This window comes from Euphorbia lathyris, chromosome 5, assembly GCF_963576675.1.
Source record: "Euphorbia lathyris chromosome 5, ddEupLath1.1, whole genome shotgun sequence".
In the NCBI taxonomy this organism is placed as follows: domain Eukaryota; kingdom Viridiplantae; phylum Streptophyta; class Magnoliopsida; order Malpighiales; family Euphorbiaceae; genus Euphorbia; species Euphorbia lathyris.
In genome coordinates this window covers 47972576-48044664 of record NC_088914.1, presented here as the reverse complement: position 1 = coordinate 48044664, position 72089 = coordinate 47972576, and the positions used below count along the sequence as shown (strand labels likewise).

Here is a 72089-nt window from a genome sequence, read left to right as displayed (position 1 = left end):
GTGGGGGCGATCTTCCATGCCGAGAGGATCTAGTTCAGCGTCTACGATGAGAACGGGATTTGGATCGTCCTTTCCCATATGATCTGGTTCGTCTCCTATGTCTGTGACCATCACGTTCGCCTTCTAGTTGATCCGTCACTGTGTTATTTTGTCCCTGATCCGCCGGTGTTCCGGTTTGTACTGGAGGAGCTCGAGGTCCGCCAATAGTAATTCCCGGGTTTGTCGTGTTCCTCAAGGGAGCTTGATCATTCCTGCGGCTTCCCTCATGTATATCGAAAAATAACCTTCGGTTTATTGGTATATCACTAGCGAGCTCCGGATTAACAATTGTTGAATCCACGGGTTGAGAGAGCAAAAATGACGAATCACGGAAAGCACCGGGTCTATAATAGGCGCCTTGCCATTGTGATATGGTCGGTCTTGGCGAGCGACGATGATTCAGCGAGGGAATAGTCCCTGTCGTGGGTCCACCTACATCCTGGTTCTCTAGATAGGCCCTCAATCGACCCTCCATAATGGTTCCATGCTCTCTCCCTACGGCACTTGCACAAATCTCCCAGAAGGATTTTGGCGACATGTCCCTTTCATCATGGACGGTTGGCGCATCGGGATCAGCGCGACTAGCGTTTGTAGGGGGGTTAACTGATGGTGGTACGGATGGTATTGTAGTTCCGGTTGAGGGGTTAGACCCTCCACTTGCCATGTTTGGGTTGTGAACTAAGTCCTTTTTGGATTAGAACCTCCACGTTCACCGCACCAATTGATGACTGGTGCTGAACTCTTGATCGGAATCCTTCCCTGCGGGGGGGCGTCGTTGGGTTCGACGGGGGGAAGCTCCGATGCCAAAGTCAGTATATAGTAAAAGAACAAACTGTAATGACAAAGTAAGGTTTAGGAGAGCGTGAATGTGTACCTCAATAGCTTGGGATGCAAGCTATTTATAGTCATGTAGTTGTAACTTTCGGTAGCTAGAAAGTCTCCATTAATGCTCCATTAATGGCGGTTACTGATCTCATTCAAGTATGACCGTTAGCTTATTAATGGGTCTATCAGTTACCTTTATCCAGAATCGACGTACTTATCCTGTGGGCGGATCGAGGCATGATGGCGGGTCTCCCACAGGTTAGACTATGGATAGCGTGTGGAGGAATCCCTGTGATCCGCCACTTTAGTAGCTTGCGTGATACGCCATAGCTTTCCCGATTACTTAGATACGTGGTCGTTTTGGCTAATATCCCTTTTGGTCCCGTAAATAATATCTTGATGTTATCAGAAGCCCCCCAAAGTAACGTTAAAGTCCTTTAGGGCTTTTGCACTTCCTAGCGTGCCGTCATGATGCGTCGCATTAATTACCGCTCTGTTCCAGACCATTCATCGCGCGACAGGTGTCCTGGACACACAGCTCGAGGTAAGTGGTGGCACCTGTTGGTCCCTGGTAATTAGTTCCAAGGGGGGGGGTTAGGAACTAATATAATTTTTTCGTGTTTTAATTGAGCTGACCAGAAGTTATTTTGAGAGATTATTAACTCAGCCTTTGGTCAGCTTGGTGAGATATATCACAGGACAGCTTTAGTCAGATGTTGACCAAAGTTGATCCCTTGAGAGTTAGGAATTGACACTCTTGGAGGTCAGCTTCTAACTCAGCACCACTTACTTACTCAGGATCAGCTTAGGTAATTTATATGCTGAGTAAATAAAACAAACAAAAAATGCAGTTATAAGAGAGAGTTTAGAGATTACTCAGTATCACTTATCCTGGTTCGGCCTCTCTGCCTACGTCCAGTCCCCAGAGTCCTCCGGGCTTTTTGAATCCAATACTGAGCTCTTTAACGGTAGAGCACAAACCAATTACAAGGCAGTTGAATATGCAAGAGTACCTTCCTCTATTCGTCTACTCAACTCCTACTAAGTGCTACAACCCAGCACCTAGATTTCTCTACTACTGAAATGCTTACAACCAAGCACTCAGATTTATACTCTCAATATTTCTATTGATCACAGACTTGTTCCTTTTTGAACTAAAGAACACTTTAGATGATTACAACTCAATCTAGCATTTACACATAGAATAGAAACGTCGTTGTAAGTTTCTTTTTGTATTTGAGTGCTTTTGAAACTTTCTCTCTTGTATTTTTCTTTTGATGCTTCAGTTGTCTATCTTTGTTTTGGTTCTTCGATTGTCCTTTTATAGACGAAAACCTGTGGATTTGATCGTTTTGAAATGTCTTGACTGTTGCCACCAAAACGGCTCTTTTGGGGAACAATTTCTAGAAAGCTTCAGACTGCACCTCCATTCCCTTTCTCTGTTTTCTGCAGGCGTCAGGTTTGTCTTCTAGTGTCTCTTTTGTTTGTTTGTGTTGGTTGTCTTTTACTAATAATCCAACGTCCCATGACTCTTGGAATTAGTCTTTTAGGTGTCTTCGAGGTTCCAATTATTGGTGCAGAAGATTGGCAGCCTTTGTCCTTTAGTGAACGGAACATTCATGCTGTCCTGACTGTTACTCAGCTTCGTTTGTTCTTTTCGAATGTTTCACGGCTCATGCTGAGTTCCTACAAGGTCAGCTTCGTTTTGTTTAACCGCTCCTGAAGAAGTCTTCAGTTTTAGTCAGCTTCGTTTTGTTTCTGAATTTTAACTCCACTCAGCTTCTATTCTGTCATGCTGAGTTCCTCTCTACTCATCTTCGTTTGTGCTGACTTTTATCCTGTCTTTACTTTATATATTTTTGCACTCAAGATTTAACAAACATATTAGTACAATTAAATCAAAGCATCTAAATTTAATTGCCTCTTAATCATGGATGATTTTGTCAAATCAAAATCTTGTGGAAAGGTGTTTCAACAAACTCCCCCATTTTGATGTTGGCAAAATACATAATTACGGAACTCAGTTATAAGTTGCCCCATGATTGATATTTTATGATATGACTCCCCCGTAAGGGTTGCATTCATTTTGTTTGAAATTTATTCTAAGCCTTCCAAGATCTAATTTAGACTTAAGACATTTGTACTGACTCAGTTTTGGAAGGATGTTGTCGTTCAGTTTATTTTTGGTGTTTGGTGTGTTTGACCTATCTGATTTGTTCTGTTCAAACTAGACTAGTCAGATCAGAAAGAAAAGCAACTACTTGTAATATTGAAGTTTAAACAGCAGAAACAAACAATCACAAAAAAAAACTATCCAAACAACATTTAAAGACAGGATAATTTCTAGACATGGCTAGACAAGTTCTATTTCTTCTTTTTCTGAGCTGAGGGTTCAGCTAGGGCAATTCCTTTCCCTTTCTCTTTGCTTCCAGATGTATTTCCTACAGGCTGAGTTCCTGGTCTACTTGTCTCCCCCGTTTTGCCATCATCGGGTTGGTAAAGAAAGGTCTTATTTCTGGCGGCAGAGGAGAGATAGTTAGAGTAGCGATGAAGCCTTTTTGTGCTTTCACCCAAACTGTCAATGACGGGAACGCTATCATCCTGGACATGCCTAGGAACTCGAAGGGAGCTGCTGATCATACTGAGGAGACATTCATGGGCTTTGCTCAGGCAGGAAATTGAACTGGTGACCTGACCATAAGATTGATGGAATAGTTTGAGCAGAGCAGAGTCATAAAACATGCGCTGGGCATTGTTGATCCGCATGGCCTTCATGATAGCTTGGGAGAAGCTCATGAGTTCTGTGTTGGATACGGGATCAACATCCATCTGGGTTCTATCAATGTTCAGGAGTCTGACTGCCTCACTTAATTGGTCAATGGTGCACTGAGAGGAAGAGGATACTAAGTCACGTGTACTTGTTAGCTCAGCTTGAAGCTTAGTGAAGCATTGTTGGAGTTCGGTGGAGGTGACAAATTCAGTATTGCTTGGTGGACTGGATTTAGTTAGCTCAGCATATAGCTTGGTGAAGCAATCTTGCAACTCAGCAGATGTTGCAGACTCAGTATGGGCAGTTGCTCTAGAGGGGGTCAGTTCCGCTGCTAGCTTAACAAAACAGTTTTGAAGCTTAGTGGAAGTGACGTACCCTGGATTGGCTTCAGACAGTTGTTGAATTTTCCTTTCAAGAGAGTTCATATGAGTGGCCATTGTAAGCACTAATTCAGTCAGTTTGGCCATTTGCTCTTGGGTTGGTTGCTTAGTTTGGACTGTAGTGATAATACTGACCAGATCTTTTAGGCTACGTAGTTCATGCAGAAGCTGAGTGATACCTGTCAGGTGAGAGGACTCAGCTTGAGTGGATTGGCAACCTTCAGCTTGAGTAGGATGAAAATCTTGAAGCAAGGACTGAGCTGAAGCAATGACCCGACGGCCAGACTCAGTTGCATTTAAGTATGCAAACTTAGCAGCATTGGACTTAGAGGCTGGTGCAGGATTTTCTGATGGAGGTGGTGGTTCCTTGCCAGATTGAGTACCTGGACTTTGATGGATTTGTTGAGCTGAGTTATCAACATTTTGTGTTGGAGATGGAATTGAGGTATGAGTTGGCTTAATTTGAGCAGTTTGACTTGGATCTACAGGGTTTTTGGCATGTTCCTCATCCTGAGTAACAGAGGCTTGCTTTTCCGCTAGATCTTCTGGTGGAGATTCAGTTGCATTTGAAAAATACTGAACTGAATTGTAGAAAGGTTAATCTCTGGCTCGTCAATGGGAAAGTCGTTCATGAGATCCAGGTGCTTTTGCGCTTTCTTCTTTAATCTTCGCCGGGTCTCAGTTTTTGGCGGTGAATGGTCAGTTTGAAGACCTTCACTTGACTTAGCAGCAACTGTCCCTTCTTCTACAGGTTGCTCAACATTACCATCTTTCCTTGTCTGCTCAGCATCATCATTGGGGTATTCTTCCTCTTCAGTATTAACTTGTTGGTGCTCAACATGTTCCTCATCTTCCTTTTCTTGGTCAATCACATGACCTTCAGGTTGAGTAGAGACTAGTGGGACAGCTTCCACTATCTTCAAAGAATTACCTCTTTTCTTTTTCTTTAACGGGGTTTCAAGAGTTTCTTCGTTCTCATCCTCAAGCTCTTCTGGCCTCTTTCTTTTCTCAACATGCTCATTAACCTTGTCAGCTTTAGCTTTCTGTCTTGATAAAAGCCTTATTTTCTTTGGAACAGAATGAATGTCCTTGGAGCAAGCTTCTACAGCCTTCCTCTTTTTCCCTTTTTCAGGCTGAACTGTCTCAGGTGACTCAGTATGAGCCACAACATCTTTTGCAGGCTCAGCTTCAGGTTCCATTTCTGGTTGCTCAGCTTCCTCATCCTCCTCAGCATCTCCAGCTCCTTCATACCCATTCAAGGGTTGATTATACAATAGTCCATTTAGTAGGACAGCAGTGATTTCACTTCCCAACGAACTCGTCTCATCCACGGTCTCTATTTGCTTGTCCTGTATAATTTTTGTAATAAGTGAACCCAAACGTAGTTTCTTACCGCTTCGTTGAAATGCTCCAACAAGAAACACGAGAAGATTGAATGGAGTGGAGGTCAACATGTGCCAGATAAAGCACTGTTCGAAGTTTGATGCGGAGGAGGCAGAGCTGAGTTTGGGAAAGATGAAGTTAGTCAGCATGAAGTGGACCATCTTTTGCTCTTTACCCATACAGGTACTGGGTATTTCCCCTTTATGATCTTTGGGTTTACAGAACCCCTTTAGCTTCTCAGATGTGGCTTTTGGTATCTTCTCCTTTGTTGTTCTAAATTGGATTCCTTTGTCTGGTATTTCTAACAGTGTGGCTAGATAGGCAGGGGTTATGACGATTTTCTGACCTTTCACAGTGGTCTCCAAATAATCAAAGTCGTCAGCATCAACCCGTAAATTCGAGTAGAATTCTCGAACTAACCTGGGGTAGGTTGTTCCTGGAAGAGAAAAGAGACCTTTCTAGTTGTTTTTCTCGATCCATTCGCAGAATGGCGTTTCAGACGATACGAAGCTTGGAGAGAACCATCGGCATTTTAACACCTCCAGATTGTTAACTTTTGAGTGGACCTTGATCATCGTCCTCTCCCTTTCTATTGAAGGACCCGCGTGGTCAGTGGGTTTGTCTGTGTTCTGAGCTTTTGGGGTTTTCTTTTTGCTGGGAGACATTTTTGACAATTTTGAAGTTCTTAGAGAGGAAGAAGATTGAATTTTAGGGATTACAAACGTAAGGAATGACGAGTGGGGGTTTTTCTATTTTTATATAAATTTATGAAGACCCTAAATCATTATCTAGCCGTTTTTCTCCTAGGGACGTTCAATCGACAGACATTCTGTCAATTATGACATCTTCGGCGGATGGGTTTTGCCATTAATGTGCGTCTTCCCAAGGTGTCAGAGGTTACACGTGTAGCTTCACTTTACGCGAGTGGGTTTTGGCTAGGTTTCGTTGGAATTCGAAGCGTCCATGATATTGAGTGCTTAGCGTTTGTGAAGACAATTTTTCTATCTTTTATTGACGCAGCATAAGTTACATACTCAACATGTGTATTAACTCAGCATAGAGTGATTTTGTTTATCTACTTGGCATGGGATGTTTACTTAACTTTTATGCCTACTCAGTATCGTTACTTACTATGTATGCATAGGGTCATTTTTAAGCTTTAGTAGGGAATAGATATTTCACTCAACATGGTATTTGCACAATCATTCAAAGTTCCACTCACATGGCAATTATTCAATACAGATTTAGTTAGAGTGGATTTGACATACCAATTGCTTCCCTTAGTATGTTGAATTGATCTCGTGCCAAGGGCTTTGTGAAGATATCTGCAAGCTGGTCGTTTGTTGGCACGTAGGTCAGCTTGATCTCATCTTTTAGTACGTGATCTCTGATGAAGTGATGCCTTATGCTAACATGCTTCATCCTGTTGTGTTGGACTGGATTTTTAGATAGATCAATGGCACTTTTATTGTCGAATTTGATCTCTATAGTCTTTGTTCTGACTCCGTAATCCTCAAGCTGTTGCTTTATCCATAGGACTTGTGCAACACAGCTTCCAGCAGCCACTTACTCAGCTTCAGTTGTAGACAGAGCAACAGATGATTGCTTCTTGCTAAACCAAGATACTAGACAGCTTCCGAGGAAATGACATCCTCCTGAAGTACTTTTTCGTTCTAGCTTATCTCGTCCGTAGTCAGCATCAGTATATCCAATGAGCGTGAAGTCATTTAAGGTTAGACCTGCATCAACTGAGCTTTGCAAGTATCTAAAAATCCTTTTTACAGTAGTTAGATGTGATTCCCTGGGGTCAGCTTGATATCTAGCACAATAGCATACTGAGTATTGTATATCTGGTCTACTAGCAGTGAGATAGAGTAATGAACCTATCATACCTCGATAGAGTTTGCTATCAACTGACTTACTCTTTTCATCCTTGCATAGAACAGTATCAGTACCCATGGGGGTTGATATTGGTTTGCAATCTTCCATGCTGAATTTCTTTAACATTTCCTTGGTGTACTTAGACTGACTTATAAATATGCCATTCTTACCTTGCTTGATTTGGAGTCCAAGGAAGAAGTTGAGTTCACCCATCATGGACATTTCGAACTCAGTTTGCATCTGTTGGCTAAATTCTTTGCACAAAGATTCGTCAGTAGCACCAAAGATTATATCATCAACATATATTTGTGCAAGTAGGGTATGTTTTACCCTTTTTCTTAATGAACAAGGTTGTGTCAGCTTTTCCCCTGACATAGTTCCTGGTCAGCAGGAAGTTGGTCAACCTCTCATACCAAGCTCTTGGAGCTTGCTTTAGACCGTACGGGGCCTTTTTGAGTTTATAAACGTGATTTGGAAATTTTGGATCTTCAAACCCGGGAGGTTGATTAACGTATACCTCTTCGTTTATAAAGCCATTAAGAAACGCACTTTTTACATCCATTTGGTACAGTTTAAAATTCATGTAACTAGCATAGGCACACAATATACGTATAGCTTCTAATCTAGCAACAGGAGCAAATGTTTCTCCATAGTCTATACCCTCTTACTGACTATAGCCTTGGGCTACAAGTCGGGCTTTATTTCTAATCACATTTCCATGTTCATCTAGCTTATTTCTAAAGACCCACTTAGTTCCTATGGGCTTTTGATTCCTAGGTTTAGGTACTAAATCCCATACCTCATTTCTGGTGAATTGGTCAAGCTCTTCTTGCATAGCATTGATCCAATACTCATCTTGCTCAGCATCAGCAAAGTTCTTTGGCTCATGTATTGATACGAATGCAACATTGCTGAGGTATCTTCTAAGTTGATCCCTGGTCATTAGTTTGTTGTTGGCGGCATCAAGAATGGCTTGTTCTGTATGACCTCTTGGGATCTTTATTTCCTTGGGCAATGTTGAATTGTTTGGAAGAGATGTTTCTACAATCTCTACAGGAATAGATTGGTCAGCAAATGATATTTCAATTTCTTGCTTACCTTGGGTCAGCTCCTGTATGTTTGACACTGTGGCTTCTGGTTGATCAGCGGAAGTTGAGCCTGGTTCATCTTTTTCAGGCTGAGCTGACTTACCTGTAGGGTTAGTCTCATCGAACTCAACATGTACAGACTCTTCTACAATCTGGGTTCTTTTATTAAATACTCTATATGCTTTACTGTTTGTTGAGTACCATAAAAAGATCGCCTCATCAGCTTTAGCATCAAATTTAGCAAGATTGTCTTTTGTATTGAGTATAAAACATTTACACCCAAAGGCACGAAAGTATCCAATGTTGGGCTTTCGACCTTTCCAAAGTTCATATGGGGTTTTCTTGAGTATAGGTCTGACTAGAGCCATATTCAGTATATAACATGCCGTGTGAACAGCTTCACCCCAGAAGTACTTTGGAAGCCTATTTTCACTCAGCATTGTCCTAGCTATTTCGACAATGGTTCTATTTTTCCTTTCAACAACCCCATTTTGTTGAGGTGTTCTAGGAGCAGAGAAGTTGTGGTCAATACCACAGGTTTCACAAAATTCATCAAACTGTTGGTTTTTGAATTCTCCACCATTGTCGCTTCTAATGTGAGCTACTTTTAGGTCTTTGTCATTTTCAAGCTTTTTGATCAATGTGGTGAACATCTCAAAGGTTTCATCCTTGCTACTCAGCAAGATGATCCAAGTGTACCGAGAGAAATCATCTACAATAACTAAGGAAAATTTCTTACCTCCCAAGCTGAGTGGCTGGATAGGTCCGAAAAGATCCAGGTGTAGTAATTCCAATGGCCTTTTGGTTGAGACGATATTTTTGCTATGAAATGAATTTTTAGTTTGTTTACCCTGCTGACAGGCTTTACATAGTTGATCTTTTTCAAACTTTAATTTGGGTAATCCCTCAACTAATTGCTTTCTAGCTAATTTGGCAAGAAGGTCCATGCTGACATGCCCAAGTCTTCTATGCCATAGCCAGGAGTTGTCCTCTTTAGACACTAAGCATATATTTTTAGAAAACTGTTTTTCCAAGTTTAACATATATACATTTTCTACACGAGGGGCAGTTAAAATTAATTCATTTGTATTTCCCTCGAGTATTTGACACTTAGTATCATCAAATACAACCCTTCTGCCGCTCTTGCAAAGCTGAGCTACACTCAGCAGATTGTATTTGAGACCTTTAACTAAGGAGACAGACTCAATGGTTGGGTTACCTCCGATAGTACCTGAGCCGACTATCTTACCCTTCTTGTTGTCTCCAAAGCTTACACTTCCACCTCATTTAAGCTCTAGTGTGATGAACTGAGTTTCATCACCTGTCATATGCCTTGAGTATGCGCTGTCTGTATACCATAGTTTTGACTTCTCCACGCATGTCAAGCTGACCTGCAGTTTAAACTATTCATTTTTAGGTACCCAATTCCTTTTGGGTCCTTTCTTGTTAGTATAGACAGGTGCAAAGTCATATTTTAACTTGTGACGGCATACTTTTATGGTGTGGCCTGGTTTACCACAGAAGTCACAAAAAGATACCCTTTGCGGGTTGAACTGAGTATAGTCAGCATTATTGTGTTGGGCATGCCAACATACTTTTGTGGTATGCCCTTTTCTTCCGCAGAAGTCACATTGGACAGTCCGCTTGTTATGCCAACACACATCCTTTGTGTGTCCCCTTTTTCCACAATATTCACATTGAGTGACTTGCTTATACTGACTATTATTTGCGTACTCAGCATGGGCTTTATTTCTGTTTGAGCCCTTCCCTTGACTCTGTAATGTTGTGATATCCTTTCTAAGTTTCTTTGACTCAGATTGAACCTCCATGACAAACTTATGTAAGATTTGCATGTTGGTATGCAAGTCAGAGTTGTCCTGGAGAAGATATCGGAGGTCACTCAGCTTGACCTCTTCAATCTCATCACAGCGCCTGCTGAGTGCCTTAATCTTTTTGTTACACTTCTTAGTTAGTGTATATAAGTCACTCAGGGCATTTACCATTTCATTTCTAAGCAAAAGTAAAGATGTTACCTCATTGTTGTGATTCTCTTGGTCAGTTTCATCAGAAAGGTCAGCATGCTCAGATTTGGATTGGTCAGCTCCATCATCTGCCATAAAACATATGTTGGCTGTTTCATTTTGCTCAGCTTCAGATGATGTTGACTCATCACTGTCACTCCATGTGGCTACCATAGCCTTTTTGCTTCCCTTCTTCTCTTTCTTGAGGTTGGGACAGCCTGACTTGATGTGCCCGGTTTGATGACACTCAAAGCATGTGACAGATTTCGAGCTGTCCTTCTTGTACTTGTCGCTTGACTCAGCTTTGTACTTATCATTTCTTCTAAATGATCTTTTTCCATTTCTATTATTTCTCCTGAACAGCTTTTTCATCTTTCTGGTGAACATGGCTAATTCCTCATCATCGGTTGACTCCGCTTCAGTTGAGTCAGCTTTCATGACAAGGGATTTTTGTTTCTTATCTTCTGATTTTTCTTTTTCTTTGGCTTCAAAGTTTTTCATAGAGATTTCATGGGTCAGCAGGGATCCGATCAGCTCATCATATTTGTAGGTAGTCAAGTCTTGAGCTTCTTCTACGGCTGTTTTCTTTGCTTGACAGCTCTTGGGCAGACTTCTCAGAATTTTCTTTACATGTTCTTCTTCAGTGAAGTTCTTTCCAAGCCTTTTTAGCTCATTTATAATGTTTGTGAACCTTGCGTTCATTTCTGAGATGTCTTCATTCTCCTTCATCTCAAACAGTTCGTAGAGTCTCATATGTTGATTGACTTTAGACTCCTTAACTTTGCTTGTGCCTTCATAGGTTACTTCAAGCTTCTTCCAAATCTCCTGTGCTGACTCACAACCCAAAATCTTATTGTATTCTGCAGCATCTAACGCACAGTGAAGCATGTTTATAGTCGAAGCATTATTTTGTAATTTTCTGAGGTCATCCTCTGTCCACTCAGCCTCACTCTTAACAATTTTCTCATTGTTAATAGTTTTGTATAGCACATGTGGACCTTGAACAATTGCAAGCCATGCACTCATGTTTGTGGCTTGAATAAAGTTCTTCATCCTCTTCTTCCAGAATGTATAATTTGATCCAAAGAATAGGGGTAGTCTAGTGATTGATAATCCCTCAGGGAGTATCTGTGTTGTTTGGTTTCCAGGAAGGAAACGAGTGCTATTCTCACCCATTTTTAGGGATCAGCTCAAGATTGTTAAATCTTAGAGTAGTGAGCTTTTGCTCTGATACCACTTGTTGGTCCCTGGTAATTAGTTCCAAGGGGGGGTTAGGAACTAATATAATTTTTTCATGTTTTAATTGAGCTGACCAGAAGTTATTTTGAGAGATTATTAACTCAGCCTTTGGTCAGCTTGGTGAGATATATCACATGACAGCTTTAGTCAGATGTTGACCAAAGTTGATCCCTTGAGAGTTAGGAATTGACACTCTTGGAGGTCAGCTTCTAACTCAGCACCACTTACTTACTCAAGATCAGCTTAGGCAATTTATCTGCTGAGTAAATAAAACAAACAACAAATGCAGTTATAAGAGAGAGTTTAGAGATTACTCAGTATCACTTATCCTGGTTCGGCCTCTCTGCCTACGTCCAGTCCCCAGAGTCCTCTGGGCTTTTTGAATCCAATACTGAGCTCTTTAACGGTAGAGCACAAACCAATTATAAGGCAGTTGAATATGCAAGAGTACCTTCCTCTATTCGTCTACTCAACTCCTACTAAGTGCTACAACCTAGTACCTAGATTTCTCTACTACTAAAATGCTTACAACCAAGCACTCAGCTTTATACTCTCAATATTTCTATTGATCACAGACTTGTTCCTTTTTGAACTAAAGAACACTTTAGATGATTACAACTCAATCTAGCATTTACACATAGAATAGAAACGTCGGTGTAAGTTTCTTTTTGTATTTGAGTGCTTTTGAAACTTTCTCTCTTGTATTTTTCTTTTGATGCTTCAGTTGTCTATCTTTGTTTTGGTTCTTCGATTGTCCTTTTATAGACGAAAACCTGTGGATTTGATCGTTTTGAAATGTCTTGACCGTTGCCACCAAAACGACTCTTTTGTGGAACAATTTCTGGAAAGCTTCAGACTGCACCTCCATTCCCTTTCTCTGTTTTCTGCAGGCGTCAGGTTTGTCTTCTAGCGTCTCTTTTGTTTGTTTGTGTCGGTTGTCTATTACTAATAATCCAACGTCCCATGACTCTTGGAATTAGTCTTTTAGGTGTCTTCGAGGTTCCAATTATTGGTGCAGAAGATTGGCAGCCTTTGTCCTTTAGTGAACGGAACATTCATGCTGTCCTGATTGTTACTCAGCTTCGTTTGTTCTTTTCGAATGTTTCATGGCTCATGCTGAGTTCCTACAAGGTCAGCTTCGTTTTGTTTAACCGCTCCTGAAGAAGTCTTCAGTTTTAGTCAGCTTCGTTTTATTTCTGAATTTTAACTCCACTCAGCTTCTATTATGTCATGCTGAGTTCCTCTCTACTCAGCTTCGTTTGTGCTGACTTTTATCTTGTCTTTACTTTATATATTTTTGCACTCAAGATTTAACAAACATATTAGTACAATTAAATCAAAGCATCTAAATTTAATTGCCTCTTAATCATGGATGATTTTGTCAAATCAAAATCTTGTGGAAAGGTGTTTCAACAGCACCTTCTTGAGACTCTTTTTTTTTTCTTCTTCATTTGCTAATTTTCTTTCGATTTTGCTTGCGTTTTTCCAGAGCTTTTCATGCGTCAAGGATCTTTAAAGCTTCCGATTTTCCATGTAAGTTAACCTTCTTGTCCTGTTCTTGTTGTCATCTGGGTTTTTATGAGTTCCTCCTCTAGTTCTACTACTGAACTCTTCGATTTGACCACTTCCTCTGAGCCTTTATTTAGTTGGACATCTTCTGAGAGCTCTAATTCTTCCGAAGCACCCCTAGTTGTGATTTATCTGAGTTATGCAATACGATGAGGGAGCGTAGGAATCGTCGCCCCCGTTTAATTGAAATCCAAGACCCTTCCACCGCTGTAGCTCATACAGCTCTGACGATAGAACCTAGGAGCTTTTCTGGAATGGAGGCTTCCCCTTCAACCCCGATTAGAAAAAAAAAGCCTCGCGCGGAGATAACTCTGTCTCGCATGAGTGCCGCGGATCTTACCGATTTGGAGGATCGCTATCCGTGGATTAAAAATTACGAGACCGAATTGGCAGCTGCTCATCAGCAACCCGCCTGTCCCCCTAAGTGATACCTTTCTGTATATAGGAGTCATGTGGAGAGAGGATTCTGCCTTCCTCTTCCCCATGATGGGGGATATTTTGGAGTTCATCGGGATCACTGTCTGCCAGCTGCATCCAAACGGCTGGTTGGACATAACTCTAGATTGTTTTTTAGCTTCGAATCTGGGGGTAACCTGTACTCCCTGTGTCTTCCGATCTCTTCACAAGCCTTCGAAGCGTCAAACCGAATCTTTCTTCACCTTTGTCAAATTCAAAGGTTATTCGCCTTTTAGTGATAAGATGTCAAATGTCCATCTCTGGGACGAAAAGTTTTTCTTTGTCAAAGTGGAAAAGAGCGAATCTCTTGGATTCCCGTTAAACTGGAACGCTAAACCTCACCATATGGCTGGGGACTTGCGTATACTGACTGATAGTGATGAAAAAGTGGCGGATCTCATGAAAAGCATCAAAACAGATGCTTGGACGTACGCTGATGATCTGGAATTCTTCGCCGAGTGGGGGATGAGATTACTTACGTGAAGTTTACTCAACTTGATGAAGGTACCTTTGTTTCTTCCTTGAACCTTGATTATTTTGTTGTTCCCTAGTCAGGGATTTGTCTAAAGCCAGTCGCACCCTTGTAGAGAAGCGTAGAAAACAGATGGAGCCGGAGGCCTAAAAGAATGCGCAGGTGGCGAATCCCAGTAAGAGGGATAAGAAACGCCCTTTGGAGGGTGCCGCGAATCCCCCTAGTAAGAAGACAAGATCAGCCGCTGTTGGTGGAGAGAAATTGCTGGCGAATGCCTTGAAAGCCGGGAAGCCTAGGATGGACTGGTTAACTCCCAACCAAGAGCAGGTACGACCGCCTTACTTTTCTTGCTCCTTGGCTTTATAGACCCTGATCTTTTGCTTGGATAGGTGATCAAACCTGACTTGGGGAAATACTGGCTCTCCAAGTATGGTGCCAAGGGGTCCCTGAGGAACGAGGCGGTCGTGAATGACTTGGATGAAGCCATTGGCCAGCTTGGAGAGGTTCACGAGAACCAGACTAAGTTCTCTGGGTCTGATCATGCCAAGATGGGGAAAAGGGATCTCCTTTCAGTAAGCTTTTCTCTTATTGTTTTACATTTTTGGATGAAAGAGTGATCTCCATGAGGGAGACTTTGTTTCTTAAACGGTCTTTTTTATCTTGTCATGCCTATGCTCATATGCGTGCAATGAAGGCGGATCTTCTCTAGGGAGTCGCGGATAAGGCTACTATCCAGAGGCTGGAGAATGAGGTAGCAGTGGCTAATGCCAATACAGCTGCTGCCATTGCACTTAATCAGAAGAAGGATGACGAGATCCGCCAGCTGAAAGAGAAGATGGAGAAGGATGTTGAGGATCACAAAGCGATGTTGATGAACACGGAACTTATGGCGGGTAGTCGGGCGTACTACTATGGTGAGAAGATCATGGCTTACGTTAGAGTCGCCTACCCAGAGATTGACTTTGTAGATCCGGAGTATGTGGTCCTCGAGGTTGAGGATGCCCTTAGATATGACAGAGTGCCAAATCCTCGTGACTTCATCCGTGACCAGGTCCGAAAAGAGCTGAAAGGATCAGATGAGGAAGTCAAGCCCATCGTCAACCTTGACGCGGATGACGTTGATGAGACATCTAAGGAAGCAGGGGATAAGGCGGATGCTACAAAGATCAATGACGCGGCTCCTCAAGCGGGTATCGTTGATATGGAGAAGGAGGTCCCTTTGAAGGATGTGTCTCTTGAAAATGGATCCCAAGAGGATAATGTTGTGAACATTTAATTTTGTTGTAATTAAGTACAATTTTTGCAAGCCTTTTGGTTTTTAATTTCAACCTTATATACTTTATATCGTTTAGCAAGTAAATTTCTTATATTTAGGACTTTATTTTGCTGGTTCAAGGTAGGTGGCCAGCCGTACCTTGAAATGTGATCCTTTTTGAAGGCTTTGAAGCTTTTTATTCCTTTTGTGGAAGTTAAGCTGCCTTAGGCGATCGATTTGCTTCCTGTCTTTGAGGTGAATCGATCCGCCACCAGGTCTTGAAACTCTTCTTTGGGAAGAGTATTTGAGGATGTAAAGATCTCACGTCTGAGAAATTTTTAATCCCTCTCCGATGGCGTTTAATCATTTCCTATCTTTGAGGTAGATTGATCCGCCATTCGAGTTTGATGCCCTCCCATCTTTGAGGAGGAGGTAGGTGTGCTATAATAGCGTTGTTCTACCGTGGGAATTGAAGGAAAATAGACAAGCCTAGGCGCAGTGGAATAATAAAATTTTATCTATTTTATCTATTTCCTTTTTCCAAAATCTGTTAATTGTTATTTCATATAAAGAGGGATGGAATGAAATACCTTTTCTGAAGAACTATCTACAGTTGCAAACGAAGTGCCCACAACTCTTAATCTGTGTATCACGAACAACAAAAGAAACAACACAGAAAAGAATAACTAATCAGTAATCAACCTTAATAATAGCAATCGCAATGATTGCCTCTAACAGAAATCGATACGAGATCAAAGAGAGAGTAAGAAATATTGTAATTAGCCGAGACAGTTTCGGAACGGTTCCTCTTGCCCCCTTATTGTGTGTTGGCCGAATTATGGGGTTAGGGAGTCTATTTATAGACTTCTCAAAACCCTAATCCCAGTTGTGTTAGGTAATTAAATAATTGGAATCTTATTCGGAATAGGATTCCTAATTAGATAATTAAATAAACACTTTACTATTATCTAAATAATAACTAATTATATCTAGATAATTATTATTAATCAAATTAATAATTAATTAATGTTAGGGATAATTAATCAGAGTTTCAATCACATAAAAACTTCTAATTAATATTATCAGATAATCCTTTATTTTAATTCATAACCATAATCAAATTATAATTATTAATCAAATTAATTTATCCCTAATTAATCTACAAATTTCGGCCCATATATATAGTGTCTCACTAATTACATTTTCGTCCTCCGATTCCAAGTCCCATATGCAACCCATTAGGTTCTTTATTGCCACTAGCCGTATATATCCTTTGAAATTATTCATCACGATTAATTCCAACATATATATAACGGAATACCGTCGCGAGCTGTTACTAGCAGAACCTATGATATTCCCCCAGAGCAATTAAGAAGTCAGGTTGATAACTGACGTTAACCTTTCTGTATTAGGTACAGTATAATACGATCCTTCATCAACTATATTATGTCGGTCAATTCCTTATAACCATGGAACGTGTCAAGGTTACATATAACGAAGAGTCCGGTTTTACTTGTACATGTTGAATTCACTCTGAAAGATAAGTTAAGTGAAATGTTCATTTCTACTCTTAACTCTATCACCTTGCAAGGATTTCAGTCAATTCACCACAAGTGGCCATTTGGATATATCTCCCACTTATCGGGAGTGACGAATGCTCAATCTGACATTAACTATTTTGCAATTACTTTGTGTGATACCCAACCCTGCTCTCTCACACACCCCAGGCTCTCACCTGTTGGATCGTGCTCGCACAGAATCAAAGTGTCAGACTTCATAATCCAGAATCACTAATTAACGAATGTTTGAGTCTGAGGATTAGTTATACCTACTAATACCAATGAGATAAACAGTTGACACTTTTAGATAAATTAATCCATGATGTTATCTCAAGTCGGATCCCAATCCTAATGAACTTCTTCACCGGATCCATGTAACTGTGTAGATATCTAAATATCTAAAGCTTGTGAGATCAGCTTTCTGTCTCAACAGAAAACACTGTTACATGCAAGTCTCAACAGTAATATGCCAACCCCTATAACATATTCCTTGACTTGGGTTGATTTTAAGTCTATTGGTCTATTATAAAGTATAGTCTCACTTCATGCTTGTATGAACACTTTATAACTACTTAATATGCCAACCCCTGCTCGGAATTATTCCAGCTAATTGTACCTCTTTCAGAATAAACTTGTATTCTGTAAGATCATCTTTATCTGTTTGATGACTTGTATCTGAAAGTCTCCAACTTTCAATTTACCATCTCCATATACTTGGAACATGTCTATAGTCATTTTTAAGTACTTAAGAATGTTCTTGACAATAATCCAGTGACCATCACTCGGATTGACCTATAATCGACTTTGTCATGCTTAAAGCAAAAGTGATGTTAGGTCTTGTGCAAAACGCTTTGAGTACTTTGTCAACATATTTAGACTGGGAGGGGTCAAGTAGTCTTCTCAATCTATCTCCATAGATCTTAATCCTTAAGATGTAAGCTGCTTCTCCTAAGTCTATTATGGAGAATTTTATCCGATAACCAAAAATTTTCACCGATTGCAGTATAGCTACGTCGTTCCCATTAGTAGAATATCGTCGATGTATAATACTAAGTAAATGACCAAGCTCCCACTAGTTTACATGTAAAGGCTCATACGAGCTCCCACTAGCTTACATGTATAGGTTTACAAGAGCCTTCTCATAAGTCGTAGGTTTATCGTCTAATACGTGAACCTCTTCGTCGTCTCCCACTAGAAATCCAAATCTCATTGGGATTTCATCGGCTCCCACTAGAAATCCAAATCTCTTTGGGATTTGATGAACTTGACCAGACATATGAGTTAGTAATGTCACCAGTGTCTCATCCTGTGAGGCAGATTCGGGTTCCACCATCGCTTCCGCTATTTCAGCCAATCATTCTTCTTGAACTTCTTCAAGTTCAATCACACTTTCTACTTGTGTTTCTAGAAGAAACTCTTTCTCTAGAAATACAACGTGTTTGGATACTATTACTTTCGATCATCCGAATGATAGAAGTAATATCCTACTATTTCTTTCGGAATTCTAATGAAGAAATATTTATCAGACTTAGGGTCTAACTTAATCTGATGCTATGCATTTAACATATGCTGATCACCCCTAAATTCTTATGAAAGAGAAACTGGGTTTCTTTTTCCAATGAACAATTCAAATGGAATAGAACTTGGCGGTTTTGTGGATACTCGGTTCAAGGTAAATATTGGTGTTTTCTAGGGCGTAGCCTTAGAACATATTTGGAAGGGAGGTTGTGCTCATCATGGATCGTACTATATCTAATAGAGTACAATTTCTCCTTTCAGATACATCGCGGGTGTGTACGGAGGAGTCCATTATGAGCGAATCCTATATTCAATTTAGATAATTCAGAAAAATCATTAGAAAGATATTCTCCACGATGGTCTAATCGAAGCACTATAATATTCTTTCTTGTTTGTTTTTCTTACTTCATTCTTGAAGCATTTGAACTTTCTCAAAAGCTTCCGACTCATGCTTTATCAAGTAGATGAATCAATATCCGATATGATCATCTTATGAAGCTAATGAAGTGATTGAACCTTTCTCTTGCTTGTGTTTGACGTATGAATACATACATCTGAATGTACTAGTCTTAGAGTGTCTGATACACATTCCCCTTTATTGCTAAAGGGTGTCTTTGTCATCTTTCCTTTAAACAAGACTTACATGTGCCCATTGATTCAAAATCAACCGAGTCTATAAGACCATCTTGATGAAGCTTAGACATGTGTTTCTTTCTTACATGGCCTAGGTGACTATCACAAGTAAGTTGAATTATCTATCCTTTAGTTCTAAAAGTAAAAGCACCATCATGACCCTTCTTCTAGAGAGAGTCTAAGTACTTCTTACAGTTCCTCTTCCAATTCCCTTCTTTACCATATTGGTGGCATTCCCTTCTTGCTTTTATTGACTTGGGTTTAATGCATTTGTTCTTCTTGGAATCTTTAGAATTGGGAAATTTCCCTTTCTCTCGTGAGATCCCTCAATAATAAGTGCTGACATCACTTTCTTAAGATTTGGGCTCAACTGACTTGAGCATATTCAAGAGCTCTTCTAGAGAGGTCTCTGAGTTTATTCATCTGACAGTTCGAGATGAACTTATGAATAAATCTCTAGGAGGGATTGTAGAACTAAGTCGACACTTAATTCATTATCCATCATAAATCTAATACTAGAAAGCTTTGGTGATGTAGTCAATCATCTTGACACAAAGTGCCACAACAGAAGAACCTTCTTGCATCTTGGAGCGAATCATTCATCGCTATCTCATAGCGTCCGCATTTGAGTATGTTTCTCAAAACACCTCTTCCAAGTGTATAACCATGGAATATGTATCCATGTTCTCATGTTGCTTTTGTAGCTCTAGTGCCATAACTGCAAGTACGATACATCATGTACGTTCGTCATCTGATTGGTGCTTCCGGTAAACATCAATCCTCTTAACAGGAGCATCATCAACAAGGACATTGGGTATTGACGTATCTTAATACATACCCAATCTTTTCGAACTTCAAAACAATTTTGATGATGGGTATCAGTGTATTTTAATACATACCCAATCATTTCGAATCCTCAAAACAATTTTGAGTTTGCCAAAATAGTTGGTGAATTTTGAACTATTCAATTTGTTATCGGTAAAATATTACATAGATCCATTTTAGATATGATGATTCAGAGTATTTACTTGAGAGTGAGATAGAGTGACGGATGTTATTCATTTGTTTAATTCATTTACAATTTAAATACGTCGGTCTTTTATGTTTTTAAATTTCTCCCACTATTTTACCAAATTAATAACCCTCTATATTAATTCGAAGAATTTCACAAACCCTTTAATGAGCTAGAATCCTAACTCCTGAAATTTCACCTTGAGTTTGCTCAACAAGCTAGTTTCATTCATTAGGTAGATTCATGTAATCAATCACATCAAACATGTGACTTCTAGGTTGTTGGGTTACTAACCACATTACTAATTGATATGTGTCGTTTATCAATCCCAACCATATTGCCCATTAGGTTAGAATAACATGAGTTTGCTCATCCAATTATTCTAGCCTAATTTAAGCATTACCCCATAATCGTGAAAAACGATTTTTCGATAATTCAGGTGTTACCATAAGACCCCGAGCTTGAGTTTGCTCAACAACCCAAAGGCCCCCAGTACTGCCGGCTGAATTATAATATTAGGGAGGGGCAACCGATTTCAATAACTTGCTTATTTACTTAACTTTTAATTAGTGAGGGATTTTTATTTTAAGTCTCATAATCTAACCTAGTCTTGATTTGCTTTAGCATACATCAGACACATACAATTTACATTGGTAGTTATGGACATATTATCTAAATTATTCCGTTGAGCCAGAAACGGAATAAAATGTCAAACCTAGGGAAATACTAACTATTACATATTTCTCCTTGGGTCCTCCGTCTTTTCCTTGACGCCTTGAAATTACATCAATATCAATTTCTATACTACTAAAGAATACTTCAACTAATTTGAAGGGAATTAGATGAGAAGAGAAATTACAATAGAGAGTAGATAAGGCAGGACACGCATGTCCTATGTTCCAAAATACCAAAAGACTAAATAACAATTATAGAGGGTCCAAATATATCCATAACTCCAAACATGCAAAGACTCAATTAAATGAATTTAATTGGTTGATTACATAAACCCTTTATCTAATATTTAAGTTAATCAAATTAAACCTTTAGATTAATTACATTTTCAATCTAGTCCTTTAACTAACTTTACTATCTAATTAACCTTTAATTAATTTTGTATCGTCTATATTTTATCTTAATTAAAGTATATCAAATATAAACTTAATTAGACACTTCAAAATACAACTATATAAAATATTAATTATTTGTGTTGAATTATTTTACCAAGATTATTTAACGCATTTAATTCAACCGTATCACATACAAATAATTAAACTTTGTAAAATTAATTCCAGAATACAAAACTTTTAAGACGAGAGATTATACATCATTGTGTTTAATCATTTTACAAAAACCATTTAACGTGATTAACTAATATATCAAGTATATTTATTAAGCACAAAACGGTTTGCAAAATCAAATTAAAACACATACCATCATTACCTCATCCTTTTATTAATTATAACAATTAATAAATTTATATGGGCTGATTCATTGTTCCTAAATTTTAATTTTGTATCAATGAAATAGTTTATCTAATTAACCGTATCAAACATCTTAATTAGACAACTGAATTCAATCTATACAATTTAAAATAGACAACGATTAAATCAAGTGGATTAATTAATTCTATATATATTAATTTTAGTTTTCTGAAAAACCAATATATATATATATATATATATAGGAGATGGCTCTTGTGAGAACCCTTTCTTAGGTGAGAACCACTCAAAACTACGTAGTTTTGAGTGTAAAAATTAATAAAAAACGATAATGCTGCTGGGGTTCGAACCCTAGCCTCCTAACTTACACTCCACACTCTTTACCACTAAACCATTTGCTTTTCTTGTGTATTATGTTGCGCACTGCTTAATACATCAATGCCCTTGTAGCTTCTATTGTTTAATATTTGATGCATCCACTTATTTATATTGATTAAATGTGCATAATAATAAATTATTAATAGAAAAAAAAGAAATTTGCATAATAATGAATTATTAATAGAAAGAAAATGTCAAAAAAAAAGAAAGAAAATGTCTATAATAATGAATTATTAATAGAAAAAAATCCAAAAACATGCTCCAATTTCTTATTTATTTAATTCCTTTATATTTTTGTAATTTATGTTATATAAGAAAATATATTTTTTTAAACATACGTTAGAACATATATTTTAACTTTTAAAACACGAACTATGAAGTTTAGAACGTACGACATATTTTTTAGAACATACGTTATGTTTTTTTAGAACATGTGTTATGTTTTTTCGAACATGAGTTATAAATTATATTATAGAACAAATGAAAAAACGATCGAGATATCTACTGATTTTTTAGAACATTATACTTAATTTTTAGAACACAAACTATATATTTTTTTAAACATACGTTATAACATATATTTTAACTTTTAAAACACGAATTATGAAGTTAGAACGTACGACATATTTTTTAGAACATACGTTATGTTTTTTAGAACACATGTTATGATTTTTCGAACATTAGTTATAAATTATATTATAGAACAAGTGAAAAAACGATCCAGATATCTACTGCTTTTTTTAGAAAATTATACTTAATTTTTGGAACACAAACTATAAACTTTAGAACATATGTTATGTTTTTTAGAACATACGTTATGTTATTTAGAATGTGAGTTTTTTATTTGAACAAAAAAAATGGCCCATATATTTACTATTTTTTTAAAAAATTATCTTAATTTTTAGAACACAAATTATAAAGTTTAGAACATATGTAACAATATTTAGAACATCGTCCTTAACAATTTAAAACATAAATTACAAAAAATATAGAGGAATTAAATAAATAAGAAATTAGAGCATGTTCTTGGGTTTTTTTTTTTATTAATAATTAATTATTGTGCACATTTGTTTTTTTCTATTAATAATTATTATGCGAATTTAATCAATATTAATAAGTGCATGCATCAAATATCAAACAATAGAAGCTACAAGAGCATTGGTATATTAATCAGCACGCGACAGAATACACAAGGAAAGTAAATGGTTTAGTGGTAAGCAGTGTGGAGTGTAAGTAAGAAGGCCAGGGTTCGAACCCTAGCAGCATCAACATTTTTTGAAGGGCTGCGCAAAACAGGAGCTTGTTTTAAAACTTTTTATTTATAACTTAAACAAAACTTTTAATTAAATTAAACTCCTTTAACAAAATCGTTTTAGATTAAAACTCTTTTAATTCAAAACTTTTAAATAAAACTTTTATATATAAATCGTATAAACCAATTTATGATTATATATAAACCTTTTCAATATATATCCCTAATTAATCGGTTTTAACCGTTTCGTTTAAATCGTTTAACAAAATCAAATTTTCAAAGATTAATCTAATTAACTCTTTTAACGATTCAAACAGTTAAAACCCTTAATCCACAAAACACGTATATCACATATACAAACATCGTTTTAATCAACCGTTTAATTCTACAAACCCTTTGTTAATTAAGCGAATCATAAAACATCTTAATCTCATCTTAACCATTTATCTTTAGATTAATTAACTAAATCAAATTTATTAATTAACCTAACAATAAATCTATTCAATCTGATTGAAAACCCTTTTATTTACATATATGAAATAACAGATTAACATAGGCTCTGATACCAATGAAGGAAAATAGACAAGCCTAGGCGCATCGGAATAATAAAATTTTATCTATTTTATCTATTTTTTTTCCAAGATCTGTTAATTGTTATTTCATATAAAGAGGGATATAATGAAATACCTTTTCTGAAGAACTATCTACAGTTACAAACGAAGTGCCCACAACTCTTAATCTGTGTATCACGAACAACAAAAGAAACAACACAGAAAAGAATAACTAATCAGTAATCAACCTTAATAATAGCAATCGCAATGATTGCCTCTAACAGAAATCGATACGAGATCAAAGAGAGAGTAAGAAAGATTGTAATTAGCCGAGACAGTTTCGGAACGGTTCCTCTTGCCCCCTTGTTGTGTGTTGGCCGAATTATGGGGTTAGGAGTCTATTTATAGACTTCTCAAAACCCTAATCCCAATTGTGTTAGGTAATTAAATAATTGGAATCTTATTCAGAATAGGATTCCTAATTAGATAATTAAATAAACACTTTACTATTATCTAAATAATAACTAATTATATCTAGATAATTATTATTAATCAAATTAATAATTAATTAATGTTAGGGATAATTAATCAGAGTTTCAATCACATAAAAACTTCTAATTAATATTATCAGATAATCCTTTAATTTAATTCATAACCATAATCAAATTATAATTATTAATCAAATTAATTTATCCCTAATTAATCTACAAATTTCGGCCCATATATATAGTGTCTCACTAATTACATTTCATCCTCCGATTCCAAGTCCCATATGCGACCCATTAGGTTCTTTATTGCCACTAGCCATATATATCCTTTGAAATTATTCATCACGATTAATTCCAACATATATATAACGGAATACCGTCGCGAGCTGTTACTAGCAGAACCTATGATATTCCCCAAGAGCAATTAAGAAGTCAGGTTGATAACTGACGTTAACCTTTCTGTATTAGGTACAATATAATACGATCCTTCATCAACTATATTCTGTCGGTCAATTCCTTATAACCATGGAACGTGTCAAGGTTACATATAACGAAGAGTCCGGTTTTACTTGTACAGGTTGAATTCACTCTGAAAGATAAGTTAAGTGAAATGTTCATTTCTACTCTTAACTCTGTCACCTTGCAAGGATTTCAGTCAATTCACCACATGTGGCCATTTGGATATATCTCCCACTTATCGGGAGTGACGAATGCTCAATCTGACATTAACTATTTTGCAATTACTTTGTGTGATACCCAACCCTGCTCTCACACACCCCAGGCTTTCACCTGTTGGATCATGCTCGCACAGAATCAAAGTATCAGACTTCATAATCCAGAATCACTAATTAACGAATGTTTGAGTCTGAGGATTATTTATACCTACTAATACCAATGAGATGAACAGTTGACACTTTTAGATAAATTAATCCATGCTGTTATCTCAAGTCGGGTCCCAATCCTAATGAAGTCCTTCACCGGATCCATGTAACTGTCTAGATATCTAAATATCTAAAGCTTGTGAGATCAGCTTTCTGTCTCGATAGAAAACACTGTTACATGCAAGTCTCAACAGTAATATGCCAACCCCTATAACATATTACTTGACTTGGGTTGATTTTAAGTCTATTGGTCTATTATAAAGTATAGTCTCACTTCATGCTTGTATGAACACTTTATAACTACTTAAATAAACTTAGGATTACTTTCTTTATGAAAGATTTGTGCCTTTATATATAGTTACATTTTAATGTTATATATCTGATTAAACAAATGACTAAATAAACAATTTATTCATTAATATTTATATCCTAAAACAATTATCTTTAGGACACTAAACTCCAACAAGAATGCTTTTGTTGCCTCCCTATTTTTGAATCTGGAATATTTATATTTCTGCAACAAGATGCTTAAGAAGAAAATTATAAGTGAAAATTTCTCTTTATTGGATGGCGATCCGCCTTTATTACAGCAAATCGGTCTTATGTGTGAGCCTTATTAAAACCTTTAATAAGAAAAACCACATGGGATAAAACCTTACTAAAGGGAAAAGAGTACTCAAGACCTTGGTTACATTTTACTCTCTAGTGAAATACTTGCGGAGGTTCTGAATATTCCACGTCCGTGGCAGTGTGTTCCCCTCCATATCTTGAATTTTGAAGGTGGCGGGTCCAATTTTGGTGACTATCTTGTATGGCCCCGTCCAGGTGATTCCCAACTTTCCTTTGCCCTCTGTGGATTGAACTTTGTCCGCCTTTCGGAGCACTTGATCTCCTGGATTCAAGTCTATAAGCTTGACGTGTTTGTCATGATAGGCTGCAATTCGCTGTTTGTAGGCGGCCATTCGTGCATATGCTTTTTCCCTTTTTGCCTCCAGTTGATCGAGACTTTCCCTCAACCTTTGATCGTTCTTGTCTTCGCAATAGAATAAAACTCTATCGCTAGGGACCTGAATCTCTATGGGGATCACAGCTTCTACGCCATAGGAGAGGGCGAACGGTGATTCACCTGTTGCTGTCCGAGGAGTGGTTCTGTATGCCCATAGTACATTCATCAGCTGATCATCCCATTTTTTGTTATGCTCCCCCAGTCTCTTTTTTATGCCTTTAACGATTGTTCGATTTGTAACTTCAGTCATCTCGTTGGATTGGGGGTAGTAAACTGAGGCAAACTTGTTCTGAATGCCTTGACTTTCGCAGAATGCTCTAAACTCCCCATAATTGAACTGTGTCCCATTGTCGGTGATAATTGTGCGAGGGACTCTGAATCTTCCGACGATATTATCCCTTACAAACTCGACCATTCGCTCCGCGTTTATGGAGGAGACAGCTTCGGCCTCTACCCACTTCGTAAAGTGATCAATAGCTATTATCACATATTTCCTTTGTCTCTTAGTAGGAGGAAAAGGACCGACAATGTCGATACCCCAGATGGAAAAAGGTCGTCCTTCAATAATGGGTTTTTGTAGGTGCTTAGTCGTGTGAGACTCATTTTCATGGACTTGGCAATTATGACAGGTCTCTACCAGCTTTTGAGCATCGAGTTCCGCCGTAGGCCAATAAAATCCAGATAACCTGGACTTTTTCAGAATGGAGGCGGATGCTTCATGGGCTCCGCAAGCACCTTCATGTAACTCCTTGAGGATTTCCTGTCCTTCTTCCATCGCAACGCACTTCAACCAGGGGTGTCCAAAAGATTTCCTGTACAGCTGGCCATTTATTATAGAGAAGTATGCCGCTTTTCTTACCGTCTGTCTGGCTTCCTCTTTGTCTTGAGGCAAAGTCCCGTTTGTGAGATACTGCTGGATCGACGATCTCCAATCTCCCACGGCAGATGTAAGGAGAGCTACGACTTCTGGGGTGAATGCCGGTCTAGTTTTCACCTCGAATGGGCATTGCAGGTCCGCCCACTGATCTTTGCTTGAAGCCAGTTTAGCCAGGTGATCCGCTTCCGTGTTTGATCCTCGCAGCACATGAACTAGCTCCCATTTGGTTTCTTTGATTTCTAGATGGTTTAATAGCTTTTTGACCTCCTCTACATATTTGACCAGAGTTTCATCTTTTACATCAAAGTTTTTGATCACCTGGTTGACCATTAGCTTAGAGTCGCTATAGATCACAACTCGCTCTGGCGTAATCTCCTTTAGTAGGCGTAGCCCCAATATTAAGGCTTCATATTCTGCGACATTATTTGTTGCAGGGAACTCTAACTTCGATGCATAATGTAACTTGATGTAGTGAGGTCCCTTGATTACTACGCCTATTCCTGCACCTTCCGCTGAAGAAGCGCCATCCGTGTACATCGTCCATTCCTCCACTTTTGGTTTAGGAAGGTTCACGCCCTCTTCGGTGAATTCGTTCACAAAGTCTGCCAAAACTTGGCTTTCAAGGCGGATCGACCTTCATAACGAACATCAAACTCGCCTAGGCGGATCGCCCACTCCATCAACCTCCCTAAAGTTTCTGGCTTTTGTAATACCTTCCTCATGGGTATGTTGGTGCGAACGATGACTGTGTGTGCTTGAAAATAAGGTCTCAGGCGAATCGAAGTGGTGACCACAGCCAATGCCATCTTATCCAATCTTGAATACCGAGTTTCGGCATCCTTTAGGACTTTGCTTAAATAATAGATTGGATATTGTCGGCCATCTTCTTCCCTTATCATGACAGCACAAACCACTTTATCAGTAACAGAGACATACATGTAAAGATTCTCACCTTCCAAAGGTCTGCTCATTAGAGGTGGTTCCGAGAGGAAGCGTTTGATCCCTTCGAAGGATTGCTTGCAATCTTCGTTCCACTCAAATGCTTTCTGTTTTTTATCACTTCATAAAAAGGTTGGCATCTACGAGCAGAACATGAGATGAATCGACCAAGTGCTGCCCATTAAGGCGTTGCACTTCTCTGACATTTTGCGGTGCCTTCATGTCTAGTACAACTTTGATTTTATCTAGATTGGGACCTACTCCTTTCTCGCTGATCATATATCCCAAGAATTTTCCATAAGTTGCTCCGAAAGTACACTTCTCAGGATTTAGCTTAATGTTGTGATGGCGAAGGACTCCTAAGACCTCTCTTATGTCCTCTGCATGCTTCTCCATGGTGGTGCTCTTAATGATCATGTCATCCACGTAAACTGAGAAGTTCTCACCCTTCCTTCCTTCGAATATCTTGTTCATCATCCGCTGGTAAGTAGCTTCGGCGTTCTTAAGCCCAAAAGGCATGACCTTGAAGCAATAAGTCGCCTGGTGAGTTACAAAGGAAGTTTTGATCCTATCCGATGGCTCCATGAGGATCTGGTGATAGCTCGACTTCACATCTGTGAAGGAATATACTGCATGTCCTGCGGTTCCATCAACTAGGATATCAATGCAAGGCAGAGGGTAGTTGTCTTTGGGACAAGCTTTATTTAGGTCCGTGAAATCGATACACATACGGTATGATCCGCCTGCCTTCTTAACTAGGACCACATTGGCCAGCCATTGCGTATAAATAACTTCCTCAATGGTGTCTGCCTTCTTCAGTTTAGATATCTCTTCCTCGATCACTTTCTGCCTCTCTGGACCGTGATTCCTTCTCTTCTGAGCTACAGGGACCGCATCTTCAGCGATATTAAGTTTATGAGTGATCACATCTGGACTGACCCATGTGAGGATCTCATCCTTCCATGCGAACACGTCTTCTGATTCGAGGAGAACTTTCGTAACATCTTCTTTAATCTCAACTCTTAGCCCTTTGGCGATTCGTACCTGCTTACCATCTGCAATGAGGAACATTTCTGTATCTCCAAGGGCCGTCGTAACAAGCTCATCTTCTTCATCATCCTTGGACTGTGGGCGGATCAACAAGGATGCAGAGTATGTCTCCTGAGTAACCTTCTAGTTCCCCTTCATCATCACTCCTCCCTTGGCAGTAGGGATGTACATCGTTAAATGGCGTATCGATATGAGAGCCGCCACCTCTGAGATAAAAGGACGCCCCAAGATGATGTTGTATGCCAATTGACCGTCCATGATGGAGAACTCCAGATCTCCCATCCACACCTGATCTTCATCTGCTAATTCGTATTCCAGCGTCACTTGTCCCTTTGTCTGGATTGTGTGAACTGTTACTCCCAGGATATCTACGATGGTGGTCTCTACTTGAATAGGATCAACCTTGAGCTTGGTGAATGCTCCTCTAGTGATGACATTGCATGAACTGCCAGTGTCTATCATTACTCTCTTTATTTCCCATCCTTCCACCATCATGGTGATGACGAGGGCATCTGCATGTGGGGGGATCGCTAGACCAACATCTGCAAAGGGGCGATTAAGTGATGCTCTATCTAGAGCGAGTGTTTTCGCCTTCTTTACTGTAGGCTGGTACCCTGGTCCGCCAGCGATGACATTAATGACCCCCTTAGCCTTCTTCTTCGGCTCATCTCTTGGTTTATCGCCATCTCCTTTCTTGTCGTTCTGGACGAACCTGTCCAGTTTTCCTCTCTCAATAAGCCTTTCAATCTCCCTAGCCAGCTCCCAGGATGCATCTGTTTCATGGCCCTTCCTCCTGTGATACTTGCAATAATTCTTGGGGTTTCTCCCTGATAGCTCCCATTTATATGGGGATTTTAGGATCATTTCCTGTTCGTTTTTGCTTTATTTTTGCTCAACCTCATATCATTCTGCTATCTTTTAGTTAAAAGCAATAATTTCCGTTACTTATGGCTTTCTCTGTATTTTCAGGCGCTTTTAGGACGTTTTGAGCATTTTCGGACAGTCCAGAGACCACCGGATCAAATAATGGAAGCAGGTTCCGAAACAGATGCATCTAGGAGGGGTTCGTGGACTTCCCAGCAGTTATCTCACCGAGACAGTGCCTGTCTCGTCGAGACAGGCCCTCGTCTCGCCGAGACACATTATGTCTCACCGAGATGAGGCGGCCTGAGGGTCCCCAATGAGAACACCATCACGTGGTGTCTCGACGAGATGTCAAGTGTCTCATCGAGACACCCTCTCGTCTCGCCGAGACATCTCTGGTCTCGACGGGACGAGACGCTGGGAACAATTCCCCAGCGTCTTCTCACCTCCAGGGCGCGAATTTGGGCCTGAAAAATTTCCCAAAATACCCCTTAAAACACTTACCACTATAAATAGAACAGCAAGCCTCCTTTGTGAGGGTTACCTTTTTCTTTGTCTGCTCAATTGATCTTTTCTTCCTCCTTCTTTCTTTTTCAGTAAATTTTAGGGTTTTTCTTCCATTGTAATTGTTGTTTTATTGGAGATTGGTGACGGGAGTTCTCGCCATTGTGTAATCAGAATTAGACAAACCGGGTTTTAGATTTCTAAACTCCTGAATCCGTCTTTTACTTTTTGCTTCTTTAATTAATGATGATTCATGTTGAAAATTTATGCCTATGTGAGATGATTGGTTTAACTATGAACTAATCCCCATCCAATCTGGGATGGGGATGAATTGATTGCGTAACCATGTATGATTAGGGATTTAGTTTCATGGATAGTTTCCAATTGATTAGATTATTTGAGCTTAATGCCTGGATTTGTCAAGAGATAGGATGAATGCTAGAATGAGAATCGATGATGATCACTTAGCCTGACTTAGCAGAACCTAATGCCTTGAATCTGGCAAATTTAGGATTGCAGATAGGTAGATACCTGACCAAAGAGTTGACTAATCCGAATTAGCATAATCTGACCTCGCTAGAGACCAATAGGAGTGCGGGCTATGGCTGGGCTACGGCTTTAGCCTTAACCACCACAGACCCTAATGCTTTACATGCCCTAGGTTTTATGCCTAATCAAGCCATTAACCAAATGCATGTGAATAGACTACAAGAGACTGACAATTTCACGTGGTTAATTAGGTGGTTACCGTCAATTATCATTAAGATATGAAACTAAATCCCAAATCACATTTGGAATCCAATCGAGGGAATCCCAATCTTAGATTGTGTCATAAATTAATTCGAACTCTTCCCTAAAAAACGTTTTTAACTTTTATTTTAGATACTTTCCTCTTTAATCACTCTACAACATATTTAATCTCCCAAACAATTGTGGTTCGATCATTCTAGGTAGATTTGCTAGTTATAACGAATAGTCCTTGTGGTTCGATCTCGTGCTTAGCACTTTATTACTTGTTGCGATAGGATACACTTGTCCTATTAACTGCTATATACTTTACGAGCATCAAGTTTTTGGCGCCGTTGCCGGGGACTATTTTGTTTACAATTACTTAATTCACTACGATGGTTGAATAATTGTTTGGGATTTTTCCAACCGAGGGACCGGTAATTGGTCATACTCTTATCTGATTTCATAAGCTGAAACTGTTCTTGCAGGGGTTGAATCGAGAATACAATGGCCGAGGATATGTCAATGATGGAGCTGCTTAAGGCGAGACGATCGACAAGCACCTCTGGTATCCTAGAGCCAGCAATAACAGCAGAATCATTCGAAATCAGACCAGCGATGATCCAGATGATTCAGAACTCGGGACAGTTCAGGGGGGATTACTACGAAGATCCCAATTCACACCTTGACAGATTCGTAGAATAATGCAGCACCTTCAAGTGCGAAGAAGTGACGTCTGAGCAAGTCTACCAGAAGTTGTTCAGATTTTCCTTAAAAGAAGAAGCTGCAGAATGGTTACATTCAGTCGAGCCAGGGTCTCTCACCAATTGGGACAATACAGTATCAGCTTTCCTAGCAAAATACTTTCCCCCATCAAAGACTGCACAGTTCAGAAGCGAAATCGCATCGTTTAGGCAGACTGAGAGTGAGAACCTGCATCTAGCCTAGGAAAGATTCCAGAGGTTGTTGAGAAGGTGCCCCCACCACAATTACCAGCGATACCAACTCGTGGATATGTTCTACTCGGGAATATCGCCTGTCAGCCGCGCTTTTCTTGATACATCGGCAGGAGGGAATCTGTTTAACAAAACCGCAATACAGGCTTATAATCTGGTGAAAGAATTGGCCGAACGGAGTGCATGTTGGCAAGATGTAAAGCCGCTTCAGAGCAGGGTCACAACATCAGAGGAGTGCAATGGGGGGTGTCAGATAGCAGCACTCGCAGAAAAGGTAGCTCTGCTAGGAAGTCACATGAGCTCACCAGGAGCAGTAGCGAGCTGCGAGGTTTGCAACGGATGCCACAAAAGTGTAGCTTGTCCCGTAGTGTTCCAACAGATCCTCCGTTCAAGGCAGGACGGGCAGAGAAGGACCAGTTCTGCATTCGACCTGGAAAGGGTAATGGACGCTCTGATAGAAAGTATGAGTGCCCTAGAGAGCAGATTCGCAAACAATGAAGCATTCCATCAAAGGCTTCAGAAGCAAGTGAGTAAGATGGCAGAAGAGGAAGCACGAGCAATCACACTCAGGAGTGGAACACAGGTCAAAGGACCACAGTTCGTACCTCAACGTGATGAGGGGTTAGACCCAGTTACTGGTAATCTCCTATCGGCCCCATCTTCGTCCCAAGTAAGTAATTCTGATCCGGCTTCATTAACTGACACTGCTGAACAGCCAACACAGGTAACATTACCTTATCCTACTGCTAGAAGATCTAAATTAGATAAGGATTATTCAAAGATGCTTAATGTGTTTAAGAAAATAGAGATTAATCTCCCATTCCTTGAACTTCTTGAGAATATGCCTGTGTATGGAAAGTTTTTGAAAGAATTAATCTCTAAAAAGAAAAGATTAGGAGATCATGAGACCGTAATGCTGAGTCAGGAATGCTCTGCGATGCTCACAAACCCTCTCCCAAAAAAATCAAAGGACCCGGGAAGTTTTAGCATACCCTGTACAATAGGCAAAGTGCATTTTAAACGTGCCTTATGTGATCTAGGGGCAAGCATTAACTTGATGCCTTTATCTGTTTACAGGAAACTGGGGATGGGAGATCCTAAACCTACATCAGTCACCATACAGCTAGCTGACAGATCAATAAGACGACCAGTGGGAGTGGTAGAAGACCTTTTGGTAAAGGTAGACCAGTTCATTTTTCCAGCAGATTTTATGATAATGGACATCGAAGAGGACGATCATGTGCCTATCTTATTAGGGAGACCTTTCCTCGCTACAGGACGGACTCTGATTGATGTCGAAGGGGGAAAATTAATTCTCCGTTTACAGAATGAAGAAGTAGAATTCAATATTCTGAAATCCATGAAATTTCCCAACGATGACGAATGTTGTAATTTCTTGAGCCTTACTGATACTCTGGTCGAGAGAACTTTTCAGGAGAACGAGGTGAAGAATCTGAACATCGAACTGGAAGAGGAAGAACTATCAGATGAAGGGAGTGAGGATGGCAGTGAAGAAGAATGTAATTGGGCCAGGCACGATGAACTCCTAGAGAGGGAAACCAAAACAAGGCCTAAAACGTCAATTGAAGAACCACCGACACTCGATCTAAAACCTTTGCCTGCGCATTTAAAATATGTATTCTTAGCACCACCTGTATTCTTACCTGTAATTATTTCTGCTGAACTTACAGGTCATGAGGAAGATCGTCTGGTGGAGGTGCTAAGGAAGCATAAGGGGGCTTTTGGATGGCAAATGTCTGACATAAAAGGGATCAGCCCATCACTTTGCGAACATCGGATCTATATGGAAGAGAAAGTAAAGCCGGCTGCTCAACCACAGAGAAGGCTTAATCCAAAAATGAAGGAAGTGGTGAAGGCTGAGGTGATTAAGCTGCTTGATGCAGGGATGATCTTTCCAATCTCCGACAGCTAGTGGGTGAGTCCTGTGCATATGGTACCGAAGAAAGGAGGCACAACCGTGACGTTGAACGAGAAGAATGAGTTGATTCCGGTGCGAAAAACGACAGGGTGGCGAATGTGTGTGGATTTCAGGAAATTGAATGACGCCACCCGGAAGGACCATTTCCCCCTTCCGTTCATCGATCAAATGCTTGAACGCATGGCAGGTAAGTTCTTCTTCTGTTGTATGGATGGGTATTCGGGCTACATGCAAATCTCAGTGGATCCTGATGATCAGGAGAAGACCATTTTCACATGCCCTTTTGGGACTTTTGCATATAGACGGATGCCCTTTGGGCTATGCAATGCACCTGCTACGTTTCAGAGGTGCATGACAGCTATATTTTCTGACATGATAGAAAATTTCATGGAGGTCTTTATGGACGATTTTTCTATTTTTGGGACAACCTTTGATAGTTGTTTGCATAACTTAGATTTAATGTTACAAAGATGTGAAGAAACTGATCTAGTCTTAAACTGGGAAAAATGTCAGTTTATGGTCACTGAATGTATTGTTTTAGGCCATAAGGTGTCACAAAAAGGTATTGAGGTAGACCCGGCTAAAATTGAGGTCATTGAAAAATTGCCCCCTCCCTCCAATGTCAAAGCAGTCAGGAGTTTTTTGGGCCATGCTGGTTTTTATAGACGTTTCATAAAAGATTTTTCTAAAATTTCCAGGCCTATGACCCAATTACTAATGAAGGATGCTACTTTCGTTTTCACACCCGAGTGCCTAGAATCTTTCAATACCTTGAAGGATAAACTAACAGCAGCTCCCATTATGGTTAGCCCCAATTGGGATTTACCCTTCGAACTAATGTGCGATGCTAGCGACACAGCCGTAGGTGCATGCTTAGGGCAGAAAGTGGACAAAATTTGTCAACCAATTTCTTACGCTAGTAAAACCCTTAATGATGCCCAAGTAAATTATACAACCACAGAGAAGGAACTATTAGCCGTGATTTTTGCACTTGAAAAATTTCGTTCATATTTAGTGCTGTCCAAAGTCATTGTTTACACTGATCATGCTGCATTAAGGTATTTGTTTTCTAAGCAGGATGAGAAACCTAGACTCCTTAGGTGGATCTTGTTACTGCAAGAGTTTGATCTGGAGATACGAGATAAGAAGGGCGTGGAGAATGTGGTTGCTGATCACCTCTCCAGATTGGAACAGGAGGAAAGGAATGAGGAAACAACTGCAGACATCCAAGAGAAGTTCCCAGATGAATACTTGCTGTCAATACAACATGTACCTTGGTTTGCTGATTTTGCTAACTTCCTTGTAGGAAAGGTGATTCCACCCGAGTTCTCCTACCAACAGCGGAGAAAATTCATGCATGATGCGAAACAATATTTTTGGGATGACCCCTATTTGTTCAAGGTCTATGGTGACAACATTATTCGCCGGTGCATACCTGAAGAGGAGACTGCCTCTGTCCTTGCATTTTGCCACTCCAAAGAGGTAGGTGGACACCACGGAGCGAATAGAACGGCAGCTAAGGTACTTCAGAGTGGGCTTTATTGGCCCACCATTTTTCGTGATGCTTTTGATTTTGTTAAAAACTGCGATAAGTGTCAACGTACTGGGAACATTTCACATAGACATGCAATGCCTATGAAACCCATTTTAGTCTGTGAATTTTTTGATGTTTGGGGAATAGACTTCATGGGCCCTTTCCCGAAGTCGTTCAATAACGAGTACATCCTTGTAGCTGTAGACTACGTCTCCAAATGGGTTGAAGCTGTAGCCTTACCTAATAATGATGCGCGGGCTGTCATCCGATTCTTGCAAAAGAACATTTTCACACGGTTCGGCACCCCCCGCACCATTATTAGTGATGGCGGATCCCATTTCTGCAACCAGGCGTTTAGACAGGTCCTGCATAAATACGGGGTCACTCATAAAGTGGCAACCCCGTACCACCCCCAAACCAGTGGCCAAGTAGAAGTTTCTAATAGAGAAATCAAAGCTATTCTTGAAAAAACTGTGAATTCCTCTAGAAATAATTGGTCTCTCAAATTGGACGATGCACTATGGGCATACAGGACTGCGTTTAAAACACCAATTGGCATGTCTCCATTTAGGCTAGTGTATGGTAAAGCATGCCATCTTCCTGTCGAACTCGAACATAGAGCCTATTGGGCTACACGTTTTCTAAATTTTGATGCAAGAGTTGCAGGAGAAAACCGTTTACTACAGTTGGATGCTTTGGAAGAGTTCAGGCTTGACGCTTATGAGAGCTCTCGGATTTACAAGGAAAAAACAAAAAGATGGCACGACAAAAGAATAATCAAACGTCACTTTGAGGTCGGGGATAAGATGTTGCTATATAACACCAGACAACGATTATTTCCGGGGAAGTTGAAGTCAAGGTGGTATGGGCCATTCGAGGTCACCCAGTTATTCTCCTATGGAGCAGTGGAGATCACAAACGGCAACAGTACCCCGTTCAAGGTCAATGGGCAGCGTCTAAAAATCTATGAAGCTGACTTGGGCGTAGTGGAGACACTGCGTTACATGGACGCCCAATAAGGGAGTTTCTACTATCCTATTTCTCTTCTTTCACTTATGGTTTGCTTTCTAATATGCATATGTTGGGATTTCTATGCATAATCTAGTGTGGGGGGGGGGGGAGACAAATAGGATAGAACATTTTGTACATATACCAATTATTGCATGCTTTGCATTTTTGTTTGGAGACTTTGTTTTTGCTGTCATTAGTCAGAAATAAAAAGGATTAGAATCTCAGGCAGTTGATTTTTCAGGCGTTTAGCATGCCTGACACTACAGTTGAAATTGTGCTTGAAAGTCTGAAAGTTCAGTGAAATCGATGCATGCAAAAACTTGTGAACAACATTTAAGCCCCCAAAGAGTGTTATTTAACTAAGACTGACATGGAACGTATCGTTAGGCGAGGCAAGGATTGTTGTAAATAACCCTGAAATTGTGAGCTAGAGCCTAAAGGTCGAAATTTTAGACTCATTTTAGGAACAATCGATCTCTTAGGTGTGGGATTACAGTTATTGCCTTTTTGCTCATAGGAATTGCATCCAATACTGGTTGAATGTTGTGTTATAGGTAAACCTGAGATGATTAGGCAATCTAGGAGTATCCATTTGTGAATACAGCCAGTTTTTTATTAGCCCAAAATCCTTTACAAACTCCACTAGATAAACCCCTTTGAGCCTAATTTTCCCATTTCCTTTGATCGACCTTGTTACAAGCCCTTAGCCTTCCTAAATACCTTTCCTTACCCGAGTTAATTGACTTAACTTAAATCATTAGGCACACATCCTCTGAGCTTCAATTAGCGATCACTAAAAGGTTGTAATCCCAAACAGAAGAAGTATCAAATTGACTCGATGTCCCCTCCACCTCAAAAGGAAAAGAAAAGCGAATTTATTATTAAAAAAAAAAGGTGAACCGAAGAATATGCAGAGGAAAGGACAAATGACATCTCTAACTGCTTCCCGAACTGAAATTAAACAACCTTGAGCTTAAAAAACAAAAGTGTGTCAGTCTTTGAAGTTGAGTCATTAACTTTTTGCCCAAATTACCTTCTTCCTACCCCCAAACCTTAGCCTACGTCACATCCCTTTAAAGACCTCTGATCTTGTTTATTTATGATGCGTGATTTCAACCGGATGGATGATGCAATTCCAACGTGACCATTTTGTGCAAATACACTGTAGAGAGCTTGCCAAATTCACAAGACATCCAAACACTTGAGCGTAAGAGCGACCACCTGTGAGCATACAACTTTAGTCCTCGCCTTCCATTGTCGCGAAGTGTTGGTTGATAAAACTAAATAATCAGTTTTGGGGAATTTATACGAGGTTCACCTTGTTTTTAAATTGCAACTAGAGTAGTCTGAAACCGTATGGACTATAAAAGTACAATAGATCCTTGTCTGTGTACGGGAGCTATTCGTTGAAATTTCGCTGCTTTCTACTCCTTCTTGCTTGAGGACAAGCAAGACTCAAGTGTGGGGGGGTTGATAGCTCCCATTTATATGGGGATTTTAGGATCATTTCCTGTTCGTTTTTGCTTTATTTTTGCTCAACCTCATATCATTCTGCTATCTTTTAGTTAAAAGCAATAATTTCCGTTACTTATGGCTTTCTCTGTATTTTCAGGCGCTTTTAGGACGTTTTGAGCATTTCCGGACAGTCCAGAGACCACCGGATCAAATAATGGAAGCAGGGACCGAAACAGATGCATCCAGGAGGGGTTCGTGGACTTCCCAGCAGTTATCTCGCCGAGACAGTGCCTGTCTCGTCGAGACAGGCCCTCGTCTCGCCGAGACACATTATGTCTTACCGAGACGAGGCGGCCCGAGGGTCCCCAACGAGAACACCATCACGTGGTGTCTCGACGAGATGTCAAGTGTCTCGTCGAGACACCCTCTCGTCTCGCCGAGACATCTCTGGTCTCGACGGGACGAGACGCTGGGAACAATTCCCCAGCGTCTTCTCACCTCCAGGGCGCGAATTTGGGCCTGAAAAATGCCCAAAATACCCCTTAAAACACTTACCACTATAAATAGAACTGCAAGCCTCCTTTGTGAGGGTTACCTTTTTCTTTGTCTGCTCAATTGATCTTTTCTTCCTCCTTCTTTCTTTTTCAGTAAATTTTAGGGTTTTTCTTCCATTGTAATTGTTGTTTTATTGAAGATTGGTGAGGGGAGTTCTCGCCATTGTGTAATCAGAATCAGACAAACCGGGTTTTAGATTTCTAAACTCCTGAATCCGTCTTTTACTTTTTGCTTCTTTAATTAATGATGATTCATGTTGAAAATTTATGCCTATGTGAGATGATTGGTTTAACTATGAACTAATCCCCATCCAATCTGGGATGGGGATGAATTGATTGCGTAACCATGTATGATTAGGGATTTAGTTTCATGGATAGTTTCCAATTGATTAGATTATGTGAGCTTAATGCCTGGATTTGTCAAGAGATATGATGAATGCTAGAATGAGAATCGATGATGATCACTTAGCCTGACTTAGCAGAACCTAATGCCTTGAATCTGGCAAATTTAGGATTGCAGATAGGTAGATACCTGACCAAGGAGTTGCCTAATCCGAATTAGCATAATCTGACCTCGCTAGAGACCAATAGGAGTGCGGGCTATGGCTGGGCTACGGCTTTAGCCTTAACCACCACAGACCCTAATGCTTTACATGCCCTAGGTTTTATGCCTAATCAAGCCATTAACCAAATGCATGTGAATAGACTACAAGAGACTGACAATTTCACGTGGTTAATTAGGTGGTTACCGTCAATTATCATTAAGATATGAAACTAAATCCCAAATCACATTTGGAATCCAATCGAGGGAATCCCCATCTTAGATTGTGTCATAAATTAATTCGAACTCTTCCCTAAAAAAATGTTTTTAACTTTTATTTTAGATAGTTTCCTCTTTAATCACTCTACAACATATTTAATCTCCCAAACAATTGTGGTTCGATCATTCTAGGTAGATTTGCTAGTTATAACGAATAGTCCTTGTGGTTCGATCTCGTGCTTAGCACTTTATTACTTGTTGCGATAGGATACACTTGTCCTATTAACTGCTATATACTTTACGAGCATCACTCCCCGTATTGGTGTACTCTCCCCCTTTTGGTTCGGGGTATGAAATGCTCCGTTTGTGTTGGCTGTTTTCTATCCATATTAGCACTTCACTTTTGGAGGCGTTTAACGGCATAAACGATGGCGTATATGCTGATTTATTCCTAGAGCCTCTTCACCTATTCCGGGAGGATGAGTCAGAGGGCTTTTCTTTTTCCTTATCCCGCCTTTGGGATTCGCCTTTCCCTCTTTTAGGAGGAGACGCCGAATCTCTTCGGATATCATCAACTTCCATTAAATCCTTACATCTTTCCATCAGCTCTGCCATAGTTTTTGGTTTGTTTCTGATTAGATCCACCTGCAAGCTCTTGCAGGTTGTATTTTTCACCACTGCTTCAACTGCCATGGAGAGATCCACATCCACCATGCGGATGCATAATTTATTGAAGTTGTCGACATACTCCCGAAGAGACTCATTTTATTTTTGCTTTAGCTCGAAGAGATTTCGCGATTTAATCACTGGCGGGATGCATCCTGCAAACTTTGTGCAAAATTCCCTGCTCAACTGATCCCAGCTATCTATCGATCCTGGGGGGAGAGATTGGAACCAATCGTACGCCGGACCTTTCAGCATGGTGATGAACATCCGGCACAACACTGCTTCACTTGCACGGTTAAGTCCAAGCAACATGCGATACTTCCTTGCATGAGCTTCAAGATTATCCTCACCGGAGTAGGCTGGTATGTTCGGGATCTTAAAATACCTATCAGTTTCCTCGGCTTCAATCCACGCAGTGAAGGGCGATTCTCAGTTGGCGAACGGATTGTGCCTAGCATTCTCCTCATTCTGTCTGCGTATCTCTGCCCTAATCTGATCCGCCATAGAACCTCAACCCCTTCTTGGGCATCTCCTACTATGAGACCTGCTTCGCTATGAGGAAGACGAGCTGGATTCTGATGAAGGCTCTGATGGTGACCTTCTTCCACCGCCGCCACGCCCCCTTGGTGGAGACCGTCCACCTCCTCCTTGATTTGGTGGCGGGTGTTGGATGACCTGGTGAGGTGACCCAGCTCGACATTCATCCTCCCTTCGCTTTGGAGGTGGGAGCGATCTTCCACGCCGGGAAGATCTAGTTCGGCGTCTACGATGAGAACGGGATTTGGATCGTCCTTTCCCATGTGATCTGGTTCATCTCCTATGTCTGTGACCATCACGTCCGGCTTCTGGTTGATCTGTCACTGTGTTATTTTGTCCCAGATCCGCCGGCATTCCGATTTGCACTAGAGGAGCTCGAGGTCCGCCAATAGTAATTCCCGGGTTTGTCGTGTTCCTCAAGGGAGCTTGATCATTCCTGCGGCTTCCTTCGGGTATATCGGAAAATAACCTTCGGTTTATTGGTATATGACTAGCGAGCTCCGGATTAATGATTGTTGAATCCACGGGTTGAGAGAGCAAAAATGACGAATCACGGAAAGCACCGGGTCTATAATAGACACCTTGCCATTGTGATATGGTTGGTCTTGGCGGGCGATGATGATTCAGCAAGGGAATAGTCCCTGTCGTGGGTCCACCTACATCCTGGTTCTCTAGATAGGCCCTCAATCGACCCTCCATAATGGGTCCATGCTCTCTCCCTACGGCACTTGCGTAAATCTCCCAGAAGGATTCTGGCGACATGTCCCTTTCATCATGGACGGTTGGCGCATCGGGATCAACGCGACCAGCGTTTATAGGGGGGTTAACTGATGGTGGTACGGATGGTATTGTAGTTCCGGTTGAGGGGTTAGACCCTCCACTTGCCATGTTTGGGTTGTGAACTAAGTCCTTTTTGGATTAGAACCTCCACGTTCACCGCACCAATTGATGACTGGTGCTGAACTCTTGATCAGAATCCTTCCCTGCAGGGGGGGCGTCGTTGGGTTCGACGGGGGGAAGCTCCGATGCCAAAGTCAGTATATAGTAAAAGAACAAACTGTAATGACAAAGTAAGGTTTAAGAGAGCGTGAATTTGTACCTCAATAGCTTGGGATGCAAGCTATTTATAGTCATGTAGTTGTAACTCTCGGTAGCTAGAAAGTCTCCATTAATGCTCCATTAATGGCGGTTACTAATCTCATTCAAGTATGACCGTTAGCTTATTAATGGGTCTATCAGTTACCTTTATCGGGAATCAGCGTACTTATCTTGTGGGCGGATCAAGGCGTGATGACGGGTCTCCTATAGGTTTGACTATGGATAGCGTGTGGAGGAATCCCTATGATCCGCCACTTTAGTAGCTTGCGTGATACGCCATAGCTTTCCCGATTACTTAGATACGCGGTCGTTTTGGCTAATATCCCTTTTGGTCCCGTAAATAATATCTTGATGTTATCAGAAGCCCCCCCAAGTAACGTTAAAGTCCTTTAGGGCTTTTGCACTTCTTGGCGTGCCGTCATGATGCGTCACATTAATTACCGCTCTGTTCCAGACCATTCATCGCGCGACAGGTGTCCTGGACACATAGATAGAGCTAAGTGGCGGCACCTTCTTCAGACTCTTTTTTTTCCTTTCTTCTTCATTTGCTAATTTTCCTTCGATTTTGCTTGCGTTTTTCCAGAGCTTTTCTTGCGTCAAGAATCTTTGAAGCTTCCGATTTTCCATGTAAGTTAACCTTCTTGTCCTATTCTTGTTGTCATCTGGGTTTTTATGAGTTCCTCCTCTGGTTCTACTACTGAACTCTTCGATTTGACCACTTCCTCTGAGCCTTTGTTTAGTTGGACTTCTTCCGAGAGCTCTAATTCTTCCGAAAGCACCCCTAGTTGCGATTTATCCGAGTTACGCAATACGGTGAGAGAGCGTAGGAATCGTCGCCCCCGTTTAATTGAAATCTAGGACCCTTCCGCCGCTCTAGCGATAGACCCTAGGAGCTTTTCCGGAATGGAGGCTTCCCCTTCAACCCCGATTAGAAAAAAGAAGCCTCGCGCGGAGATCACTCCGTCTCGCATGAGTGCCGCGGATCTTGCCGATTTGGCGGATCGTTATCCATGGATTAAAAATTATGAAACCAAATTGGCAGCTGCTCATCAACGACCCGCCTATCTCCCTAGGGGATACCTTTCTGTATATAGGAGTCATGTGGAGAGAGGATTCCGCCTTCCTCTTCCCCAGATTATGGGGGATATTTTAGAGTTCTTCGGGATCACTGTCTGCCATCTGCATCCAAATGGCTGGTTGGACATAGCTCTAGATTGTTTTTAGCTTCGAATCTGGGGGTAACTTGTACTCCCCGTGTCTTCCGATCTCTTCACAAGCCTTCGAAGCGTTAAACCGAATCTTTCTTCACCTTTGTCAAATTCAAAGGTTATTCTCCTTTTAGTGATAAGATGTCAAACGTCCATCTTTGGGACGAAAAGTTTTTCTTTGTCAAAGTGGAAAAGAGCGAATCTCTTGGATTCCCATTAAACTGGAACGCTAAACCTCAACATATGGCTGGGGACTTGCGTATACTGACTGATAGTGATGAAAAAGTGGCGGATCTCATGAAGAGCATCAAAACATATGCTTGGACGTACGTCGATGCTATAGAATTCATGATGAATGACATTCCCCTGGTTCGCCGAGTGGGGGATGAGATTACTTACGTGAAGTTTACTCAACTTGGTGAAGGTACCTTTGTTTCTTCCTTGAACCTTGATTATTTTGTTGTTCCCTAGTCAGGGATTTGTCTAAAGCCAGTCGCGCCCTTGTAGAGAAGCGTAGAAAACAGATGGAGCCGGAGGCCTAAAAGAATGCGCAGGTGGCGAATCCCAGTAAGAGGGATAAGAAACGCCCTTTGGAGGGTGCCGCGAATCCCCCTAGTAAGAAGACGAGATCAGCCGTTGCTGGTGGAGAGAAATTGCTAGTGAATGCCTTGAAAGCCGGGAAGCCTAGGATGGACTGGTTAACTCCCAACCAAGAGCAGGTACGACCGCCTTACTTTTCTTGCTCCTTGGCTTTATAGACCCTGATCTTTTGCTTGGATAGGTGATCAAACCTGACTTGGGGAAATACTGGCTCTCCAAGTATGGTGCCAAGGGGTCCCTGAGGAACGAGGCGGTCGTGAATGACTTGGATGAAGCCATTGGCCAGCTTGGAGAGGTTCACGAGAACCAGACTAAGTTCTCTGGGTCTGATCATGCCAAGATGGGGAAAAGGGATCTCCTTTCAGTAAGCTTTTCTCTTCTTGTTTTACATTTTTGGATGAAAGTGTGATCTCCATGAGGGAGACTTTGTTTCTTAAACGGTCTTTTTATCTTGTCATGCCTATGCTCATATGCGTGCAATGAAGGCGGATCTTCTCTAGGGAGTCGCGGATAAGGCTACTATCCAGAGGCTGGAGAATGAGGTAGCAGTGGCCAATGCCAATACAGCTGCTGCCATTGCACTTAATCAGAAGAAGGATGACGAGATCCGCCAGCTGAAAGAGAAGATGGAGAAGGATGTTGAGGATCACAAAGCCGTGTTGATGAACACGGAACTTATAGCGGGTAGTCGGGCGTACTACTATGGTGAGAAGATCATGGCTTACGAAAGTGTTCAAGCTTTTAAGAGTTTTTTTTATTACTTTTCAAACATAAAAGTGTTCTTCTAGTGCATTAAATAGATAATAAAACATCTCCCAAGTTAAAATGAACTTGGGAGATGTTTTATTACCTTTATGTATAATGTCATATTACTCTAATTAATAAAACATCTCCCAAGTTAAACATAATGTACATAATAGTCTAATAAACAGAGATGCATCCCATCGTTTCCAGGAACTCCTGTGACCTATTAAATATATCTCATTAGCTTACTAACAGTGATATATTGATGCTCTTAACTTTTAAATCATACCCTTCAACTTTCCTAGCTTCTAAATCATATGCCTTTAATTTGTCTAAATCTCTACTATGTCACTTAAAAATTAAAAAATTAATTGTATCACTTTAAATAAATTTCAAAGGAGCAATCCAATTATTTAAGGGTTAAGGTATCAAAATAGGCCTATGGTTTTTGGGAAGTATCAATTTAGGCTCCATGTACAAAATAGCACCAATATAGGCTTAACGTTTAAAAAAGGTACCGATTTAGGCCTCGAGAACGGATTAGACACGTCATTCCTAATACTCGGTTAAGTTCTGATTTCTCCTTCCACGTACAATTGACAGAACATAACGGAGTAATATCAATGATGTGTCTCATTCCGTTATCGAGGCCTAAATTGAAACCATTTTTTAATCGTTAAGTATGCATTGGTGCTATTTTATAAGTGGAGCCTTTCCTAAAAACCATAGACCTATTTTGGTACCTTATCCCATTATTTAACAATGAATGTTAAGCCTATATAATAAGGTATAACAAATTATTGGCATTCACATGAGGAATATATCATGTGAGGTGTCACTACACCATAGATGGTCTTTTGCAACCTAAAAGAGATGTGTTGCTTGCAATGTGTTGCACTTTTTATGATTTTTTTTGGATCTTTTACAACATGGTTTATAGAATGTTGCAAAAGACATTTCAAATTCACATAACTTTGAAATTTCAGAACACTAATTATAAAGTGTTGCAAGAGATGTGTCAAAATTGAAACACTTTTTTTTAAATAATCTTTCTTAATTCTGTTAGATACAAAACGACGTCGTTTTGTATATTTCAGAATTAAAAAAATAATAAAAATTAAAATTGTCTTAAGAGGGAAAACTTTTGTGCTTGTAAAATGAGGGAGGGAACAAATATTTTATTTCCCCCTAAAATTTTAGTTTCCTTGTCCTTCTGTATATCTCACGATCAAAAAATCAAAACCTAAAAAATACTATCGTAAGAACTTTCTCTCTCAAAGTTCTCTTCTCTCTCAATGCTACTCTCCATGGCTTTCCGTTTCTAAAATTTGGTAGAGACAGCCACTCCGTCCTTGCTGTTGAGGTTTTCGGTTAGCATGCCTTTCAGTTCTTCTCTCGAGGTAATCTTTGATTTCCCCTTTGTTATTTCAGCAATACAAGTTCGGCAACGGTATTTTCACAATGGTTAAAAAAGCTTGAAGTTTCTGGAATTTAATTCAAAATTACCTTAATTCTTTTTACTTTAGTGAACATGTTCCATATGAATTTGGTACTTTGTGGATATTGAAACCCAGAACTAATTTAAGGGAAAACCTTCTCCTAATTAGAGCTTAATATATCCCTGAATTCGTAATTGCCATTTAAATTATATACTGAATGAAGTTATGATTTCAAGACTTAACGTATCCCTAAATTCATATGGACTAATAGTTTCTCTGTATGGAGATATAGATTACACCATTAGAGCTTGTGGACTTGAGTTTTATTCTACTGTATTCTAGAAATTTTCGTTTAGGTGGAAAGTAAAGAAATCCAACACAATAAGTTGCTCCATGTGTGAAGGGAAATCAACTTTTTCCATGAAAGGTTTCTTACTTGTTTTGTCAAATTTAAAATGGGTAGAAAATAGAACCTTATGGAAAGTGAAAGCTTAAATCACCAGTATTTTGATGTTGTTCAAATTGGCAAGTTTGTGGTATGATAAAATCTTTGCATGAGTTGTTGATTAGGAGTAATATCCTTTGTCTGAGGAGTTTGGAATTTGATACGTGCTCATTTTTCATTTGTTATTTGCTGGAATTTGTACTTGCCACGTATTAGTATAGTATGACTGTCTCGACTTATGGAAAACTCAAAGAGAAAAAGGTATTAATTTAACAGAAAAAGTTGTCTAGGTGTTAGCTTGTGAGTATTTGAGGCCATTAGATAAGAGAAGAGGCTTTCTTGACTGCTGGCTTGAAACTTGGCTTTCCTATAATGATATGGATTACTCCATGCCTTTACCATAATTTCTCTTTTTGTTATCTTTCTTGAAACATTGATTAAACTTTCCTCTTTTAGTTAGCATTTAATTTCTTTCCTTGTCCGTGTCAGGACCATCTACTCTATGGAATCGACAATAAGGATTATAGTCCCTTTAATATGCTAGTTGTTTTGGTGCGCCTTGTGTCGCTCAGGCTCACGGCTGAGCCTTGCGACTAGGCTCTAGTACCCCTTTGCACCTTAGTGCGTCTTGCACCTTTCACAACTATGGAATTCAGTTCATTCTTGTTCCCATCGCCATCCCTTAGAGTCGCTCATTGTTCAGGTCTTCTAACCCGGTTCCAGCATCTCTAGACCGGGTCGTTACAAATTTTGTTTCCATGGTGAAATCATAAGTCATGTTGCAATGAATTGTGATCTGTTGATTAATTATGTTTAACTGCACATGTTCAATTGGGATGCTTTCAGACTTCAAATGTCTAATAATAACCGGTAGTATTGATAGGCCAACCAATTAGCTTGATGTTGGCTTTAATATGCTAAGGCCTCCTTAAAACCAAATCTACATCCAGGTTCCCCCCATTGGGGTTCTTTTTATCTTCAGCATGTTAACCTTTGACCCGAACGACCAAATGTAATGAGGTATTCTCAGGTCCAAAATGGTGAAGCAAATGGCAGGTTTTCATTCTCTGGCCAGACAATTTAAACTGAACTTTTTAATAGTCAAATGTTTGTCCTAAGCATTTTGTACGAGGGAGAAGAGAATCTAAACTTCATTTTCCATGGCTCAGTTTAGTCTTATGAACATAGACAATGTGCTTTGAATAACCAATCCAAAATATGGATTTGTATCCTAGGACATTGCATAGCCATGACCATCAATCCAACGTTCTTTTATCAAGAAAGCTCAAAGAGAAAATAAAACTAAATAATTGTTTATGCTTGAAATTTCCAGAATTTTTTGCCCAAAGTTTTGAGAACTAGTACCTGTTCATGCTTCAAATTAATTGTAGAAACTGAGGTTTACTTTATGCACCACTTCAAACTAATCTAATCATGCATGGAGCTTAACAAAACCAATAGATTTTATTTCTCTTGGTCTCCATTTAGCTTTGTCACACACATCTAAGCTGTAACACTAAAACTGCCAGATTGTGCTAGTGGAGGTATTCGATAGATCTCTTGTCTCTCTTTTTGGGAAGTTGCGAAAAAAGGTTTGTCTGTTACAATTTTTAAGCTTACACTAATTACTTGAGATCTTTTCACCATTAGTTTTAAGATATATGCCCTTTGTCGAATTTAATAACAGGGTCTTGGCTTGTTGGCTTTCAAAATTTACTTCAAGTAATTTTGTTCTTCTTTTCAATATATTTGGTAGAATTTGCGCAAGGGGGCTATAAACCTTGTGTTCAGGCTTTTGGAGCAGATCAGTTTGATGGGCAAGATCCTAAGGAGTGCAAAGCCAAAAGTTCATTCTTCAATTGGTGGTATTTTTGTATTTGTGCAGGCACCATAGAAGCACTGTTGGGTTTAATCTACATCCAAGACAACCTTAGTTGGGGTCTTGGATTTGGAATACCATGTATTATGATGGTCGTTGCACTTATCATTTTCTTACTTGGAACTCGGTCATATCGCTTTAGTGTCAAAGCGGAAGAGAAAAGTGTGTTTCGAAGAATTGGTCAGGTATTTCTTGTAGCACTTAGGAATTGGCGAACTTCCCCTTCTGCGATAGCTTTGGAGGAAGAAGCTCGTGGAACCCTGCCTCACAAAACTTCTGAGCAATTCAAGTAAGAGAATAACCTTTTTGAAAATTAAAAATAGAAGTGAATTCAAATACAACATGAAGTTTAAAACATTTTAATATTTTGAAAACTTGTTCTGCAACATGACAATTGAGGATGCACATCTGATGAAAATAATAGATGCTCAATCATATGTTCGAAACATGAAGACTCATATGGATATTAAAGTATTCTATTATGATGTTCTAGGCTGTCATTTGTCAAGGAAATACTTGAGTTGATAGATGAAGCTTTTGCTGCATTTAGAACTTACTATATTAAATTGTACTGTGTCTTGTATATATAAAATTAGAAGGGATAAGGTACCAAAATAGGTCTAAGTATCAATTTAGGTTCAACATTCAAAATAACACCAATATAGGCTTAACGTTTACAACATAATATCAATTTAGGCTTAAAGTTTACAATATAGCATCAATTTAGGCCTCACGTACAAAATAGCACCAATATAGGCTTAGCGTTTACAAAATAATACGAATTTAAGCTTAACGTTTACAAAATATATAGAATTTAAGCTAAACATTATAATTAAATTAATCATATTATATTCTTTCCTTATTTTGTACGTGAGACCTAAATTGATGCTATATTGTAATCGTTAAGCCTAAATTGATATTATGTTGTAAACGTTAAGCCTATATTTGTGCTATTTTGAACGTTGAGCCTAATTCAAATACCATATTCAAGCAAACCATAAATTTCAACTTCATTTAAATTAAAATCAAACTACAAACATGAACTGTAACCCAATTTACCCATTGAACCAAATATAATTAGGTTGAACACTTGTGTTTTATTTTATTCTGATATTTTGTTTTCTTATGTTTAAAAAGTGAGTTGGCAATTAGCATGCATAGGCATGAAGAATGCAAGTACAATATCTAGAATTCTAAACGACCTAGACAAGAACGTGTAAAAATTGTAGACTGAATCATGGACTATTAAATTCTAGACTGAATCATCAATTGTTAGTTACCTGTTTAGTGGATCCTTGAGTCTGTCCTGTTTTCTATTTTCATTTTTATTTTCTTTTCTTTTTGTTAGTCTTGTTTTTGTTTTATTTTAATTTCCAAGCTTACCAAAGAAACAGGGGAAACATTGTTTATAGGTTCATAAGACCTACTTTGGTATGATCACCAACTACCTAATTTTTATTTTTAACCCTCATATTTGATTTTGTCAAAGAAATAGCAGGCTAATAAAAAATGTTATTCAAAATTTCATCAAATATAATTATTTTTGCTGAATCTTAACAGAAACTTCCTTGGTAGAGTTGTGCCTTTCAAATCTTAGCAGAAACTTAATCCAAAGGCTTTTAAGTTTGAGGTTTGGTAGAGTTGTGCCTTTCAAATCTTAGCAGAAACTTTCTTGTTCTGTTCTGTCCTGGAGAACTGATGTGGCTAATGCAATTTTGCTTTTTTCCTCACATTTAACATTGGGATGTCATTGCCTTGGTCTTGTCTTGTGGGTAACACAATCTTGCTTATATTAATTTTGTTATTCCAAGGAGGTTGATGGAAAAACAGTCACATCTGTTGGACCTTCTTGTAGTAAACAATTACATCAACCGAGGCATAAAGGAATGGGGTCAATTGATGAATTTTTAGCTTTACGGGAATGCCAAAAAATTGCTCAAGTAGAAACTGAACAAGAAAATGATGTTGCTGAATCATCCTTGCCCCAAACTGATAATCAAACAATCGGCAATTCAAAAGGTAAAAAATATTTTCTATATATAATATTTAGAAATTGTGGTTCAATCATGGCTTAATATATTACTTGGGCAATATGTAAATGATAGATATATCAGAGAAAGCCTAGAGGACGAATAAAGATGGATGTTGTCCATATAATGAGGTATGAGGAATGAAAGGTAATTATGTGCCACTTGATTGTGACTTGTTAAATTATTCATGTAACTCATTTTTTTTATAGTCCACAATTGAAGAGATGTGTTCGTCTGGAGCAAATAGTGAGAATGTTGAGTAGCTTATTTGTGGTGACACATCACATGGACTCTCTTGGCTTATTGGCAGACGTGTAATACCTAAGAAATTGAAAGAACAGTCAACTGGAAATGTTTCTGATGCCTATGTAGAGGAATTAATAAAGATAAAAAAAAACCAATTGCAAGGAGAAATGGAGGAGAAAGTTATCAAACTTGAAGAAGCAATGAAGGAGAAAATGAAACGAGTGGATTAGAAAGTGAGGAAGAGCTTGACATTAATCATAAACAAATTGGTAGAAGTTAATCTCAATCTCAACATTGATATTGAGGATATATATGGTGGCATTTCAAATGAAAATAAGAATGCTACTGTCTTTTCTAAGGAGTTTGAAGAATATGTTACATTATGACTTTATTATACTTTTGTTTATGTGTTTTGGATCATTTGAGAATTTTAAATTTCATTGTTAACATATTGGCATATTATGGATTTGTAATTGCAATTAAGGGTTTTTTTTTTGCTATTATTTAAATTCAAAAATTTCTTTTAATTTTTTTAGTGTTGCACGAGTTAAAGATTATGTTGTATATATTACAGTGTTACATTAAAAACCGTTAAAATTTCAAACAAAAAGCGTTGCTATGAACATAATATAAAAGAGTTGCTAAAAAAATGTTAAATTAAAGAGTTGCTTAAAAAATGTTGCAAATTGTATACGAAAGAGTTGTTTGAAACAATAAAATGTTAAATTAAAAAGTGTTGCAATTATATATAAAAAGAGTTGCAACTAAAAAACAATGTTGCATAAAAATTTGTTGCAAAAAAGTTCAAAAGTGTTGCTTATAATTTTATTCGATAATAGTGTTACTTGTTCTACGATGTAGGCAACACTTTCATTTAAGTTGCTATAGGATAGGAAAGTGTTGCCACAGATACGTGTAGCAACATTTGTATCGATGTTGCTAAAAATGTGAAAAAATGTTGCTTAAGACATCTTTAGCAACGTGCGAAAAAGCAACTCTCTTTTCTGACAAAAACTGTTGCCAAAACTTCTTTAGCAACACAATAACGACTTTAGCTAACACTTGTTTGGTGTTGCAACAGACCATCTATGGTATAGTGTGTGTTTACTCAGGCAAAATGTGCATTTGGTAGCCGAGTTATGAAAAGTCAAAATATGTGGCACTAAAAGCAAAAGCAGTGATAGCGCGGCGCCTAGGTAGAGTTTTCTTACGACGATTAAATGTGTATTGCGGTGAATGTGCTATGAATATGGATGTGATCTTTTAAATGTTCTTAGCTCTACTAGACACTACGACTACTTAGGGGCAAGTGTACCCCGTCGTATCAAGTAATAATCCGGTTAAGACCGGGTATCGAATCCACGAGATTTATAACTGCAAGTATTAAACGACTCGGTTTTATACGTTATTTAAGCGGTGAATACTTTGAGTTGGTGTGAGACACAACTACAAACTACTCCTAACCTATTGGTGACACAAATTTATGTAATGGAAAACTCCACGGAGTGATATGGGTGACGATAAGTTATAAATATAATGAGCAATGACTCCGAGTATATCCGATTGACGATTTACTCTTGCAAAGACGACTACGTGTAGTTTGACCGACCCGTGAAGTACTTAGACTACGTGGTTCCTAGTCAAGGCGTGTCTAATGCTGGGGATCAGAAACTAGGGCCCGTAAGTTTCGTGGTGTGTCAATTCCTACGGTTTCTAGTTTGTCACTTCCGGTAAGGCAACACCTATATGAATCCCTAAAGATAGCCCGAATGTCGTCAGAAATCGTGTTCCCCTACACAATAGTCAATTATGAGTATCAAAACAAGCAATAAACATCAACACGTATACAGAAACGGAAATTGCAAATCATATATTATAAATATGGAGAGTAAGAATATAGAATACAACCAAGCCTAGTACATAGGATGAGATCAAAGCTAATTAGCAAGTAAAGAGGGAAGAATCGGCCATCGGAACTAGCCAACCGGACTCAAGGCCGTCTCTTAGGACTTAGAGGTGGAACTCTCGAGCTTGGTGATGAATGATGGAGCGGAACGTTGATGGAACGCCGGAATAACCGAACAAGCTCTCGAGGTGGGAGAGTTTTTATTACATAAACTGAATCTAAAACCAAAACTATACAACAACTATCTAGAAGAAGCAAAATGAAGCTATGTTCAAGGTAAGGTCCCTAAATGAGTGCTAGTCACTCTTATTTATACATCAAGCTAGGGGTAGAATTGTAACTTCACAATGTACAAGTATGGAGCAACATTATTTGGTGCAGAAATCCCATAATACGTCCCGCGTATGGTGATACACGCCCCGCGTATATGCCCATTCCGTCAGAAATCTCCTGCATGTGGACCAATTCCGTGTCTAATTGTCTCAAACACGCCCTGCGTAGCTGAAGTACGCCCCGCGTGTTTGAGTCTCTGAAGTTTTTACGTTGGAGAACTACCTTTTACGCCCCGCGTAAATGGTGATACGCCCCGCGTATGGAGAGTTGACTCCGGGAGACAATGCAGTCTGACTTTCAGGATTAGGCCAATCATTTCCGACATGTGTCATACGCCCCGCGTAAGGTGTCATACGCCCCGCGTATGCTGAGTCATTTCCACATGGTGCCTGCGGATAAGGCAATTATTTCTGACACCATGTTTTACGCCCCGCGTAAATGACGATACGCCCCGCGTAAATAATGATACGCCCCGCGTATTTGAGTAGATTTTCACTCCTTCCTCGTACCTGAAATACAAATTTTGAGAGCCGAGTTAGCTTGACGTTTTATTTTCTAATATTAATCAAAAATAGGGAAAATTAACCGAAAGTAAGGAATTTATTTTTATTTTGTTATTTTATTAAAACATTCTATTTTTGTAATTAAACTTATTTATTTCTTCTAAAATTAAACCGTAAATCACGCTAAAAGATAGGGACGAAACGCCCCTATCAAACCTCCTCGGACTGTGGCCATGAAATAGGGATTAAGTGGAACAGAATTGGTTTAAAGTTTTACTTGTCCTCAAGTAAAAGAAATCGAAAGACAAGGGATTGAGATAATTGAGAAACAAACCGAAGGTTGGTTTTACCAAGTGCGTGATTTCAAAGTTACGGTTTTATGCAAAGGTTTCGGTAAGTACCTACGCAAGCAATTGAGTACAAAAACTTATTTGAGACCTCCATGATTAAGTTTAACAGGCGATATTAACGGGAGCCGATCATTTTTTGAGAACTCGGTAGTACCTCACCAAGGATTTTCACTCTTACGCTCAATTTTTGGTGGGTCGCTGTTTTCGCACTCTTCTTTGCACTTACTCGAGATCATGTTGAATTTGCATTTTCATCCGGGTTTTTCCTCCTAGAATATGGTTAGGCAACATTAAAAAATGAACCCGTAGGGGGGTTGTAATGTGGGTGGCTTTTTTAGTGGTTAGTTTAAAGAAACTCGAGTTCAAAAATACCGTTTTGTGATTGCACCGTGTTTTTGTTTTGGCCTTGGCGAATTTTACAAAATATACTTCAAAATTGCTCGGGTGGAGCTTGAGAATGCCTTTTCTCTTTTATTGTATCCTTTGTTTCGATAGAGGCACAAAAACGACTTTTGAAAGCTTATAGTGCTCAATTGTTAAGGCCGTGGCTTACTTTGGATAATTCGGGTGCAAATTGATTTTGTCGGTATTTGGACAAGAGGAAAAAAGGGTTAAATGTTATAAGGGTGTTAGCAAAGAAGTTGGTTAATAAGCTCGAAGGGGTTTCCTAGTGGAAAATGAAAACGACAACAATAAATTAAGAAAAATTAGCCTAAGTGGGTTCAGTTTATCATCTATTGCCTTTTTACCCAAAATAAGTGTACTTAACCCGGTATTAGATGCAAATTCTATGAGTCGAGTGAAGTCAAAGCTCTCGAAAAATTGTGAAAGAATTAGAGTTCTCGTACGAACTCTTTTAGGCTCAAAAATACCTCACAAAGATTCGGGTTTAAATTGTGTACTATCAAGTCTTCGCTAAATTCTCAACTATCCCGTTTTTATTGCCTTTTTAAAGTTCATTATGGAGATGAAATGTTAGTTAGGACTCAATGCTTTTGTTTAGTACTAGCCTAAGCTTTTCATAAATTCCCTAACTTCAAAACCAAGACTAAAATTTCTCAATTAAACCATCCTTTGTGTTCCGATGTTTTTATTTTTAACGACAAATAACGGAACTTTAATTAATTTTCGAAGGAGGTGTAGCGTGTCGGAAGAATTCAAGAGTCAATAAATTTGTTTAATTATTTTGATTTTGATTTTTGTTTTTGTTAGTGCAAACCAAACTAAAAGTGCGGGGTTGCACGTCCCTCCGCGTTATTAAAATGACGCCTATTCCAAGGGCGTCGCAAAAAGAGAACAAAACAAAAACAAAAATAAAGAATGAGCTGAAAAAGGGACCCTTAAGGTCAGATCCTACGCGAGGCGTATCCCTGGGGGCGCCCCGCGTAGAAGAGGCTTTTTAAGTGCACCGGGGCCAGAGACTCAGATACGCGGGGCGCACGTAAAGGGACGCCCCGCGTGTTCCGAGCTCTGAGCCATCTTATTATGGAAAAGGTGGACCACGCGGGGCGTAACAGGGATACGCCCCGCGTGAATGTTATTAACTCACGCTAAAACAGAAATAACAAGCACGGTGCGCGGGGTGTATAGGTGTGTACGCCCCGCGTGGCTTATTCTCATTTGGATAAAGTGGGGGGTTTTTTTATTTATTTATTTATTTATTTATTTTATTTTAAAAGAAATGACATGCGGAAAATAAAAGTTGGGAAAGAAAACTCCCTTATTCGAGCTTGGGTTGCCTCCCAAGAAGCGCTACGTTATAGTCGGTGAGCTCGACTTAGCATTTCCTCCTAGGTGTATGCTTCCATTCGCGTTAGAAATGCAAATTCTTGAATAAACAATCCGTACCTACAAAACGAATTGTTAGCTTCAAAGAAATTTAACAAAAACCAAAAACTATATTTACAGAAATTATTGAAGAGTTTAGTTTGCTCCCTTTTTGACTCCTTTGGTAGTTCAAAAAGAGCGCAATATTCCGAGGTAGACGGAACCTCAAACTCTTCCAACTTTATTTCCATGGGTTCGCACACAGCCGGCTTATTGATTAGGATTTCCGGCTCCTCGCAGTTGAGACATCCTACATGACTTGGGGACTCCTCTTGAGAGGGCTCAATTAACTCGACCCCTACAACTTGACCACCCGGATTGGCGTCTCGAATTGATTCGTCCGCGGTTGAATCAATACGAGATGTCAATCTAGTGATTTGATTTCCCAAATCCCTGCAATATGCCTCATTGTTAGATAATCTTACTTGAATATCTTTAAGGATAGAGATTACCACATCAAATTGCGAGGGAGATTGTTGGTGCGAACATTCATCATCCATGAGATCGTCCCACAGATGACAACTATGATACCATGGAGAAGATTATTAGTATGAAACAAAATAAATTATTCACAAAAAGAAAGTAATATGTACAAATGCTTAGACTAACAATAAAACGTTTTTGTCTAATATTGTAAGAAATTATAAATCCCCGGCAACGGCGCCAAAAACTTGATAGCGCGACGTCTAGTGGTAGAGTTTTCACGACGAAATGTATATATTATGAGTGCGGACTCTATATCTATGGATGTGATCTTTATAAATTGCTCTTAACTCTACTAGACGCTACGACTACTTAGGGGCAAGTGTACCCCGTCGTATCAAGTAATAATCCGGTTAAGACCGGGTATCGAATCCACGGGATTTATAACTGCAAGTATTAGACGACTCGGTTTTATACGTTATTTAAGCGGTGAATACTTTGAGTTGGTGTGAGACACAACTACAAACTACTCCTAACCTATTGGTGACACAGATTTATGTAATGGAAAACTCCACGGAGTGATATGGGTGACGATAAGTTATAAATATAATGAGCAATGACTCCGAGTATATCCGATTGACGATTTACTCTTGCAAAGACGACTACGTGTAGTTTGACCGACCCGTGAAGTACTTAGACTACGTGGTTCCTAGTCAAGGCGTGTCTAATGCTGGGGATCAGAAACTAGGGCCCGTAAGTTCCGTGGTGTGTCAATTCCTACGGTTTCCGGTTTGTCACTTCCGGTAAAGCAACACCTATATGAATCCCTAAAGATAGCCCGAATGGCGTCAGAAATCGCGTTCCCCTACACAATAGTCAATTATGAGTATCAAAACAAGCAATAAACATCAACACGTATACAGAAACGGAAATTGCAAATCATATATTATAAATATGGAGAGTAAGAATATAGAATACAACCAAGCCTAGTACATAGGATGAGATCAAAGCTAATTAGCAAGTAAAGAGGGAAGAATCGGCCCTCGGAACTAGCCAACCGGACTCAAGGCCGTCTCTTAGGACTTGGAGGTGGAACTCTCGAGCTTGGTGATGAATGATGGAGTGCAACGTTGATGGAACGCCGGAATAACCGAACAAGCTCTCGAGGTGGGAGAGTTTTTATTACATAAACTGAATCTAAAACCAAAACTATACAACAACTATCTAAAAGAAGCAAAATGAAGTTATGTTCAAGGTAAGGTCCCTAAATGAGTGCTAGTCACTCTTATTTATACATCAAGCTAAGGGTAGAATTGTAACTTCATAAGGTACAAGTATGGAGCAACATTATTTGGTGCAGAAATCCCATAATACGCCCCGCGTATGGTGATACACGCCCCGCGTATTCCGTCAGAAATCTCCTGCATGTGGACCAATTCCGTGTCTAATTGTCTCAAACACGCCCTGCGTAGCTGAAGTACGCCCCGCGTGTTTGAGTCTCTGAAGTTTTTACGTTGGAGAACTACCTTTTACGCCCCGCGTAAATGGTGATACGCCCCGCGTATGGAGAGTTGACTCCGGGAGACAATGCAGTCTGACTTTCAAGATTAGGCCAATCATTTCCGACATGTGTCATACGCCCCGCGTAAGGTGTCATACGCCCCGCGTATGCTGAGTCATTTCCACATGGTGCCTGCGGATAAGGCAATTATTTCTGACACCATGTTTTACGCCCCGCGTAAATGACGATACGCCCCACGTAAATAATGATACGCCCCGCGTATTTGAGTAGATTTTCACTCCTTCCTCGTACCTGAAATACAAATTTTGAGAGCCGAGTTAGCTTGACGTTTTATTTTCTAATATTAATCAAAAATAAGGAAAATTAACCGAAAGTAAGGAATTTATTTTTATTTTGTTATTTTATTAAAACACTCTATTTTTGTAATTAAACTTATTTATTTCTTCTAAAATTAAACCGTAAATCACGCTAAAAGATAGGGACGAAACGCCCCTATCAAGCAGCAGGCCATCACTTCATCCTTCCTACTCCAATTTATCAATTCAAAGCCTTCAATTATGTCAATTCAAATGGGTCTCACACATTAAACTTAACCTTAACTCATTCTGTATTATTTCTAATCATGCTCATATCTTCCCAAGTAATAAAACATCTCTATTTTATTAGGCCATTATGTACATTATACATACAAGTATTTTATTAATTACTGAACTTCGGAGATGTTTTATTTCACTACAAGAAAACAGCTTGTTAGCTACCGCAGCTTTGGTAGCTGATGCGGTAGCTAAAGGCATTTACCGACTGAATTTATATGGATACCGACCAAACGCAATCAGTCGGTAACGGCTTAGTCGCTGGACAAATGCCGACCGTTTCTTGAAGTTAGTCGCAGCCTATAGCGACTAAATTAATTGGTCGCTAAGTAGTCGCTATATTACTGACTATATTCTGCGACCAAATGCAGTCGGTAATGAGGAAAATGGACACGTAAGCGGATTTATTTACCGACGAATTTCTGACAGAATTCTGTCGGTAATGGGCAAGATGGAAACCTAAGCTGATTGGTTTACTGATGAATTTCTAACGGATTTTCTGTCGGTAATTTATTTGTTTGTAATTAAATCATTTATATATAATTGTTATTACAATTCTGATTATTAAATACAAATATAAATATATTTTAACCTTCACAATTACTTAACCACAATATTCATGAAAACTAAAAATATATATAGAAATAATTGATATTTAAAGTTTAAATATGTCAAAATACATAAAATAATTCACAAAATATCATAATCTAGGTTAACCTAATATGTTAGGTCAAAAATCTATATGATAAACTAAGAAAGTTAACCTATAAAGTTATGTCAAAATATATCTAAGAGTTAAATTAACCTAAGTTAGAGCTACGCTCTAACCTCTCGACAGTCGCCTGAAGATGGTCAATAGTGTTTTGGAGTTTGCTAATAGATGGGACTATTTGTATCTCCAACTCCGTCAATCGCTCCTGAAGTCGTATCAGATCAGTTGCATTAGCAGACAAGTGTATACCTTCTGTCAATTGCTCTTGCCTTTCACTTACTTGTTGTAGACGTGCTAATAAATTGGTTCTATCCGCATTGAAGCCATCAAGGCGTTCCTGCACGGTCTCAAGTGTGTTTCTTATCCCATCAATTTCAGTAGTACTAGCACTTACATTAGATGGACCAGCAGAACTTGAAGATGATGCTCTTGAATTTCTGGGATACCGATCATCATAATACTGTGAAGCAGCTGAACCCAATCCATAAATTCCCCCACCCCTATTAATACCTCCAGCAGCCTCATAGAATGCTTCAAGTTCATTAATAGTATTTTGAACTTCCTCAGCAGCTTGTTCAACTTCCTCAGCAGTATTTCGTTCAACTTGGGTAAGACTTTCATATTTATCCTATATAATACATTTAAAGAAACAAATTATCACATAAACAATATATAAAGAGTTAAATATTATCATTATGCATACATTATTACTCTTACTTGGATTTCTTTACACCGATCATTCACAAATGTAATTCCATCATGTTCCATTGTGTGGGAATGCAAGAAGAACTGATCTGGATTCAAGGGCTTACCATACTTTTTAGCCTGCATTACCAATCAACATAAGTAGTATGATATAGATCATTTAGATACATCTGAGTTCCATAAAATAGACAAATTAAAACATACAAAACTAAATGCTTTTGATAATATTAAAAAGAGCAGATAGTCTTAGAATCTTGCAATCATAAGTACATTGAGTCCTAACACTTCTGATCTTCAACCGCCAAATTTTTTTTTTGCCTTTAATCAAGCTGATAAATGGGAAAAGTCACCAACCTAAATATGAACCCCTAAACCCAAAATTATAAACACTAGAACCTTAAAATTTATCACAATGCATCATCCTAAATTTTGGACACTAAAAATGCTTCATAACTTTAAAAGTTAGAAAATACAGCACTTCAATTCCATAGTTACGCAGTTCTGTTTCAAGAAATAATAGTGCTTAACCAACATCAAAACAGTAGCATTCACTGCTGCCCCAAAAAACATTCACTTTAACATAACACTTTTAATGTAATTCATCTAGCAAATGAGAAGAACTTGCAAATAGATAAACTAGCAAATGGATATACCAAACAACAACATTCACTGTTGCCCCAAACATTAGCAAATAGATTTCATTAACTTAATTAAGTGATATTTCAAACAGAGATGATACTAGAAACATTCATGTAAGCAGCTAAAATACATCAGAATACTTACAAGTTTTTCCGCAGTTCTGTAATGAGATACTGAACCTCCCGTGTGAGTACTTGTCGCTTTTCCAGATTTTCCAGCCCTGACCTTTTTTGATCTTTCACTTTTTTTCCTTAAAGGCCCTTGAATTCCAGACCTGCCACCAAGCCTCCCATGCCTGTTTAGTGCACCAGTCAGGCATTTTTTTACTTTTTCGGAGTTTGTGCATAGCATCTTTATATCTTTCTTGGAATTTATAAAGGAATGCTCGCTTCATTACATCATCAGAATACACCGAAGAGTCCCATACACAATCCTTCTGCATATATTCCATAATTTTTATGTTCAATGTGAAAATCAAATAAATAATAAAATGAGTATATTGTTAATTTGATACTTATAATACCTTAAACTCCTCCCAAAATCTATCTCGAGTAGATTCTGGAAACATTTTGTACTCATTTGCGACCTCCTGTGGATATTGTTCGAAGATAGACGTAATCAATGATGAAAGGTGGGCATCAACAATCCTACATCACATGAAACAAAATTGTCAGGTTAGAAATAAACTTATCTTAATGAACTAACACAATATCCAACAAAATAATACGTGATTTTTTATTTACCTGTTTCGAGGTGAAAGCACCACAATGAATTTGTTGTTAGCATCTCTAGGAGCATCAGAAGTTGTTTTCCTTCGTGGTCCCGGGGCTCGACGTGATGTGGTTGAACTCGGAGTGGAACCTTCGCCGGTGGCAGAGCTCTCTGGGACAGCAGCCGATGATTATAAACAAAATATAAACTTTAGTTTACATATATCAAAATACATATATATATATATATATATATATATAAGGAAAAGGCTAAAGATACATGATCCCGATGTAGAGGTACGTGAATCCAACGGTCTTGACCGTGATGATGAACCGATAGGTGGAGGAGGTGGAATGGACGACTGTGAAGGAACAACAACATGCATTGTAGACGGATTCAATGTCTGCGGATGTGATGGATTGGATGGGAGTGTAATTGGGCCACATAATGATGTTGGTGGAGTAGAAGGCTCTCGTGTAGAGGAAGATGTCTCTTGTCTAGTCGAAGGATTTGTCGACTCCAAAACAAGCGACTGCAAGTAAAGAGGGACGCTGCTACGGGAAAACCTCTTATTGGTTTTCGATATCCCTTTCCCTTTATCAATATGTGCGTTACGACCTCTAGGTGAAACCATCCTGTCATGTAGAACATAATATAAAGTAATCTTAGCAAGACAAAATTGAAATTCAACAAACACGAAATAGAGACTAGAAAACAAATAAAAAAAAAGTAAAGATGCAAGCAGAAATAAGATGAGCATTTGTAAATGGAAGAACATAGAACAAAGAAAATAAGCAAATCTCAGCCACTAGTTAGGTAAAATTACATATGAAATCAACATTAAAAACTTAATTTGATTGAAAACTAATCACTATCATTGTCACTAAAATCGATTTCATCACTAAGTTCAGCCTCAGTATCTGTTTCAAATGTAGCTTCTTCTTCTCCTTCTTCTTCACTTAGCCCTGTTGGAAACTCAAAATAAGGATCAGATTCATCGTTCAAAAGAACATCATCATTATTTGAAACTTCAACTTCAATTAATTGAGCTTCTTCTTCTTGAAATGCGTCATTGCTAGAGGCAACCTTATTCTCCGGTATGTCAAAGACCCCTTTAGCTTTAACACTACAAACGACAACCCAATCAGCCTTATCACGCTTCAAAGAAGGATATGGAGCGAAATATACTTGTGTAGCTTGCAATGACAAAATGAACGGTTCATATTTTTTAAAATATCGCTTCGTATTTACTTCAACAATGTTGTACCGATCATGAACTCGAAAACCAACATTTGGTGTAGGATCATACCACTTGCATTTGAATAATCCAGTTTTTTGAACCGACAAACTAAGGTAAGAAACTTGTATTATCTCGTCTATGACTCCATAATATTCAATACCATCTCCAAAGACACAAACTCCATTGTTAGAAGTTGTTCGATTACCACTATACGTTGTTGTGTGAAATCTATAACCATTCACAAAATAAATATTGAAGGACGTCGCCATTCGAGACGGTTTAAAAGCCAAATTGGCAACACACTTGTTCTCAACGACATTATTTTGACACTGCCAAAATGAATGAAAATTGATATCAATAATAAGAACTTATTGATGTATATACAAAAAAGGGCAAGTTAACTAACACTTACAAATTCTGAAAACCAATTGGCAAAATTTTTGTCAATATCTGATTCAATGGTTGCATTATTAGCACCGGGGTGTAGACGTTGCAAATGATCCTTATATAACCTAGTATATATATTTAGCAATTGAAGGCATATATATGAATATTTACCAACAATGTTGAATTGTAAATTAAAAAATGTAAGAAACTCACTCCACATATGGTCTAACTTCTGCAGAATTCAACAAGACATAAGAGTGAATTGCATCGTGCTCCTTTTCATCCAACCATCTTGTTTTATCAGGTCCAGCGTGGCGACCATTATAAGAGAATATCATCAAATTCGACTTATCAACAACACCATCATCGCCTCCATCATCATTGCGAGGGACTTTGCGATGGCGTGTGTAGACTTGTGGCTCAAAGTAGTATGAACAGAAGTTGGATGACTCTTCTACTAGATACGCATTGCATATTGAACCTTCAACTTGTGCTTTGTTTTTTACACTTTTTTTCAAGCGACCGAGATATCTACATATCAATGGAATTTAGAATGACATTAGAAAAACAATGTGACATAGGAAATTCGAGTTGAGAGTTATAATACCTCTCGAATGGATACATCCATCGATATTGAACTGGACCAGCAACTTTGGCTTCGTAAGGCAAATGTATCGGAAGATGCTCCATTGAGTCAAAGAATCCCGGTGGAAATATCATTTCCAGTTTGCAAAGAATGATTGGGATTTCGTCTTGTAAATGCGCCATATCATTAACTTTGATCACATTTGCTGTTAAGTTTTTGAAAAAACAACTCAACTCTGTAATAGCTTCCCAGACTTTTTTTGGAAGATTCTCGCGAAGTGCAATCGGGAGCAAACGTTGCATGAACACATGACAATCATGGCTCTTCATACCGAATAACTTAGCTTTTTTATCATCAACGCATCTTCCTAAGTTTGATACATAACCGTCTGGAAATCTCAACAGCTTAACCCAATCACACACTAACTTCTTTTGATTCTGACTTAAAGAATAGCAAGATTTTGGGTATATACCAGTGACAGGATTCTTCAGAAGTTCAGGCCTATTACAAAATAAACCAATGTCCTCACGAGCTTTACCATTATCTTTCGTTTTACTATCGATGTTCATTACAGTATTGAAAACATTTTCAAATACATTTTTCTCAATGTGCATTACATCAAGATTATGACGGATCAGATTAGTTTTCCAATAAGGAAGATCCCAAAAAATGCTTCTCTTCTTCCACCCACAATTTCGGTTAGATATTTGCTTGTTCACATTTTCTGAATCAGGATCAGTAACTCTCAACAAACCTAACTCTTGTATTTCACAGAAAATCTGTTGGCCACTCTTTATAGGTGGAGGGCACCTTCTCTCAACATAATTACGTCTGAACTTAACCTTGTTATTTCGGTATGTATGGTTCATAGGCAAAAACTTACGATGATTATCAAACCATGAGGTTTTCCGACCGTTTGGCAATGAGAAAGCATCTGAATGTTCCATACAGTAAGGGCATGCATTTTTTCCAGCTGTAGTCCATCCAGACAACATCGAGTAAGCTGGAAAGTCACTGATAGTCCACATCAAAGCAGCTCGAAGTGTAAAGTTTTGCTTCAAAGAAACATCATAAGCATCAACTCCATTCTCCCAAAGATTCATTAGCTCGTGTATCAAAGGTTGCAAAAATACATCTATCTTCTGCTTCGGGTTATTAGGTCCTGGAACTAAAGCCGTCAGAAACATATACTTATCCTTCATGCACATCCATGGAGGTAAATTATATGGAGTAACAATGATAGGCCATGATGAATATTGTTTACCAGACTGTCCAAATGGTTGAAATCCATCGGTACACAATCCCAACCTGACATTACGAGACTCAGCTGCAAATGACTCATTCGAATGGTTGAAGTGCTTCCAAGCCTCTGAATCACATGGATGACACATCGTTTCCTCATCACAAACATGGTTGTGATGCCATCTCATATGCTCAGCAGTCGCTTTCGAAGCAAATAAGCGTCTTAGCCTCGGAGTTAGAGGAAAGTAAACCATCTTTCTGAATGGAATAAGCTTGTGTTTCCTCGAACCATGTCTCGGCTTGAACCTCGCGTGCCCACATACCTTGCAAGTTAATAAATCATTATCGTCCTTCCAGAACAACATACACCCCTGCACACAACAATCTATTTTTTCAACCGGCAAACCAAGCCCCTGAATTAGTTTCTTGGTCTCATAAAAGTTTTTTGCCATTTTGTTACCCGATGGTAATGCTTCGTGGATTGCCTCCAAAACGGAGTCAAAACATCTTTCAGTCATATGGTTCTCAGACTTGATATTTAATAGTCGAGCCATCATCGACAAAACTGAATGGTTTTCACACCCATCATATAGTTCTTCGTCCAAGGAACGAAGCATGTCAAAGAATTTTCGAGATTCAGGATTGGGCTCCTCTTCTGTCATTTGTGTCGAAAGTTCAGGCCCAATAGCATCATACACACATTGACGAAGAGGACTAATTGGATCAGGGTGCTGGTCATATACTTGTTCTTCAACTTGTCTAGAGGAACTACTGTTGTACGCTTCACCATGATTAATCCAATCCCAGTAGTTAGGAAGAAACCCATACTTATACAAATGCACCTTGCAATCATTTGGATGTTCGAAACGTCTATTCGCACACCTCGTACAAGGACACCGGATATGATCATCGTTCATGAATCGTGGTTTAGTTATTGCAAAACCCACAAAATGAGCAACCCCGTCTACAAATTCTCTAGTTAGCCTCCCGTTGCTCATAAGTCTGTTATACATCCACATTCTATCATGACGAACCATTTTGTTCAACCAGTTAAGAAGACCTATAAAAGCTCCTTAAAAGCCTAATTAGAGAAGAAAATAATCTATACTATGACATCACTCTATGGTAGAGTAGAGAATAAATGAGCTGCCTAAAAAGCCTAACTAAAGAAGAACATGATGTCCTGTAATACGGGCCAGCATCATTCACTGCTGCCCCCAAACAGCAGCAAAGTTGCTGCTAAGCAGTAGCTTCATGAAATCCTAAGCATTTCCATTAACTCAGACTTAATGAAATCCTAAACTTTACTAAAATATGACACAATTGTCAAAATAACTAATGATTTATCATCTAAATATTTTCATATCTAATTAGCAAAGTATAAGAAGAAAAAGACTAGCAGTTAACACAAATAACAAGACTTTTTCAAACCAAACAGACTAAAAACAGGACAAAGCCCAACCAATATTGCAAGAGAGAATTAGAAACTACATGATGCAAAGGTGCATAAATATCAGGGAAACAACAAGTGCTATAATTTATAAGACTATCTCCAGAAAGTTAAATAGCAGTCATTCTCACCCTCGGCCACAGATGGCATGGAATAACTCCTTTTCTAGCTATCCACCATTTTCACAATTTAACTGGTCCATCTTGTTGGAGCATACGCTAGTCCTAATACATTATATCTAGATGTTGTCCTTAATCGTAAGACAATAATATGTTCTATTAATTCACTGATCTATACATTTTGGAGGGTATATTACATTGATCTATACATTTTGTAGGGTATATTACATGGACAACTCTTTAACTAGTTGACTCTGCAGCATTGCATTCATAACAACTTTTTCAAATAACAGTGGACGTATGTCTTACCAAATTAAATTTTGCAATATAGTGATCAGAACTTATTCCAAATCTGATGATCACTTGAATACTATATTACCTACTATCCTGAAACATCTCAGAACTTCTAAGACAAAGCTAGCCAAGGACAATATTCAATGGAATGCTCTACAAAAAGTATTCCCTAAACATTAGAAAACTGCATAAGATGGGATAACCCTGTCTTGACAACTGTTTTCTTTGTTTTACTAAACAAGAGGCAGGATTTGATCTATAAACTAAATGACTGCCCAAACAAGAGTTTCATTTCAAAAGTACACTAGATAAGAAGCACATGGAGATCAACCAAATAACTACAACATCTCCGGGCAATCAACACCATGTAATTTCTCACCAAAAACTTAATTTCATCATTTGTAAATTCCACATTTGTAAAAGATGCATCAAAATCATGAAAAAAAAAGAAAAGAAAGAAATCAGAGGCTGACAAAAAGAAAGAGAAAGAATCCCCAAACTGAAATCATGTAAGCTAATACAGCAAATAATAACCAGCCCCCAAAACACAAGTGCAAACACAAAAATTAATTTACTAAACAAGAGCAAACACATAAATTATAAAAGCTACACATCCTACAGTTCACATATAAACACTTATTTGTCAAATTATTTACTAAGGATGAAAAATAACTAAAGAGAATGAGCTTACCTCCAACAATTCCTTACAAAACAACCTTACATTCCTTGCCCTGTGTTCTCAAGTTCTATTTCCCTTCATCCATTAAATCGTTTTATGCTACCAAGTAGAGATATCTCCAAGAAAATAAAAATAAATTAGTATTTAATATGATTCATTACAAAAGCTTAAGCCAGAAAGAACAACTACAAACCTTCAACCCCATGAGTTAATCGCAGAAGGAGAAAATAGCAGAAAAGGAAGAGCTAAGAAATCCAGTCCTTCATCTGCTTGCTATGACTAAACTAAATGACGATTGGAGAATGAAGCTTACTGAAAGACGATTTTATGCCCAGTTGAGGTAGTCGGACGAAAACGCAAACACAGAGAGAAAAGAGAGAGGTTTAGGGCTTTTGTTCTTTTTCAATTTCCAATCGTAGAGAGAAAGAGAGAAGAGAGAGGTTTAGGGTTTTGTCTTTTAATTTAATATAATTTCTATTTTCTTTTAATTTTTTTTTTTATATATCAAGCGACTAAGAAAGTCGCTGCATAAAATGTACAGTCGGTACAATGGGCGCCAATTTTGCCGCCCACTGTACCGACTAGCAAAAACAATAGGCGACGAATGTAGTAGCTGTTTTAGCGACCATATTTGATCCGATCGCTAAAAACAGTAGCTAACAAGCTGTTTTCTTGTAGTGTTTTATCCCTACTGTTGTTGGTATACTGCGATTTTATTGAATATAGAGTTGTGGAAAGGATCCGAGTCTATGGAAATATTAGTTTATGTTAACTAATGTATTAGTCCTCACTTTTAGCTTACATTATTGTTTTTGTGTTAACTTTGGGTTTTTGATCCATTTAGAAATAAGGATTTGTATTAAAATATTTCTTTTATTTTTATGCTTGCACTTTTGTTTTTGTTTTTTCTTAGTTGATGGTTGTATATATCATATTCATTTCCATAGAGATTCTGCATCACTAGGACCTATACTAATAAGAAATCATGTGTTTAATCTGTAGATTTATAGATGTTTGAGATAAGAGCTTATTTTAACGTTATTCTTTAATAAATAGGAATACCAATTTCTCAACTAAATAACTTCATTTTTGTTTGAGATAAGAGAACTGCATTATGTTGAATTTGTCAAATAAAAAAGTGTGGGATGATGCCATGTAAAAATTTATGAGTTTGTCAAAGAACTGCATTATCTTGAATTCATTTTTATGTTTCCCTCATAAATCCATCTTTTTTAGATCATACATATAAAAAATTCATTCCAAATTGTGCAAAATGTAATGTAAAATTTCTCCAAAAAAACAAAAAGAGAAACAAAGAGTTCACAAGCATCTGGTCCATCTCTCTACATTAAATACAAAAACATATATGCTTTTGAATTTTCAGCATAGCCCACAAAAACACTTCTCAAAGCCTTTAGTCCTAACTTAGTTTTCTTAGGATCTGAGACCTTGTAATATGTAAGACAGCCCCACACCTTAAAATAACTTATACTAGGTTTCCTTCCCTTCCAATTTCATAAGGTGAAACCTTAAATTTCTTAGAAGGTACTCTGTTGTATATATAACATGCGGTTAGCAAAGCTTCTTCCCACAAATTAAGTGGCAAATTTGCATTAACAAGCATTGCATTTAGCATATCCCCTAAAACACCATTTTTCCTTTCAACCACTCCATTTTGTTGAGGTCTATAAGGAGCACTAACCTGATGTATAATTCCACTAGATTCATAAAAAGAAGAAAATTTTGTAGGAAAATACTCCCCACCTCTATCACTACATAAAATTTTGATTTTCTTATTCTTTTGTGTCTCTACCATGGCTTTTTAATATTTAAACATTTCAAATGCTTGATCTTTTGTTTTCAATAAATAAACATAGGTAAAACGAGAACTATCATCAATGAAAGTTATGAAATACCTATTACCTCCTCTAGTTAAATTTCCATTAAATTCACAAATATCAGAATGAATAAGTTCTAATATTTTTGTACTTCTTTCAATTTTAGGAAATGGTTTCCTTTTCATTTTTGCTTGAAAACATACCCCACATTTATCTTCATGATCATTACCATAAGATATCATTCCATTTTTAGACATATATTTCATGGTTCTATAATTGGTGTGTGCTAAACGATTATGCCACAAATGAAAAGAAGTAATGCACAAGAAAATAAGCAGAATTTTCAACTTTATTAATAGGCAATTTGAACATTTCATCACAAACATAATCTTTCTTAACAAATGCTCCAGCCTTAGACATAATTACTTTATCAGATTCTATTACAGCCTTTAACCCCTTCTTACATAACATAAAACCAGAAACTATATTCTTCCTAATTTGAGGAATATGAAGAACATTGGTGAGAATAACTTTCTTTCCAGAAGTAAACTTGATAACATTGGGATATTATCCAAAGGATCAAAGGAGATATTCGCCTAGATCGGCCGTGTATTGATCACCTGATACCAGAATGCCATGGTGTATCAAGTGAAGAGATCCGACAGGCGGATCACCAAGACTCCGCCACGTGAGATCCACAGTCAAACCTATGTGGAGATCCGCCATAACCCCTCGGTCCGCCAGCTGAGCAGCGGAGCCGATTCCACAATAAAGGCCATTAATGAGCTATTAATAAGCTAATGGACATACCTAAAGGAAACCAGTAACCGCCATTAATGAAGCATTAATGGAGACTTTCTAGTTACTAAAGGTTACAACTTCACGACTATATATAGCTTGCATCTCAAGCTATCAAGGTACACATTTACACAATCCTAGAAACCCTACTTTGTCAATTCAGTTTACTCTTCCATACTTTATACTAACTTTGGCATCGGAGCTTCCCCCCGTCGAACCCAACGACGCCCCCACAGGGACGGAAGCTAATCAGAAATTCTCCACAAGTCATCAATTGGTGCAGTGATCGTGGAACCTTAACCAAATAAAAGGGTTTTTCGTTCACAGTAAGACATGACGAGTGGAGACCAGAATCCCTCATTGGGGATTGAAACACCGTTGGTAACACCATCAAGCCAACCTGTAACTAGCGTTGGTCGCGTTGATATAAATGCTCCTACGACGCATGGTGAAAGGAGTATGTCGCCAGATTCATTCATCGAAATATGTGCGGGATCCATAAGAAGAGAGTTTGGACTTGAGATGGAGAACCGCCTAAGGTCGTTCATGATAATTCTAGAGCTTCGGCGCACGGCACCCACTCCTACAACATCTCAATGGCCACAGGCAGCTATAGGATCGAACGCCTATGATTTTTCATTTTTCTAAACTCAACCTACGGATTCCATGGTGATTACTACCATAGCAGCTGGTAACCCACCACTCAATCGGCAACTATTTTCTGATGGAGCAGAAGGGAGTCGAAGGAATGACCAAACTCTCCCGGGGGGACCAGTAAACCCTAGGGTGAATCTGGGTGGATCAGGTGCCCCAAGTCGCCCGCGGTCGAATCTCCTAGAAGGCGGATCAGAAGGCCGAAGACACAAAAAGAGAAAGAAAGGAAGCAGCAGGCAATCAAGGTCACCTTCACCTCCAAGACAAAGGTCATCCCGATGGGGTAGGTCACCCCCATCCTCAGGTCGGAGACCAAGTAAGAGGCCAGTAGAGACACCTCATCCGGATAGGCCACAACCACCACCGAACCAAGGGGAATAGAGACAAGCTCCTTCTAGAGGACAAGCAGGTGGAGGTGGGCGTTCGCCATCAGATCCGTCGTCTGGATCTAGTTCCTCATCATCTCCAAGTCGATCTCCAAGCAGGAGACCTCCGAGTAGATCTCTAAATAGGAGACGCCCCAGAGAGGATCCAGGCAATCTAGCAGATCTAGTTAGAGCTACGGTGCTCCGCATAAATGAAGAAAATGCCAGGCATAACCCATTCGCCAATCGTGATTCGCCATTCACGGCGTGGATCGAAGCTGAGGAGACAGATAGGCACTTCAAAATTCCTAATATCCCAGTTTACATGGGAGGAGATAACCCCAAAGCCCATGCCAGAAAGTACTGAATGTTGCTTAGCCTTAATCGAGCCAGTGAAGCGGTATTATGTCGGATGTTTATCACCACGCTAGGAGGACCTGCTTATGATTGGTTCCAATCTTTGCCTCCTGGATCGATAAACAGCTGGGATCAGTTGAGTAGAGAGTTTTGTGCCAAATTCATCGGATGTATTCCTCCAGTGGTCAAATCACGGAAGCTTTTTGAGTTGAAGCAGAAAGCAAGTGAACCCCTTCGCGAATACGTAGACAATTTCAACAAATTGTGTATACGAATTGTCGATGTGGATGTCTCCATGGCAGTGGAAGCTCTAGTGAAAAATACCACATGTAAAAGCTTGCAGGAAGATCTGATCAGAAAGAAGCCCCGAGATATGGCAGAGTTGATAGAACGGTGCAAGGACTTCATGGAGGTGGATGATATCCGCCGGGAGTCAGTGTCTCCTCCCAAAAAGGACAAAGGCGAATCTCGACGACGGGATAAGGAGAAGGACAAGAATCCTGATTCGTCATCCAGAGGCAGGCGTAGAGGCTCTAAGAACAAATCGGCATACATGTCGTCGTTTACACCATTAAACGCCTCCAAAAGCGAAGTGCTGATGTGGATAGAGAACAGCCAGCACAAGCGGAGCATTTCATACCCCGAACCAAAAGGGGGGGAGTACACCAACCGGGAAAAATCCCAAAAATTATTGCAAATACCATAGGAGGAATGGTCATGACACGGACGCATGCTGGGAATTGGCCAGAGAGATAGAAAGGCTTATCGAAAGGGGAAAGCTAGACAGGTTCGTCCAAAATGATAACAAGAAAGGAGATGGTGATAGATCAAGAGACGATCAGAAAAAGAAGGCGAAAGGCACCATCAATGTCATAGCGGGCGGACCAAGATATCAACCTGTGCTAAAAAAGGCAAAGACCATTGCCCGCGATAGGGCATCACTTAATCGCCCTTTTGCGGACGTAGGCCCGGAGATTCCTCCTCATGCAGATGCACTGGTCATTACCATGATGATAGAAGGATGGGAAATGAAAAGAGTGATGATTGACACCGGAAGTTCATGCAACGTTATCATAAGAGGGGCATTCGCCAAGCTTATGGTTGATCCCATCCAAGTGGAAACCACCATAGTAGACATCTTGGGGGTAACAGGGCACACCATCCAAACAAAAGGCCAGGTAACACTAGATTGTGAATTGGCAGATGAAGATCAAATATGGAAGGGAGATCTCGAATTCTCCATCCTAGATGGCCAGTTGGCTTACAATATCATCCTTGGGCGACCCTTCATCTCCGAAGCCGCAGCTCTCATCTCCATATGCCACTTAACCATTTACATCCCCACGGCCAAGGGAGGTGTAATGATCCGAGGAAACCAAAAAGTTACTCAGGAGACGTATTCGGTAGGGTTGTCAAAATGGATAAATGGATTGACTCAATTCATTTAATATATGAATCGATACAACTCGATTCATTTAATAAATGAGTTGGATGACCCATTTAATAAATGGGTGGATATGGCACAACTCATTTATTAAACGAGTTATACGAATTGACTCATTTAACCCAATTAATTAAATCTAAGCAACTTTTGATTTAAGTACAATGAAAATTAAAAATCAACATATTTAATTCATTTAACCCGATTAACTAAATATAATTAAAATTTAAACAAAAAAAAGGTAAAAACGGAAACA

At 39.0% G+C, this 72089-nt stretch overlaps 3 protein-coding genes and 1 long non-coding RNA gene across 4 annotated transcripts; 1 reads left to right on the top strand and 3 right to left on the bottom strand.

The window, feature by feature from the left end:
• Positions 1-43019: 43019 nt before the first annotated feature.
• LOC136229769 (protein NRT1/ PTR FAMILY 5.10-like) lies at positions 43020-50637 on the top strand. Its single transcript, XM_066018662.1, has 7 exons — positions 43020-43145; positions 43558-43740; positions 43877-44060; positions 47662-48172; positions 49739-49902; positions 49989-50044; positions 50123-50637. Exons 1-6 carry the CDS (start codon positions 43020-43022, stop codon positions 50006-50008), a joined length of 1188 nt encoding a protein of 395 aa, XP_065874734.1. The 3' UTR covers positions 50009-50044; positions 50123-50637.
• Positions 50638-58251: 7614 nt separating this feature from the next.
• On the bottom strand, positions 58252-60553 carry LOC136229406 (uncharacterized). The gene is made up of 5 exons (XM_066018165.1): positions 60416-60553; positions 60196-60319; positions 59817-60108; positions 59046-59153; positions 58252-58956 (listed from the first exon to the last, which is right to left on the bottom strand). Exons 3-5 carry the CDS (start codon positions 60021-60023, stop codon positions 58417-58419), a joined length of 855 nt encoding a protein of 284 aa, XP_065874237.1. The 5' UTR covers positions 60024-60108; positions 60196-60319; positions 60416-60553; the 3' UTR covers positions 58252-58416.
• Positions 60554-60880: 327 nt separating this feature from the next.
• On the bottom strand, positions 60881-66829 carry LOC136229407 (uncharacterized). The gene is made up of 3 exons (XR_010689100.1): positions 66574-66829; positions 66393-66496; positions 60881-61018 (listed from the first exon to the last, which is right to left on the bottom strand). It is a non-coding gene; the product is annotated as an uncharacterized lncRNA (long non-coding RNA).
• LOC136229405 (uncharacterized) lies at positions 61025-66382 on the bottom strand. The gene is made up of 4 exons (XM_066018164.1): positions 62618-66382; positions 62224-62541; positions 62036-62135; positions 61025-61952 (listed from the first exon to the last, which is right to left on the bottom strand). The coding sequence occupies exons 1-4, from the start codon at positions 64873-64875 to the stop codon at positions 61248-61250; spliced, it is 3381 nt and encodes a 1126-aa protein (XP_065874236.1). The 5' UTR covers positions 64876-66382; the 3' UTR covers positions 61025-61247.
• Positions 66830-72089: the final 5260 nt, after the last annotated feature.

What these genes read in the sequence shown, in the direction of transcription:
- LOC136229405 (XM_066018164.1), bottom strand. Translation starts at nt 64,875, where the DNA reads ATGGTTCGTCATGATAGAATGTGGATGTATAACAGACTTATGAGCAAC. An exon ending in GAAGTTAGACCATATGTGGA is followed by an intron (nt 62,136 to 62,223) that starts GTGAGTTTCTTA and finishes TATATATACTAG; the next exon opens with GTTATATAAGGATCATTTGC. An exon ending in CCAATTGGTTTTCAGAATTT is followed by an intron (nt 61,953 to 62,035) that starts GTAAGTGTTAGT and finishes TCATTTTGGCAG; the next exon opens with TGTCAAAATAATGTCGTTGA.
- LOC136229406 (XM_066018165.1), bottom strand. Translation starts at nt 60,023, where the DNA reads ATGCTATGCACAAACTCCGAAAAAGTAAAAAAATGCCTGACTGGTGCA. An exon ending in ACAGAACTGCGGAAAAACTT is followed by an intron (nt 59,154 to 59,816) that starts GTAAGTATTCTG and finishes TTGGTAATGCAG; the next exon opens with GCTAAAAAGTATGGTAAGCC. An exon ending in ATCGGTGTAAAGAAATCCAA is followed by an intron (nt 58,957 to 59,045) that starts GTAAGAGTAATA and finishes TGTATTATATAG; the next exon opens with GATAAATATGAAAGTCTTAC.
- LOC136229769 (XM_066018662.1), top strand. Translation starts at nt 43,020, where the DNA reads ATGGCTGGGGACTTGCGTATACTGACTGATAGTGATGAAAAAGTGGCG. An exon ending in GAACACGGAACTTATAGCGG is followed by an intron (nt 44,061 to 47,661) that starts GTAGTCGGGCGT and finishes ATTAGTTTTAAG; the next exon opens with ATATATGCCCTTTGTCGAAT. An exon ending in AAAACTTCTGAGCAATTCAA is followed by an intron (nt 48,173 to 49,738) that starts GTAAGAGAATAA and finishes ACCTTCTTGTAG; the next exon opens with TAAACAATTACATCAACCGA.